This window comes from Podarcis bocagei (genome assembly GCF_964188305.1).
Source record: "Podarcis bocagei genome assembly, chromosome: 10".
NCBI classification, from domain to species: Eukaryota; Metazoa; Chordata; class Lepidosauria; order Squamata; family Lacertidae; genus Podarcis; species Podarcis bocagei.
In genome coordinates this window covers 72,555,203-72,627,291 of record NC_138135.1, presented here as the reverse complement: position 1 = coordinate 72,627,291, position 72,089 = coordinate 72,555,203, and the positions used below count along the sequence as shown (strand labels likewise).

Here is a 72,089-nt window from a genome sequence, read left to right as displayed (position 1 = left end):
TAACTGTCAGGGTTCCTTTACAACAACTCTCAGCACCTTTTACAAGCCATGGCTGTTAAAGTGGTACCATAGTGATTCAATTGTATGCTGTGGACATAGCCTGAGACTGCATACACATGATTTTTTTATTTTAGGATGAATGGAGGCTACTTGTTTTTTTCTGTGTCCTTCACACACAATCTAGATCTATGGCATACAGTATAAATAAGTTAGGTCTGCTGCTGCTGAAGCAGAAGATTTCTGACTAGAAGATAAAGAAGCTGAAGGAGAAAGTAGAAGGTCTGGAGCAGGTGGAAGTGTCAAGGCAGAAGAGAGGCAGGAGCCTAAGAAAAGCCTGGAAGTAGCATCTTCCCTAAAAAGAGTGAAGTCACAGGCTTAAGCAGAATATTGGCAAAGAGGCCATCAAAAAAATGCTGTCAGCCGTGAGTTCAGCAAAGAGCTTCTGAAGCCAACCAAACAGAGAACAGTCTGCAAGCTGGGCTCATAAGAAACCAGCAGAAGTCCCAGTACTTCCTCAGGCTGCCCACAGCTGTGTCACATTCAGCTGCATTCTCCACACCCAGATTCAGGTGCAACAGGTTTGTTGAGTTTCCCCATATTTTGGACTTCCTGGGGAAGTTCCCCCCCCTGCCCCCGCTGCACTCACAGCTCTTTCTTCACCCTCTGTCCTCTTCTCCTCTGGCTGTGGGGACAAACTAGCTTAGTGGAGGTGAACTAGGAACCTGTCCCCACTCTTGGTGAATCAGCAGAACCCAACCATGAAGATAATACCAATTAAGCACTATGCAGACTTTTGAGGGTACTGGCTCAGCTTCTGATCATAGCCATCTCCACTGTTTTAGCACAAATAAAAAGCCAGGCTTGATAATGAGCACATTAAAAACCAATGTCCTATGAGCAACCAAAGGATGTAATTAAGAACCCATTATCTAGTGCCTCTGTAGATGGCGAGATCCATTTTAAGATGTTTAATGATTTCCCCCTTCAACTGTCCTTGGGAGACCATGCAGCCCAAGTGCGTGTGCTCACTCAGAAGTAAGTTCAGTGAAACTTGCAACACAACCCTCAGCATATTTCCACAGAGATAAACCCCACTTAGCTGAAGGGGGCTCTTAGTGCTTTCCTACACATATCTGCTCAGAAGAAAGTCCGACAGAGTTAAAGGTTGCTTGCTTTGAAGTCGGTAAAGAAAGGATTGCAGCTTTACTTCAAGATTGCAGCCTCGTTCCCAAGGAAGAGAGCATAGGATTGCAACCATCAAGAAGGTTTAAAAAATATTTCCTTTGTTGTGGACTTCCAATAAGCATCTGGTCAGCATCTGGTCGGCTGATCTAGTAGAGCTCTTATTACATTCTTAAGTTAAATTTATTCACAGTGTTTGAAAAAAAATGTATTTTTACTTTGTTTTCTATTAGATCATTGTCATTCTGCTAGTCTGCATTACAGTTGCTAGTAATGCAAAGGCCATGTTTCCTTCAGTGCAGGTCTGTAATTGGGGGAAGCAGCAGTAGGAGAAGAATTAGACATCTTTTCTCCTACTCACCACCTCTTCCATGCAAATCAAGCCCTCGCAATGCTAGTCTGTATCTAAAAAGCACAGTCCAACCAGTGTTTGGAAATGCAATTTGACTAGGTATGCAGTTCCTCATGAGTGTGTTTTCACTAGGCGAAACAATAAGTTACCGTATTTTTCTGTGTATAAGACTAGGTTTCCCCCTAAAAATAATGTCAAAAATTAGGGGGGGTCTTATGCACAGATACATCTCGCCCCCCCATTTTCTTAATTTGAGTCCCCAAAATACATGGGGGCATCCTATAGACGGGAAAACACGGTATTTGGATCTCTTGGAGGCTTTCCATAACGTTGACCATGGTATTCTTATAGAGAGGCTGTTTGAATTGACTGTGGTTGGCACTCAGACCTGGACGGGCATTTGCAGAAGGTGGTTCTGGAGGATTTGTACTCAATCCCTGTATTCAACATCTATATGAAACTGCCAAGTAAGGTCGTCCGGAGTTTTGGAGTATAGTGTCATCAGTATGCCAAGGATAACACACAACTCTGATTTGTCTTTTCCCTCAATTAATGGATGCAATAATTGGCTGGTTTGAGCTTCAGTTTATTGGCCCTCATCCAGACCGTGTCCTGTTCAGTGAGCACTCAAGGCTTACAGGGGAAACAAAGCAGTGCGCCATCAAGAGGCCAAGGCAGGCATTCAAGATCCCCGGAGCACCCACAGGACCTTGGAGAGCTCCTAAGGTCCTGCTGAGGTAGCTATAGGTCTGCAAGTCCCTGGATCCAACTAAAATCTTACATGGGTTCTCTGTTAAAAAAAACAACCCCTGTCTCTCCAGAGGATATGGCTGGCTCCTAAAGGGCCTTCACCTTGTTTTACAGTCTTTGGGTCCTGAGGGTCTGAGGAGAAGTTGGAACTGTGGGAGATTTCTCCACTGAATCAGAGGAGGGCAACAGAGCTGTGTCCTCTAGCTTGGAAGATCCTGACAGGTCTTGGAAGTTCTTTCCCCTAGAGGTGAGCCAGAAGTTGTTCCCCTTCCAAGTCCTCCCTCCATCGCACAGTACACAGTCTCCAGACAAGGGGTTATGACAGAGAAAATGGAGGTACTGTTAGTGAGTAGTTAGTCTTTCCAGGTGACTGATGTTCAACCTGTTCTGAAGAAGGTTGCACTCCCCAGGATCATTTTAAAAGTGCTTCTTATCACTAGAAGCACAAGTGTCAGCTGTAGCTTTGAATGTCTGAAGAACAGAAGAAGAGCTGTCCCATTTACACAATGGCCAACCAGGTGCCTGGTGGAAGCCAACAAATAGGACATGAGATCAACAGCACTCTCCCCACCTGTACTCCCCAGCAAGTGGTACATTGGGACACAGGTGGCCCTATGGTTGAAACCACTGAGCCTCTTGGGCTTGCTGATCAGAAGGTGGGTGGTTCGAATCCATGCAACAGGGTAAGCTCCTGCTGCTTTAGTCTAGCTTCTGCCAACCCAGCAGTATGAAAGCACACCAGTACGAGTAGATAAATAGGTACAGCTGTGGCAGGAAGGTAAACGGCGTTTCCATGCGCTCTGGCTTCCGTCATAGTGTTCTATTGCAGTGTTTCCCAACCTTTTTTGGGCAAAGGCACACTTGTTTCATGAAAAAAATCTCGAGGCACACCACCATTAAAAAATGTTTAAAAAATTAACTCTGTGCCTATATTGACTATATATAAAGTAATTCTCTTTAATAGGAATCAAATAAACACAAAGAAAGTATTTTACATTGTCTGGTTTTGTTTTTAACAGAAATGATTGTGCGTGTTTTTGGTACTCAGATACCTGTTGGAGCACCCCTCCTGCTATGTGCCAGGCTGGCAGCTAAGATTTATGGAGGGGTCCCTCCTCCTGGTCCCACTCCTGTGCAGTGTGTGTGTGTGTGTGTGTGTGTGTGTGTGTGTGTGAGAGAGAGAGAGAGAGAGAGAGAGAGAGAGAGAGAGAGAGAGAGATTTTTATTTCTCTGCATTTTATTTTATATATTTTGTTATTAAGAAGATAATAAAAACTGAGGTATAAAAATGTCGGAATAAATAAATAAATACAAATCTTGAAGCTTGTCATTCTAAAACTTAAAATGGTCACTTTTTCCAATAGAACAATTCTTTCCACTCTTACTATTTACTAGGTACCTTTGCCATTGCACTGAGGATCATAAGAGACTGAGTCAGAACGAGGAGTGATGTGACAAGAATGAAGCAAAGGATATTTACCATATTGGCACCAGCACCGCACAATACCTGCCAGGCTCAACGCCGGTCTCACGCTGCCGCTTCCCGCGCTCTCAAGGCCCCGGGAGGAGGAAGGCGTGAAGGGAATCCCGAAGGCGCGAAAACCTCACGCATGCGCAGGCCTTCCGCCTGCAACAGCCCAGTAGGCCGGCCGAAGCGACAATGAGATGTGGCAATGGGATGTGGGAGGGAGCTCACTCGCCGCCCCGCGTGTGCCTATGTGGGGCACGTTACAGCCCCGTGACGTCAGCGCCACGCAGGCAGACGGCGAGAGCCCCGCGCTGGGCGGCCTCTCCTCGCCGCCGCCGCCCCGCCTCTCGCCGCCCGACTCGCCCGCCTCCCTCCCACGGCACACCAGGCAACATCTCGCGGCACACTAGTGTGCCGCGGAACAGCGGTTGAAAAACACTGTTCTATTGCACCAGAATCAGTTTAGTCTTGCTGGCCACATGACCCGGAAAGCTGTCTGTGGAGAAATGCTGTCTCCCTCCACCTGAAAGCAAGATGAGTCACCTTTGACTGGACTTAACCGCCCTGGGGTCATTTACCTTGTTTACCTACACTGGGACATAGGCAGATGCCTTTCAACAAGTCAGAATAGTGGTCCATCTAGTTCAGTATTTTTGACACTGACTGGCAGCAGCTCTCCAGTGTTTCAAGCTGGAGTCCTTCCCAGCCCTACTGCAGACATCTGGGATTTAATCTGGAGTGTTTTGCATGCAAAGCATGGAATCATAGAATCGTAGAGTTGGAAAAGTCCCTAGTCATCTAGTCCGACCCCCTGCAATGCAGGAATCTCAGCTAAAGCATCCATGACAGATGGTCATCCAACATCTACTTGAAAACCTCAAAGGAAGGAGAGTCCACCACCTCCCAAGGGAGTCCGTTCCACAGCTGAACAGCTCTTACTGTCAGAAAGTTCTTCCTGGCGTTTAGTTGGAATCTCCTTTCTTGTAACTTGAATTCATACTTCCATTTTCTGAATAAAGCCTCTTGCCCCCAATAAGCATTTTCTTGGCATGGTGGTACCTTGATATGCATTACCTATTCTGCCTGATCTTTGATTGTTGTCTTTCTGAACAAACCTCCAAGTACTCCCTCTTGACTTTTTATTTCAAATTACTTTTTGCCAATCCCTTCCTTTTTATGAAGTTTCCTCTTTTGAAGTGAAATATTATGGTTTTGGACTTTCCTGGCAATTTTCTGCTTATACACATATCTCCTCCATGGTATGGGCAGCAGTGCCACCATGGCCATTATGTGCTACTTATCAGTGAACTTTCAAATCATGTGGAACAGGAAATATGTCATCCTAGTAAAAATACGGCAATCCTTTTAAGCATCTCATATGGCAACATGAGCCCCCTATCCTCCACAAAATAAACAATGTTATCTCTCATTGGTCACAAACTATAACATCTGGAATTATATTTAATGAAGGTATCATATTTCCATGTGTTTCACTGAAATAAATTTGCATGATGCACTGCCAGACAAACAATCAATAGGGCTCTCTCTTTCTGCATATCTGTCATCCAGTTCAAGGACCAAAATGGGGACTCCATCAGTCAATGCCATCTGGATACTTGATATTCTCCAGAGAGGTTTTTGCCTATAGATCAATGGACCAATTATTAGCATCTATAAACGTGGTTTGTCATCCATGGCAGCGAATACAGATAGTATTTCATCTCATCCCTAAGCATAGCACAAGTCGACAGGGAGAAGGCACAGTGGCATAGTCATGCAATTTAACTGTTTCAGTAGACTGTTCTGGAGATGACCCAGATGAAAAGGAAATTATTCATGCAAAAGGAGGCAGAGAGAGCCTGCAGCGCATTGGTACAAGTTATGTCTCTCAAGGGGACTGGGAACTATGCAACATACTGTTCAGGGTGCCTAAAAAAATTCAAATCACACGACCTAAGATGAGTTATGCCTTCTGCTACACTTGAAATCACAGCACATGACACAAAAAGCTTTCTTTAACTGGAAAGAATGAAGTTCACATTTAGCAAATTATACAACCAGAATTATTTTCCTATATGTTCATGTTCAGATATTAAATCTGAATCAAAACTAAGGGACTGGAGGAGACGTTTAAATAAAATTCACCTAGACAGAACCAAAATATACTGTAATGTGATCATTTTGTTCCAGCAAAATATCTCCTCTTTAAATATTTGCAATACTTTAAACATATTTTAAGGAGGAGGGGGAATAATCTCATTAAGCAGTCATTAAACCCAACTAGACAAGTATTCACTGTCCTGGTTATAATGGCTTGTGTGATTGGAAGGTATTTCTGAACACACCGGGGAAGCAGGGGGCTTTCTACTGCAGTCTCCAGGCTGCCCCAGATGACCCAAACCTGCCCCAAATCTTAGGGCGTGCAGGGGACAGCAGAGGGAAAGAGAAAACACAAACACTTCTGATAGGAGTTTTATGGTCTTAGATATATGGTAATGTTCCTAAGTGTACCAACCAAGCACATACAGAGATCAGCACAGGAAGGCCTACCTGGAACCATTTTGATTCCTAAACTGACCAAATGTTTTCTCTGCAAGGTCAAAGTGGGAAACCTCCCCATTGTCTCTTTCCTCACAAATCCTGTCTTAAGGACACATTTAAGATATGAATAGGGTGTGAACCTGTGACCTGGTCCAGGAACTAAGTATTTATCACTACAAAAGAATGGCCAGGCTCCCCAGGCAATCCAATCAAGTAACCTGCCAGACAGGAGATAAACAACAACAGGAGAAAAACAATATTCAAATTTCTGTTTTAAGACCGCCTTTTCTGTGATGTAGGTGTGATGTATCTGAGGGGTGGTCTTAGGTTACACCCCTTCTGTGATATATGTATGATGTTTCTGGGGGTGGTCTTGATCTACAGGGTGGCAATTTCAAAAGTCTTTATACGGCCTTGCATGCCAATTTTCTGGGTCCCTCCTCTCTCCTGCGGGTGAGGGGAGCACCCTGTTGCAACAGATCAATAAAGATCAGGCTTACTAGCTGCTTTGCTTCTCCATATTCTCTGGTTGGCCTCTGTTATTCTCGCCTACCAATAGGGAACCTATGTAAGGACTCTGTATGGGCTCTTGGATACCCCATAAGGGAAAAGGGCAATTTTTGTTTACAACACACTCTACTCAGTTTCTGGGACACAAATTATATGTCTATGTTATTTATTGACTTCTGCTCTTTGGAAATGCAGTACCTATTTCATAACCCTAGTCATTGGTGTTTTAAGAGTTCCCTAACATTCAGCAGAATATCTCCTTTTCTATGCTCCTTCCTGGTTTGGGGTATGTTCACCTTACAGTGGTACCCCGCAAGACGAACGCCTCGCAAGACGGAAAACCCGCTAGACGAAAGGGTTTTCCGTTTTGGAGGCGCTTCGCAAAACGAATTTCCCTATGGGCTTGCTTCGCAAGACGACAGCCCATAGGGAAATCTCCGGGACAGCGGGGAAGCGCAGCGCGTCTTCCCCACTGTCCTCGGACCTCCTCCCGCCGCCGGACATCGGAACGAAGCTCCGATGTCCGGCGGGGGGGGAACGTCTCCTCCCGCCGCCGGACATCGGAACGAAGCTCCGATGTCCGGCGGGGGGGAACGTCTCCTCCCGCCGCCGGACATCGGAACGAAGCTCCGATGTCCGGCGGGGGGGGGGAACGTCTCCTCCCTCCAACGGACATCGGAACGAAGCTCCGATGTCCGGCGGGGGGGGAACGTCTCCTCCCTCCAACGGACATCGGAACGAAGCTCCGATGTCCGGCGGGGGGGGGGGAACGTCTCCTCCCTCCAACGGACATCGGAACGAAGCTCCGATGTCTGGCGGGGGGGGGACGTCTCCTCCCGCCGCCGGACATCGGATGGCTGTCCTGAAGACTTGGGGTGGGAGGAGGGTTTTCTGAATGTTCTGAATGTTGGCGGTGGGGAGGAAAAACCCTCCTCCCACGCTGCGCGCCTTCCCCTCTGTTCCCGTACCTGTCCTGAAGGCTTGCGGTGCGGAGAAAAGCCCTTCTCCGCACCGCCAGCCTGGCAAGCGGTTTCCCTAGGAACGCATTAATTGATTTTCAATGCATTCCTATGGGAAACCGTGCTTCGCAAGACGAAAAACTCGCAAGAAGAAAGAACTTGCGGAACGAATTAATTTCGTCTTGCGAGGCACCACTGTACTGGCTTGCAACACAGCGAGGTCATTTCCTCCTCCTGCATTTCAAGCCAAATTTGCATGGAGTTCTTCACATCAGAGTGGGGGCAGGGATGTCTTCACCTGACAAAGATGACCTTTTTGGTTTTCCCTGATCCTGCACCCTCTCTGCAACTTCTATTCATTAAGCTGTCATCTGCGCCCACGCAACAGCTGTTGGGGTATGTTCACATTGCCACTTACTCTGCATTCAGTTTTGTAATCAGACTGAAGTTGATTTGAGCAAAAATATACCAAACAGCAGTGTTTGTTAGGAAACTACAGGATCAAATTAGCAGAGGCAGTGCACTGGGTGCCGGGTGAACTCTAATGTGAGCATACAGATTGATGGGGAACATTTTCCCCACCCTGCCTATTTGCTAGTCCTGCAAATCTCTCTCTCTTTCCCATTTTCTCCCACCTTTTCATAACTTTCTCCCCACAACACTGACATCACAACTGATCCCACAAGGCAGAAAGAATTCCTCAGCCTGACAATTTTTTGTAATCTGTCTTTGGACTGAACAGCAATATGCACAACAAGCATATTGTCTGTGGCGTGGTTGTATGCATTTGGACTGAGGGAGAGAGAGAGTGGGCATGTTTTTTGGTGTCTCCTATGTAAGGTGGCAGTTTTCCATGCCTCCTGAAGCAGAGTCACAGTCACCCACAGTTGTGACCTTTAGACCAAAAACCCCCATACAACTGTAAGGGCTTGAGTCTCACACCCTGAGACACAAAACATAGGAGGGGCTGTAGAGGTGGGAATTTAGAAATCCCTTAGGCTCAGAGTTTTACACATGTGTGGGCAAACTGCAGAAGCCAATGAAGTACAGTGGTACCTCGTGTTAAGTACTTAATTCATTTCGGAGGTCCATACTTAACCTGAAACTATTCTTAACCTGAAGACCACTTTAGCTAATGGGGCCTCCTGCTGCCGCCGCTGCACGATTTCTGTTCTCATCCTGAAGCAAAGTTCTTAACCTGAAGCACTATTTCTGGGTTAGCAGAGTCTGTAACCTGAAGCGTATGTAACCCGAGGTACCACTGTATAGGGCAGGGGGAGCTGGAAAGTTAAGGTTTAGCTTGTTTAGTTTGTTGGTGAATAATGAGAATGTCATTTGTGATAGGGTATGAATATGCGGGATGCGGGTGGCGCACGGGATGCAGGTGGCGCTGTGGGTAAAACCTCAGTGCCTAGGGCTTGCCGATCGTATGGTCGGCTGTTCGAATCCCCGTGGCGGGGTGAGCTCCCGTCCTTCGGTCCCAGCTCCTGCCCACCTAGCAGTTTGAAAGCACCCCTAAGTGCAAGTAGATAAATAGGTACCACTTTATAGCGGGAAGGTAAACAGCGTTTCCGTGTGCTGCACTGGTGCAGGCTCGCCAGAGCAGCTTCGTCACACTGGCCACGTGACCCAGAAGTGTCTTCGGACAGCGCTGGCTCCCGGCCTCTTAAGCGAGATGGGCGCACAACCCTAGAGTCGGACACAAATGGCCTGTATGGGCAGGAGTACCTTTACCTTACCTTTTTATGAATATGTATTCAGGAAATGTTCACTTGGGGGGGGGGGATTCCTGGGTGCATACCATAATGCCTAAGGCAGACAATTAAGAAAAACCTCTATAATAGTCAGCTGGTGATCAGTTTTAATTATTTTTCTTTTGTGAAACAACTTTGATTTTTTTAAATGAAACTGTGGTATTTAAATATTTGTATAAAGAACCACCTCTCTACTAGCCTGTCCTACATACTGACCTACTAGTGACCTCAGATGTTGCTCTGAGGGACCACCCTTTGAAGGTTGAGAAGTAATTAATTGTCTCCATTAGCCTTTTATAAGCATCTCCTGAGTATACGCCATCAATCATAGCAAATTACGGTAGCCTTGATAGCTTGCTAAGTTGCTGGATGTACATTTTTGCCCATTACTGGGCAATCTATCCTATTCTCTTCTGAATTAGCATTGAATAGGAAATAAGCCTCATACTAGCTTTTAAAGGTCAGAGTGTCTGTAGAAACCTATTTGATGTGCATTTCATCCATCTATTTCAGAATAAAAACATTACAGATCTATTTCTATTACCCCAAATGCAACTGATTTTGATCAAATTATATGGGATCACTGGAACTGTAATCTGAGATGTGAAAACAGAACCCACATTTTGGATGGATGTATAGGAACAACAATAGCAAGTGCTACTTCATGCAGACTATTACACTATTCTACTAATGTTTAGGTTTTATTTAAAAATATACACATTTTTAAACATATACAGGCTAGTAAGAAATGTTCATCACAGTGATCTGAGCATTATCTATTTTAATTGCTTTGAAACACCACGTCTCCCAATATTTTTGTACTCAAATCATTTTTTGTAAAGTATGTGCAGGCTTATCATATCCATGTTGATCAGGACAGGCCAAAGCTCAATACAACAGCATCCATTTTGCATGCAGAAAAAGGTTCCAGGTTAAATCCCCATAACTGCCAAGTAGGGCTGGAACAGACTCCGGTCTGAAACCCTGGAGAGCCATAGCCACTCAACAGATGGATGGACCAATGATCTAACTCATTACTACGAGGTTAGTCCCACCGATTTTAATAGGGCTTATTCCCAATAACGGTACAATAGAATAGCTACCTTCATTTTGACTGAATTGTTATTAACATGTTTTTTCCCCATTTTATAAAGAAAAACTATTCCCTATCCTCCCCTCCCTTCAGAATACATGAAAACATAGCATTTACTGAGAGACAGGACAGAGGCGGGTTTAGGGCATCCGCTGGGTGTTGCAACTGTGACACAGTGAATTGAACAGAACAGAAGGAGAGAGGTGGGGGTGCTGAATTTTGGCCTTGCCACTGAAATTTGAAAGACCAAAGGCTGTCCTTGCATAGGAACCCATGGTGGCTGGTGCCCATTGGCATGGATGGGCAGAAGGGAGAGAAGCCAATAGTAGGCCATGTTGGAGTCAATGACAGGCAGAGCCAACTAATTCTTGTTTGGCTCCCATCCTGCTGCCTGCTGAGTTCCTACAATGGCAACACTAAGCAGGAGGAAGCTGACCGTCCGTGCCACATCCTGAACTGGAGCCTAGCTGTAGTTGGGTTTCCTTGTCTCCCAAAGGTCAAATATTGCCAGCCTGGCTGCTCTAACCTCTCCAGCACTTAGTCCTCATGGCGTGAAGAAAGCTTGCTTAATGTCATAATATTTTAAAATTAAAGACTAGGATAAACAAAGAGGGTAGGGATTTGCTGATCCAACAAACAGAATTGGAATACAAAAAAGAGAGGCGTGAGGAGGTCCGGGAAATAAGCTAATGAAAAATAAGTAATGGAAAGATGGAGTTGATTTTAACCATTTTTTTATTTTGTATTTTTTTCTTTTTTCTTTTGTAATACTTTGAAAATCTTAATAAATATATTATATAAAAAAAGAAAGCTTGCTTTTCCAGTGGTGCAGAATTATACATTTGGCAAGGGTGGGTGCAAAAGTCAGGCCTTGCAGTTGGTTGGGAGGTTAAAATAATTGGTTTTCGCAACAGGGACATTACACATAGGTTTCTTTGGGTTTGCAAAAAAGAAGTTCCTTTTCAACTCTGTTAACCACTTCACAGGCAACAGGAGGGTGTGTGTTTTTTAAGATGATCCTTGTTTGCAGGTTTTCTTCTGGCCCCTTAAACAGTTAAAAAAACACACACACAAAGATTGTGATATATGCATTTGTGGTTTACAATGGACTGCATCAAATGCATTAACAATGCACTCCTACGCAGTTATTCAGAAATAAGTCCACTGTACAATGGGGCTTATTCCCAGGTATATCTGCATAGCATTTTGCAGACCAAGTGTTATAATTTCTGGGTGGGTGGTAATACCATTTTCTGGCCCCAGCTAGGCTCCTCGCAAAGCAGTTGACAAAGAAGAACATATTAAAACACAAAACTTAAAAACACTTCTACTGAAATTAGTTTCCATTTTCTGTTGCTTTCCAACTTTTAAGAGTTCATTTCTCGCAGCTTTTATTGCTCTCCCTACTTGCAAACTGCAACGTGCGTCCTTCCTCAGCTCTTCTTCTGTGGTTTAAGCGTGGGTGGAATGCAAAAAGCTATCTTTAAGACCTGATTACAGTGTTCAAAATGAGCACCACCAAATACAACTCACGGCAATTCTGACCATGTCCTTATGGCACGGCAGGATTTTAAATATATCCTTAGCATCTGGTACAATATGAAAGCTCTAAACTAACAGTGTTACTTTAATGCCGGGGTTATCCTAAACAGATGATCTGGCATCGTGAAGTGACATCCTGGGCCTTGTGTACAGCATTATCTTCTTTTGCTTTCAAATCATGCTTCCCAAAGAATCTATTTTAAGGGCCAGAAATGCTAAATGCATGCTTCAGCCTGTATTTATGCATTGACACAAATGACTGCAGATTTCACTTCTGTTCCCTATAGAAGAACAGGAGTTTGGATTTGATACCCCGCTTTATCACTACCCGAAGGAGTCTCAAAGCGGCTAACATTCTCCTTTCCCTTCCTCCCCCACAACAAACACTCTGTGAGGTGAGTGGGGCTGAGGGACTTCAGAGAAGTGTGACTAGCCCAAGGTCACCCAGCAGCTTCATGTGGAGGAGCGGGGAAGCGAACCCGGTTCACCAGATTACGAGTCCACCGCTCTTAACCACTACACCACACTGGCTCTCTTAATTCTTTACTTCTTTATTCTTAACTAATTTGCAGGGGCTTTGGCTAGATGACCCTTAGAGTCCCTTCCAAACCTATAATTCTATGCTTCCCTTGCCTCTGTCAGTACTTTCCCCTTTTTAAGAGAGAGTATAGAGTAGTCCAGCTGGTCAAGGTTCCACAGTTGGTACAGGAACAGAGGAAGTTACCTTCAATGGTGGACAATGGTACTATGGCCAAAATTTAACGCCCCTCCAAGCCCTTGTGCTGCCTTCCCAAAGGCAGGTAAGCAAGGCGCTAGGCTCTGGGAAGGAGGCATGAGGCTCTGGGCAGGTTCCTAGGGTCCTCCCACCTCCTTGCTCACACTGGGAAAGTGCTAACTAGGCTTTGGGAAGGAGGCTGGAATTCTTTGGGACCCTGTCAGAGCTTCATGCCTCCTTCCCAAAGCCCAGCACCTCGCTTACTGGGCTTTGAGACAGCCACCCTCAGCTTAGTGCCATGTGCACCCCTCACACAGCTATAAATCTGCCCCTGCCACTAGACCAAGTCAGACTGCTGGTCGGTCTAGATCAGAATTGTCAACAGTGGCTAGCAAACGCTCCCTGGGTTTTCTAAGAGGAGTTATTCCCACCTATTCACCCCACGCCCAGTACTGAACCTGGGACATACTGAATGTGCATTACCACAGAGCTATAGTGCTGTATTTATTCACAAGTTTTTAGCTTGTGAAATAATGTTATGCCATTTTGTGCATATCAAGAGCATTCTCCTCAATTAATCTGATCCAAATCTCCAAGCCAAGTTGAGGAAAGAAAGTTCTGCTGCATACTGACTGGGCTTAATGAGACTGCTTCTGGAAAAATAGACTTAAGTATCTCCTTAATTCAGTCAGTATGTATTCAAAGAGCTTTGATCAATCCCAGGGGGAGCTAGCCTGTGAAAAGAACAAAGAGTCTTAAGAGATGGAAAGGGAACTGAAAGAAGAAAAGAAAATCTTGCTCTCCCCAAGGGTTTATACTTCTGCCTCCACCTCATTTAAGAATCTAGGAGCCACTTTCTTACAAGTACATCCCAGTCGATGAAGATACTTTTCAAAATAAATATTTTTGTGATCTTTGACAGGACCAACCAAGAAATACTTCAATCAAATGATATGTTTTCCGAAGTTCAAAGTTAGCACACTAAAATTGCAATGAAGTGCCATATTTTTTCTCAAGTTATTTGAAATATTTAAAAAAGTGTACTGCTGTTTTGTGAGTTTCGGAAGCATAGTTTTCAATTACCGTATTTTTTGCACCATAACACTCACTTTTTTCCTCCTAGAAAGTAAGGGGAAATGTCTGTGCGTGTTATGGAGGGAATGCCTATGGGTGGCATGCCTACGGATTTTCCTCCTCTAAAAACTATGTGCGTGTTATGGTCGGGTGCGTGTTAGAGAGCGAAAAATACGGATAGAATAATAGAATCGTAGAGTTGGAAGAGACCACAAGGGCCATCGAGTCCAACCCCCTGCCAAGCAGGAAACTTGAATAACTTTAAAGAGACCAGAGAGCAATCCACACACATCGCTCAAATAATCTTTTCCAGTCCTCAGACCCAGGCTACACATCACTTACAAACAAATGCACAAAATAAAAGCCCAACTGCTCCTTGAAATGATGAAAGCCTAGCCTAGTTCTGATGGGAGCAATAAAGTTTGGAGAGCTGGTGGAAAGGATAACCCTTAGTATGAAACCCTAAATGGCTCAAGACTAGGATATCCAAAAGGTCATCTTCTCCCACAGAAACCTGCCTGTAAATTGATATCCTTTTTAAGGCCATCTTATAAAGCTTAACAAAAAAAAATTTGGTTGGTGGGAACATGAGACAGGGCCTTTTATGCGGTAGCACCCTGGTTGTGGTATTTGTTCTCAAAGAAGGTGAGATTAGCATGATCTCTGACTGTCATTTAGGTGGGCACTGAAAACATTATTGCTCCACATAGGTTTTAATTTAGGATTGAGGCTTTGTTTCTTTTGATTTTCAGGTTTTAGTTTTAATTTCTGTTATTTATTATGTTTTAGATGCATATATACAGAGAGAGCTTTGGGAGTCCTCATTAGTGCTAATAAGCAGTCCAAAATTTTTTCATAAATAACCATCTGAGTTATTATAATCTATATGGCTGCATAGAGAAACCAGTACACACAAAGATATACACAGAATAAATGGTAGGAAAAGGGACTGTTAACCTTTGCATACCTCTTATAAGCATGAATCACTACATATGGCAGCATAGCTAGCATGTGGCCTTTTCTGTTGGGAAAGAAGTAGCTAATTACCGCCGTATGGTGAAGTTACTCACTGTATACGGTATTTAACAGTGGAACCTCCAATAGCAGTGAAGCTGTTGGGCTGGCCATGCATTCACCTTTACAGCTGACAGGGCTCTATTTGAAGGACTATATAGTCTGTCTTAAAGATAAAAAGGGAGAGCCCAGGACTTAAGAATGTCCATAAATAGTTAGCACGTGGTGACAGGTCACAATTTCCCCCACTATGGCAAGGGGTTGCAAATCTTCTCTTTCTCTCTGTTGTGATAGCTGAACAGCTGCCATCTTATTAATTGTGTGCAATTTTTGGTGGCTCAGTTTGACCACCAAAACGTTCTGCTCTGTAGCTATATATGAATGAATCAATTTATTTCGGTCACTGACCAGAACGAAAGCTATATATGAATGAATCAATTTATTTCGGTCACTGACCAGAACGAAAGCTATATATAATACTAAAATAATGCTTTTAGCCTGAATCCTCTTAATTCAAATTATATGTTGGGAAATACCCTTCCTGTTATAAATTCAATCTGGAATGTTTTCTGAAGAAAGAGGCAATTTCAACTGATACTGATATGAACTTTTATCTGAACAAGGATTGCAAGTGAGGACACGTCATACTCCTGTTATGAGAAAATGCCGCTCTATTCACAACTAATTGTTACACTGCCATGGCTTCCGGCAAATGATATTGTTTACCACTTCCTTTTAACATGATAACCCATTAGGTTCAGCAATACCACACAAAGACTGGTGTGCTGGTTTCGCAACATTTAAAACAGTAGTATTTAAACCAGGGGAATCTTATCTGAGGAGTGAAAATGCACAACATTATCCTCATACTTCATGTATTAGAAAGCAGTTCATTCATCATTCATGTTTTTCTGCTTTAAAGCTTCTTGCTACCCCCACTGCAAATGATTCAGAACCAAATATAGTCAGGTTTCCTCTTCTTAATCGGGAACCTGCAATCCAGGCAGTCATGACCAGCTAATACTTCACATGTGTATGAAGTTTAAAGTTAGGAAGGGGGCTGAAAATAATGTGAATGTTATTTACGAGGCTGCTTGAAAAGAACTTTTCCAGTTGGTCTGATTCTGAACCATAAATATTTCTATAAGGGTTTTGTTCAACATATGCAGATCCATCTAGTCTTGCGCTGTCTATTCCGTGTGACAGTGGCTTTCTTGAGTCTCAGGCATTTCCCACCTAGCTGAGCTCCTGGAGATTGCTCATGGGAACTGACACATGCAAAACATGTGGTATACCACTGAGCTCCGCCAGCTGTTTCTTGGTATCACTAGTAGCACTTGCAAGAAAGTGTTCCATCTGCATTGTACATGTAAAGCAGTATGATACCACTTTGAGCAGCCACAGCTTCCCCCAAGACTCCTGGAAGACTTAGTTTGTTAGGGGCAGTGGCGTAGCGTGGGTTGTCAGCACCCGGGGCAAGGCAAGTAATTTGCGCCCCCTAACCCGTGGATTTGCGCCCCCTAAACCTAACCCCCAGATGTTGCGGCCGGTGCGGCCGGGCCCCCCCTGCACCCCCCACAATACGCCACTGGTTAGGGGTTGCAGGGGGTTGCTACGGGCAAAATGCAGGACAGTTTGGGGTGGAATTGGGGGGGGCTAAAAAGTACTTTACCTGCTGCAGAAATGACTTCAAGGCACTCCATTACAATGGCCTATGGGGGTTACAGTAGTTTATTCAATAATAAAAGACAGGCCCATGCAAAACCCCTGTTCCTCGCTCTCTGACTTGTGTCCGTCTCTGCCCCACCCGCCTCTCCCTGCGCAAAAACTCTTTCCCCCGTTCTCCATTGCACCCAAAAAGCTCTTGCATGGTTGAATCCTTGTTCTCCAAGTTTTCTCCTGCTACGGTATTTTGCACTGGAAAGAGACTTCTTCGTCCTGGAAGGTTTGCACATGTCGATTTGTATGCAGAAGGTTAGAACAAGGGGTCCTCCTGAAATGTTTTTGCATTTAATCTGTAACAAGTTCTGGAGCTCCAGCCGATCCCGCCCGTTAGGCGGAGCACTTTAAACCGCAGCTTACTTGTTTTGCTTTCACACCAACACCCGGTTTCTTTTCGGGAATGGTGAAACCCAGTTTCTCGGCATTCAACATGGCGAAAAAGGGGAAGATCGGGGAGCTTAAAGATGCGCCTGCAAGCGCCACTCAGGGAAACACTCCCGGTGCAATTTAAACACTAACGGGGCCCCCGCGCGCGTCCCCCCCCCCCCGCCACTGCCCAGCAGAAGCAAGAGGCGATTTCACCCCGCAAAACCGACGCGCGACCTGGATCCGCATTCAAGATGCAGATAGCGGAGGAAGGGGGCGGACGAGGGGTGTCTACTACGGGCTACTCCGAGCGCATGCAATCCTAAGCGGTCCCTGGACAGGATGCGACTCATTTACTTTCGGTTTGGCCATTCACCGCCCCAGTTCCAGACCTTCCGGCGGCGTTTTGGGCCAACCCTCGCGAACGCGCCCAGCCAGCCATTGCCGCCGGCGCTGCGCGAGGGGCCGCCCGCTGTTGCGCAAGGGGCGCATCTCCCTTTTTCCGCGCGCCTCGGGGGAGGCGCAGTCTCCGAAGTTTGCAGGGCAGGCGCTTCCCCGAGCGACACTCGGCGCGTCCAATAGGCGGCGGCGCCTCCGGCTAGTTTGGGAGATTCCCCGCGAGGGGCGGGACCGGGGCAAAAGCGAAAGGCGCTCGGGGAGCCCCGGGTCCCTGCAGGGCGGGCGAGGCCTCAGGCGGCGTTGGCGGGGCATCCGCCGGGCTGCTTCTGGAGGCTGCTGCCGGGAGTCTCTTGCGGGGCTGCTGCTCCCGGGCTCCCCCTGGGCAGGGGGCAGAGGCAGGAGGGGCGATGCTGCTCCAGCTGAGCGCCCAGTTTGATCCTCAGAGAGATGTGGGGCCCTGGCTTTCCGAGCAAGCGGCGCTGCTGGGAGACGCGGATGCCGGTGAGGGTTGCTGCTGCTGCTGCTGCTATTCTTTTTTTTCTTCTTCTTCTTCTTCCTGAACGGTGTTGCGTGGCGAGTTCCCGCCCCCCATCAGGATAAATAAAGACACGAGACACCATAATTTAAGGTTAAATGGGCGAATTAGGCCACAACTTTATTGAATTCAGGAATGAGAGGCATTGGCTTAGGCATTGGTCCTAACGACTATCCGGCTCCAGCCCATTTGCTGGAGACACGGGGAAGGGTTAACACTATATCGGGGGAGTTTCCTGCCGAGGCACGTCCTGTCCTTGTTGCCCGCTCAACCCCCCCCCCCCTCACGACCTGTTAAATGTGTTCTCGAGCCAAACTGCAATTTTTGGGGGGAATTGGGGCGGCGGGACTCAGCTGCTGGCTCGCCTTGTTCCGCTCCGGGTTCGTACTTGGGAAACTTAGAAGCAGTTTTCCCAGCCAGGTGACAAACGTGCCTCGGCCTCAGCTCAGGGACCAACGTTGCTCAGGCAGGTGAGCTGAGTACCTGTGAGCAGGAGTGCGGCGGCAAAGCCGGGAGGGCAGGTTCCCCTCATGACCGTCGCAGCCTCCGTCCCTTCTCACAGCGCTGCCCTCTTCTAAGAGAACCAGAAATAATCTTTAAAATGTCTGGCTGCGGTACCCTTAAAGCACATTCATAGTTTCCCCTTCTCTGCTCCTCAAAGAATTCTGGGCACTGTAGTTTACCCCCTTCACAGAACTACTATGACCAAGAAGCCGTAAACTACAGTTCCCAGAATTCTTTGAGGGAACGAATGGGCTTCAGGTGTGCTTTGAATACAGCCTTCCTCTGCTTACATTAGAACAGGATGCTTAAAACGGACGTTTAAACCTGCTGCAAAATACCAATCGTCAGTCTTGATCAAAAACAGTGATAAGCTGATCCCAGAGGAGACGATAATTCCGTCTAATAAAATCCTTTACAAAGCTGAAGGTCACTGTAAGTAAAATTGGACTATTGCTTTTTAAAGTGAATGTCTTATATACTGGTGCTGTTTTGTATATGGTTCTACGAATGATGTTGTCTACCAAACGCCAGCCTCCTTTCAAAACACAGAATGTCACCCATATAGGAAGACAGACAAGTTTATGTACTATGCACAATCTACTGTATTACTAGCAGCACATTATTTTCTGACCAATAATGTATTGACTCTTCCCTAAAATAACAATGATGATCCTAATCACAAGCAGACTACTATTGTATCACTTTGTCTGACGTATAACATGAAGAAGCAGGCAGCCTGCGGGTCAAACTAGACATGATAAAGGAGATGTGTGATTATATCTATGGTCTCATTAAACCTATCATAAATAACAGCTGCTTGCGTGGTGGATGAGAAGTGGAATCTATTCTTAGGACGGGAGGGTTGTATCCAGCTTATCTTGTACTCAGAGTAGATTCATCAGTGGACTTAATTGAAGCTATTCAGTGTTTCAAAACAAAAGCCCGAGAGAGACAAAATATGGGGTACTTCCAGCCAGGAAACACAGAGATTGTGTAGATCATGTGATTGTGTTGGAGAAGCACTAATGGTCATGTCAACACCAGAGAAGTTGAGAAATGTGCTGTTTTTGTTTGTTTTTTTAACTGCAAATAAATTTGTTTTGCAAATAATAATAATAATTATACACTGCCTATCTGGCTGGGTTTCCCCAGCCACTCTGGAGAAACTGCAGTACAGTGAAGAACAATTACAAAACAAGAAGTTACAGAGCCCCACGTGTCATTATTACAGCGTATGACTGGAGAAGTGATAACCATTGAAATCAGATAAACAAGAACTAAAGCAGCTATCTGATATAAACCCTCAAAAACCCAGTGTGGGTAGTTGGAGGTCATGAACTCTCAAGAGAAGCATTTATGAAAGTTAGGAGCAGAAACCGTACTGTATCAAATGGATTAGGTGTACTTTGACCCCTCAAACATATCTAATGTATTGAATGCAGAGTTTTGCAAAATTTTGGAACCTGAGTGTGGGTGGACAAAAGGGACAGGCTTCAAAATGGAACCAGGTTGCTGCCATTTAATAGCAAACCAGTTGTAGAGCAGTTTTTAATCTGAGCCGTGGGAAAAAAATTATAGGAGCAATGGAGCACCCAGTTTGGGAGGAATTGTCCACAAGAGATGAGCATGATAGTGTTTCTGATTCCCAAATAGCAGTGGGATAGAATAAGGCAACTGAACTAGGTGTTCAATAGGGCATAATATCCAGTCAAAGAGACCAGAGGGCTGCATGGGAAAACACACATGCCACAGACATTTGGAGATATAGGTCTGGATAAGCCAATTCTAGGAAGTTGCTGAGCCAATATGGGAAATCCACAAGGCTTGGCTTTAAAGGTGAGCAAAGATACTTTCGGGAGTATTCTAGTGGAATGCAGAGAACCAGTGGGATATAGTTGTATCTGTAAAAAAAACCTCTAAAAGAAGGACAGGGAAGGGCATATGGTAATGGTGGGGTGTATCTCAGAGGGAATAAACTAGAAATCTCAGATGAAACGGACTCTCCTCCCCTGAAGCAAAATGCTCAGGGTGATCTTGAAATGGAGACCAAGTTATGTCAGGTCATGGTTTGCTTATATACAGCCTAGGACCTTGGTGGTAACTTAGACCCAAAGGCCCTCAAAGCAGTGAGCAGCATAATCATGTTAAGAAATATAAATTAAAAGTGCACTAAATACAGGAAATCAATCATCAAAACAAAACACCTGATAGCGGCCTACCCATAATAGGGGTTGATGGTTGAGGAATATGATCCCTAGTGGTAATTGGCTAGTATTGTAGTAATAGGTGGCTTCAGTTACCCTAACACAGACAGTGTGAATGTGTCTGCAAGTAACGGCAAAGAGGTAAAAATTAAAGATAACTTCAGCAACTGTGTCTTGGAATGGTTAGCCATGGAACTTGCCAGAGGAGAGTTGACACTGGACTTAATTTTCCATTTGCGGTTAAACCACAGAATGTTGCCCCAACATGTGGCAATGGATTCCAGTTTAGGTGATTTTCAAAGTTGGGTTAGATCAGTGAATCTCAATTTATCTGATGCAATAGACCTGGAATCCTCCCACCATATTTGCAGGAGGGATCAGAACCATATTTGGACCTTGAAGCATCCCATCCAACCTGGGCTGTAGTGGAGTCACCAGGAACCAGCAGTCAACAGTTTGTGGACTGGCACCAGTCTGTTCACCACCACTTTGAAAGGCACTGGATTAGATGACTGTAATCTGCTTACTTGAAAAGTGAGTTCCAGTGGTGTTTCCTCTTAGGAAACACTGCATAGGATTGTAATTAACACTATTTAAGAAGGAGCAGTGCAATAAAGAACCCCAGTCATTTTCCAGGAGGGGTGTATTTCAGAACATTTGCTCCTGAGTCAAGCATTTTTAATGAATTATTGCCACAATATATAAATACCTGGAAATTCCTGTTGTCCTTGCTGTGTTTTTGATTCTTCAAAAAATTATTAAGACACCCGTTGTGGAATTCCTTCCCAAAAGAGGTGAGATTAACCACATCCCTGGTAGTATTTAGATGGGCTGTGAAAACATTCCATGTGGTTTAATAGTTTACTTGATGGTATTTTATTCTTTTTTGTAAACTGCGTTGAGGGCTCTTGCTGGGGCCAAAAAATAGCGCGCGCGCGCGCACACACACACACACACATATATATATATGAAGACAATTTTTTAAGCAGACTCTGTGACTATTAAGAAAGTCCTCGGTCTTCTCTGATTATTTCTTCAATATGTATCTCCAAAAGTAGTATCTGGATATGTAATTCTACAAATGGTTCTGGCAACATTATTGATCTTATTCTGACAAGTAGCTTAATACAAACTTTAATTTTTAGAGTGAAACCCGCTTTGTAAGGTGACTTTTTTGTGTTTGTAAAAAGAAAAGTGTGATGTTTTCCTTTAATTTGCTTAGTCCTGGCAAGCATAAAACTTGTTTAGTAAGTATTTCTGGTTGAAATCAATGATACTTAAAAGTACTTAACCTTTGGCTGGATCCTCCCCAAAGTTACCCTAAAGAGTTGCATAATCCGTGTGACTGCCAGGAATGGCATATCGAATTGGAGTGCAATATCAGATACAGCCTGAAAGCTCTGGAAGTGTAGAGTTTATTTTTCTTTTTAATTTAAACTTCCTTGAAATATGACCCTGTTTTACCTTTAGCATTATAATGCTGGTGATTCACACAAAAGACTTGAGAACGCTCAAACCGAAGCATGAGAGAGCAGGAAATCCTTCTGCAGATTCAGCTTCCTACTAACTGTCTATCATGTGCACCAGTTTTCCTTTGGTGTGTCACAACTTATCTTGCTTCCATTTTTCTCCTGTCAAAAATGTGGCAAGAGAACATTTATAGCACCTCTCTCTCTTGACTTCAAACTTTAAATGTGTAACAAGGAAATGCTAATTAAACTACAGTGGTACCTCGGGTTAAGTACTTAATTCGTTCCGGAGGTCCGTACTTAACCTGAAACTGTTCTTAACCTGAAGCACCACTTTAGCTAATGGGGCCTCCTGCTGCCACTGCGCCGCCGGAGCACGATTTCTGTTCTCATCCTGAAGCAAAGTTCTTAACCTGAAGCACTATTTCTGGGTTAGTGGAATCTGTAACCTGGAGTGTATGTAACCCGAGGTACCACTGTAGAAGGATTGTTCAGGTTGCAGGTTATAGCATTTTGCAAGAGGTATTACTCTGGGTAAGGCAAAACAATAAATTAGGGCTGTCACTCAATTAAAAAATAAATAAATCTTAGGCTGCAATCCTGTGCATGCTTCCTTGGGAGTAAGCTCCCCTGATCTCAGTGGGGCTTGTGTTTGAGTAGACATGCACTATGAATTGATAATCACCAGTGACTTTTAGCAAATTAGTCCAGCAAATAAATTTGCTTCTGAATTAAAGCAGAAGTAAGAAGCACACTTGCATTGTAGTTCATTCATGCTCATGCCATGGGAGGCGTCTTATGAGGACCACTCCTTTAAAAACTGCCATCAGTAATCTTTAGAAGCATGAAACGATTTCTTTTAATTTTTTAAAAATCTACCCCGTCAGAGAGGGGCACCTTTTTAAATGATGAATGTCAACTGGTTAAATGTTGCAGCCCTCAAAAAATTGTGGCGGATTTTGGCACAGTGGATTTTAAATTTACTATTATTATTGGTTAGTTATAAAGCGTTTCATATTTGTGGGTTGACCTGTGCTAAGGGTTTGGGACAGAGAATGCTTATATTTCCCTCCTGACTACAAGGGCCAGCCCAAGCTGAGGGAGAGCAGCAAACAGTGACTGCTGCTCTTGTGCTGGCAGCAATCCCAACCCACTCAGGCTCTGTGTTCCAATGGAGGATGGGCAAATCTGCCCATATCAGTTCCTCTTAGTTTCTAATTTTCCCACTCTTAAGTTCAGTTCTCTACATTTCCACAACATTTTCATATTTACAAAACAGTCCTTGTGAAAAATCTTCAGCATTGTAGTGTTTATTATTATTATTATTATTATTATTATTATTATTATTATTATTATTATTATTACTATTATTACTATTATTACTACTACTACTATATAGGGAGCTCCCCATTCGAGTCATGCGTGACTGCTGACACACATGCCGCTTTGGGCATTGGAAAGGGACAAAGTGGGGGCGGAACAGGGCAGGGTGGGCTAATGGGCGTCCCACCATTGCGTGTGGTGCCTTGGAAAGCAACCCTTGAGTAAATGGGGAGTTGCCTGTATGCTCCTCAGCTTCTTGTGATAAGTTCATGTGATTGTCAAAGTTCCTTCTTATAGATGAAATCAAATCTCCCATTCGCTGTCCCACCAGTTAACAATATCCACGGGACACTGTGGCTTATATTACATTAGAAGACTAGAATTCTAAACAATTTCCCCATTCATGTTGAAAGAGCTGCACTCCTAATAAGGCCACTAAGCAATAGTTTTAAACTACTAATTATTCCTATAACATTACATTACATTATTGCCCTAATGACGTTTGTTTGTTTCTTTGTCAGTCTTTTAAAAAAATATATAATTGAGCTTAAACTGGCCTGAAGCATCTTATGGTTGTTATTTCAGATATTTTGGGGAATAACTTGGAGACACTCCGCACAGTTAATGTTGAAAGAAATGGAAATATTATTTATACCTGGAAGGTAAGTAAAGAAAGAGAGATAAGACTTAAGAAATGGTCTACATGATGCTATGTCTGCTTTACTGGAAGTAACACTGACTACAAATGGGCATTGCACTCAAGTAAGACTTGGTGTGTTATATAGCAAATAATAAGTGTGTCCATCCCTTCATTTAATTTAAACTTTAATTTTGCTCTGAAATTAGAGATCTTATCATTACAAAACTGATTAATTTGCAATGCTGACTTCATATCCCACTTCGTTCATAATCAGTGGAGTGCTTCTATTTAGCATATTTTGGACCGCAGGGCTACATACCGTATTTTTCGCTCTATAACACGCACCCGACCATAACACGCACGTAGTTTTTAGAGGAGGAAAATCTGCAGGCATGCCACCCATAGGCATACCCTCCATAATACGCACAGACATTTCCCCTTACTTTCTAGGAGGAAAAAAGTGAGTGTTATGGTTCAAAAAAATACGGTACACTTACCTGGGAACCAGTAGGATTTAATTTGAACAAACGTACATAGCTGTCCTCCTATCTTGCCTTTCACCACCAAGATGCTCTTGGAAGTGCACCACTGTGCTTATCAGACCCTTCCATTGGGACGACCGATTATCTGTAATCCCTCCTAAAATCCAGTCCTATTTATTTAACAATTTGTACAACTCTTTTTCCTTGTTTGCTATCAGCTGCTCCTCAGAAGGGTTGGAGCAGCAGGAGTCAGCAACCCTTTTCAGCTGTGGGCCAGTCCACTGTCCCTCAGACCATGTGGTGGGCCAGACTATATTTTTTTTTTGGGGGGGGGGAAATGAATGAATTCCTATGCCCCACAAATAACCCAGAGATGCACTTTAAATTAAAGCACACATTCTGCTCATGTAAAAACACGCTGATTCCTGGCCCGTCCACAGGCCGGATTGAGAAGGCGATTGGGCTGCATCCGGCCCCCAGGCCTTGGCTTGTCTCTAGTATCAAATGCCTCTGAGCTTCAGAAGAGTAAGCAGGCTTGCATTCCCTCCGTCCAACAGTGGACAACTTTTGCAAACTGTGGCAGCTGAAGTAGTTTCATTTCTGAACAAAGACTGGTCTTACCCAAATTTTCCTGGAACTCTCCCACCACTGACTGACTGCTCATGATCATTGGGTCATGCAAATATGTTTTCCAGCAACTGCTGTCTTCTTAATTGGCGAAACTGGTTGAACCTGGTACTTTTAGACATGCAAAAATGTTTTTCACCACTTTGCTCTGGCTTTTTCCGCAGACCACTGACCAGGTGCTTCATCACTGAGCTGTGACGCTTCCCCTCTTGTGCCCAGACTTTAAAGCATGAGATCGTTGTTGTTTTTCCACAGACCTCTGATCTGGTGATACAGATTGGATGTGCCAGTTAGTTACATGGTGACAGTGCAGAGCCCATGCTGGTTCCTCCAATAGTCTGTCCAGCTGCTTTTAATTTAATTGTTCCTGTTCTGTTAACAGTGGCCTGATACATAGCAATCAAACATCTGTTTATCTCCATACCAGTACAAACACCACATGCTCAATTTCTTTCTGTTGAGCTGCTGTTAAAGACACAGAAATGGGGTCAGTCAAAGTTGGCAGCCTTCAGGCGGATGGTCACACTGCGTAGCAGAATTAAGAGGAAGTAGAACTACTAGGTGCAAAGATGAGATGATTTAAAATGGGTTTCCAAATTTCCCAACAGGTTTTGATGAGTGCTTTTCCTTGGGAGAAAAAACCCAAATCTATAAGTTCATTCAAAATTGTATTGACAAGGCATTAGAATACAGACTTATGTGCCTTTTCTCTTTCTCCTTACCATGAAAGGGAAAAGGGAGGATATATTTAGTTGAGGAAACTGAGAGAGAAGGTATGACAGAAGTAGGATTGTCTATGTGTGTGCCTGCTCTCTCGTTCTATCCTGGCCTGCTTTCTGAGTCTCATAGCAGCTCAGCATCAAGAAGTTAAGTAGGTGAAGGATTATCATCATCACTTTTATCTTAGAGATGGGCAACCTGTGGCCCTAGGACCACACACAGGTCTTGGTCTAATATCACCTCCCTGCTCCCCGTAGGTGATCAGTTCAGGCTTTTGGCGAGAGCAACAGATTCCTCTCCCTGGCTGTCTGCTGGGCAGGAAGGAAGAATGGAAAGGAAGAGAACAAGGACTCCTGGCTGTGGCCTTTCTGATTTCTGGCTTCTGCCACGTTTAGCACTGATCCATGGTCCCTGACATTACCCACAAGGAGAAAAGCTTCACCTCCCTTCATGACATGGGAAAATGTAATCATATATTTTGGGCTCTTAAAGATAAGGGACCAGAGCTGGTGAAATTTGAACAATTGAAGATAAATGGTTATATGATTACAGGTGACACTGAATGTTTTTAAAATGTTCTGTTCTCATGGCTGAATCACTTCCCTTGCAGGGGAATCAGGCGCACACCTGTATTGGATTGTATGAGCCCAGTAGTCAAAAGAACCAGGTAAGCTTCATCCACCATATAGAATAGGGAGTGTTATAGAGCTTGGCTGTGTCCAAAATCAAGGCTTTTACAATTGCTACAATAAAACCAACAAGCATGTAAAATCTATAACAGATATATACACACACATATATACAAATGTTTATAAAATTATGAATATTGACATATTATTATAAAGCAGCAGTACTGACTTCTCCAGAATCCTCATAGAAGAAAAAGGGTTTGGCCAAGATCATGACACTAGAGGGAAGAAGCTTGGCAGATCTTCTAGATGGGGTAGGATTTAAAGATGCAATGCAGCCTTCAGGTAAATCATTCTGTTATTAGACCCTCAGAATGAACCTCCTTAGGGGCTGATTTGCCTGAGGATCTTAATTGGCACAGTGAGGGTCACATGGCAGAAGTAATTCTCCTTATGAATTGGGGCTTGGGTTTGAATCAGTTTTGGCAGGAAACATGCAGTGAGTGGCAAGTGTTCTGGTGTTACATGTTACCTGGCTTTCTTCAATGTATATGAATGGATTCATTCTGTGACACCTACAATTTTTATAACCACCCTCGGGTGCAGGTCCATGCAGGCAGTATTGCAGGTCAGGGTATGAGATATTCGGAGATACCTTTTCTCCAAAAGGGACTCAGTTCCCAACACAGATGTAACTGGGAAAGGTCTCACTGGGCACTGCTGCCACCCAGGAGCCAAGGCAGCTCCAGCAAAACCATCATATCATAAACCAGTATAATCAGGGAGAGAATGTGTAGTTAAAGTCAGAGATAGTGGAAGAGGACTGGAAGAAATTTAAATACTATTTGCAAAAGTATTGTAAACTGTATGAATGTTAGAATGATGCAGGATATGAGGATAACATGGCATTAGTGACATATTTGAGAGGAATATGCAAAATTGGTTTATAAGAACAAAGGTGAAATTTGAACAATATTATGTCAAGCTCAAATAATTGATAAATAAAGGGGGGGAAATTGGAGACATAATAGTTGAAATGTATAATACAAAATAAGATTTGAAAGAAGGGGAAGTTTTGCTGAATAAGATCTTGTAAATGAGAACACAGAAAAGGGAGATGTGAGGGAGTCAAGAAAGAGGGTTATGGAAATAATACTTAAGAAATTGAATCTTTTTCTTTTTTTCATGTCTTTTTTATGCTTTTTCTTTGTTTTTTTGTATGCTTCGTATGTTTTTCTTGTATTTTTTGGTTTCTTTTTGATTGACTGCGATGGTGTTTTTCTCTCTTTTGTTGTGAATGTGAAGTTGGTTATATTGTTTAAAACCTTTAATAAATATTTTATATAAAAAAAGAGAATGTGTAGTTAAAGTCATATCCCTAAAACTGCTCATAATCTCCTGTACCTCCATGTGACTCCTTCTTGGATTGAACCATCATCCTGTTACCATATCTAGACACAGTGATTCACAGTCAAGATAAGATCTAGCATTAGAGGGAAAGCTGTCAGAAATTGGCATCTATTATAACTATGAGAACTTTCAGAATAAATAACTTGAACAAAACATGATCAGTAGATAAGATGTGCAGGTGTTGATTGGTCTAGCATAATAGGTAAGATACCTCTATTCCCTATACTTCCATAGCACAAAATTGCTTGGTTTTGAGGGTATGGACCATGGGTAGGCAAACTAAAGCCCGGGGGACGGATCAGGCCCAACCGCCTTCTAAATCCGGCCCACGGACAGTCCGGGAATCAGCGTGTTTTTACATGAGTAGAATGTGTCCTTTTATTTAAAATGCATCTCTAGATTATTTCTGGGGCATAGGAATTCATTCATTATTTTTTTCAAAATATAGTCTGGCCCCCCACAAGGTCTGAGGGACAGTGGACTGGCCCCCTGCTGAAAAAGTTTGCTGACCCCTGGTATGAACGTTGAGGAACCTAGTTTTAAGGGGGTTGCACTAAAACTGATTGGGATGCGGGTGGTGCTGTGGGTTAAACCACAGAGCCTAGGACTTGCCGATCAGAAGGTCGGCGGTTCGAATCCCCACGACGGGGTGAGCTCCCGTTGTTTGGTCCCAGCTTCTGCCCACCTAGCAGTTCAAAAGCACGTCAAAGTGCAAGTAGATAAATAGGTACCGCTCCGGCGGGAAGGTAAACGGCATTTCCGTGCGCTGCTCTGGTTCGCCAGCAGCGGCTTAGTCATGCTGGCCACATGACCCGGAAGCTATACACCGGCTCCCTCGGCCAATAAAGTGAGATGAGCGCTGCAACCCCAGAGTCGGTCATGACTGGACCTAATGGTCAGGGGTCCCTTTACCTTTTATGGAGACTAAAGTGTGTGAATGTAAAGAACAAGGAGAAAGAGAGAACTAAATGTAGTTAAGATATACTTGGTCATAAAATGTCCAAACATTTCCCCCCAAATAGCACTTATATACTTTTGAAAAGGACTTGCACATGATCAGCTGCTCTGTCAACAGTGAGAAGACATTGCTGGGTAAGCTCCTTCCTGTTGCTTTCTCATTAAAGTTATGTTCTGTACAGTGTTAGAAACTCAGATATATAAGCTATGTGACAAATGGCACCTAAAATCTAGGTTGCAATCACCACAATGGAATATCTATTTGCCAGGGGGTTGTAGTAGATTACCCTCGGGATCCCTTCCAACGCTACAGTTCTATGATCTCAACTGCATTGCTTGGTCTTACAACAATTCACTTGTCCCAGTATGCAAGGAAGAGAAACACACACAGTGGAAATGGAAATGGTATTAACTATGAACTGAGGGAGAGGTTTTTAAACTGTGGTCGCCAACTTGGCCCCAGAAATCTTCACATAGTTGCAGTTGGACCCAGGGCAGTAGCAAAACGTGCCTGGCTAATTTCTAAGACTGGTTCTGTATGAAGACTCCTTGTACCTTGTTAACTTGTAGCATTAATCCTTCAAGTGTTGCAGTATAATCTAAGTTACGCCATTTTTAATGCAGGCTTTGGCATGTTAGCATGCAGTGTGGTGAGGGAGTGGGCCTGTGGGTTTCACATTTGTACACTTAAGCATCGTTTAGTGCAACATGAATGAGCAGGAAGGAATCTTGTGCTCCTCTTCTCCCCTTGCTCCTCCAAGCCCAGGAGGAGAAGGAGGAGTTTGGAAACATGGTGGTTCCACATTTGTTTATCTGCAGATAGTTACACTGGCCAGCTCAATCAAGCCAACTTCAAACCCCATTATTGGAGTTGGCTTGTTTAAAATAAACATAGTTAGAATTAAGCACAGTTATGGTCTGGCCAACACAGAATACTGTCATTAATCAGAAGCAGAAATCAAGGCTTCTGAATTGCTCCTAGTCTTGCAGGAGGAGGAGAGGAGGGGGAAGTACGAAATTCCAAGGTTTGCCTTATCTTGTTCCTTCTCATGCCCATGACGCTAAATTATGGTTTTAGTATGATGTGCACACATGAGTATTCGTTTTTAAATATGAGCTAACCACCATACGTTTTTATTATAGCATTGCTTTAAAGTAATATAAACATAGTAGTAATACAATTGCGTTAGACAGGCCACATTCATTCCCTAGGGCTGAGGACCCCCACCACTGTAGCAATATCCCTTGAAAGTCTTGTTAATTTCCCTCAAACAAAAATTGTGGGAATTCAATATATGACGCTTACAATTTCTATATATTTGTTGTTATTAGCGGTCAGTTTTCTCCAGTCAACAACAGAAGAAAGAGCAAATCTCTTGTTTCCCCCAGGTACTTAAAACATTTGATACACCTTTAAATGGATGTTGGATATAATTTACAAACAGCAGACTAATTTATGTTAATTCTGCTTTTATCCTAGTGTCTAAATGTCTGACCTTGCTGATTGAAATTCACCCAGTAAATAATGTGAAAGTTTTAAAGGCTGTGGATAGCTGGATCAGAGTGCAGGTAAGTCATATTTGCAAACTTTTCATGATTAGGTGTGTAGTAACAGCCCTTAGGTTTGTTTTCTGTGCCAAAGTGACATAAAGCCTGCTTTCTATCTTAAATAGAATTTAATAATAATAATAATAATAATAATAATAATAATAATAATAATAATAATAATTTATTTGTACCCCGCCCATCTGGCTGGGTTTCCCCAGCCACTCTGGACGGCTTCCAACAAAGATGAAAAATACACTAAAATAACGATACCATTCTCTCAATTAGACTGTGCAGTACACCATTAGCCAGCTATCTAGCCTCAATACAGCAAGCCTGTTATCTTTGAACAATTTCCTTTTACAGTTTGTTTATCCAGTTGCAGAAACAATTGCTTCTCTAGCAAGCTACCTGTTGCTCATTTCAGAAGATAAATGTAAGTACTTAAATTTAAAAAGCATTTTGATAAAATGTACATTTTGATTGTAGGTTGGTAGGGTGTTCTGCAGTGTCTTGTCTTTTCCTGCTTTGGAGACAATATGGTTGTAAGGTCCATTTCTCTTTTTAAATCCTGCTTTTAGGAAGTGTTGGGAGAAGAAAAAGATCTAAGCCCTGAGTGGCACTCATGGGTGGCATTCAATTTTCGAAAACCATCTCTGATTAAATGCTGGCGGCAGGGGGAGGTCTCTTAAAATGACCTTGTGGTTGTGAAAATGCATTGTTCTGTTCTTTCCAGAACCTCCTGGGTTGTTTGAAAAAGCATTAAGTTTTATAGATGAACTGTGGGAATGGTTTCACGCAGACCTAGAACCACAAGAAAGAACTCTTGTGTGGCTGGAAGCTTTGTTTCTTGTCAATGCATCATGACTTTCAGATCTGTTTGTTTATGAAGGATAACCGACAATTTGCCCTTATTTGTAAAAAAAAATGTTGTTGTGTCCCATTTGCAAATTGCCAGGTTGAACATTAGCACCATCACACAGAGTCTTAGAATGTGGCATTCGGGCTGCCATCCTGTGCCCATCTTCCTGGGAGTACCATAGAACTTGGTAAATAAGCAGAGGATCACACACTAAATCTGTACTAGTATGCTTTCGGAAACTCAATATTGCACCAGCATTGTGTTATTATGCAACACTCATGTGCAGATATGCTGGCACAAATGTGCTCATCATTTAGAAGCAAAATACTGTATCCATTGAATTGTTTGATGGTCTGTGTGTCTGTACTGCATAAATAGTCACAAAATGACATTGTTTTTCAATTTTAAGATATTGAAAAAATCGACATCAAAGTTGTCAGAGAAGGAGACAGTGTGGTAAGAAGCTTAATCCACTCCCCTTTAATTCTTTTGTTCAAGTGGAATTGGTTGGGTTGATATTTTTATGGACTGTCATTGTGTAATATAGATAAGGTCAGCAACTAGATGGCCAAATTCAGCCCCCAGCTGGAGTACAAGTTGGCAAGATCTTGCCATTAATCTAGTTTGGTGACTCATAGTCTTGGCCAGGGGTCAGCAACCCGCGGCTCCGGAGCCACATGTGGCTCTTTTACACCTCCGGGGCGGATACTAGCCAGGGGAGGAGGCGCATTGTGCGCCCCGACACTCCCCACTGTGGCAGGCGCTGTACTGGCTGTGACGTTGCATGGGGGCGGCGTGCGTTAGTCACGCACCGTCCCGACGTCACCTTCCCGCCCACCCGCTACATTGTAAGGGGCATGTACGCTGGTCACTGCATTGAAAGGGGGCATGTACGCTGGTCACTGTTTTGAAGGGGAGTGAAGAACACACACACACAAAAAGGTAACTTGTTAATTTAACGTTTATTTCTATGAGGAGGAGTAATTCTGAGGGGTCAAACAAAGAAATAATAAAAAAGTGACAAAAAGTTATTTTTATAATGACGAGTTTTGCGGCTCCCAGTTTTTTTTTCTTCGGAAATGGGTCCAAGTGACTCTTTTTGTCTTAAAGGTTGCAGACCCCTGGTCTTGGCTGTCCTCCTAAACTAGCTGCAGGATTATTCAGGTCAGGTGTTTTTCTACATGCTGGGGATGGTCGGAAAGAAACATTACCTGCATTCTTATCTAAACTGCACATGTTGAGTTTCTGGGAGTGTTACCTGAACAGGTCTCTGGTTACTGCAGTGTATTTGATTTGACACACATTGTTTCACTTTTTTCCTGATTAATGCTGATTTTCTGTCCCTTCTAGATGATAGAAAATGCAAGCCAGCTTTCAAGACAAAGAATTGTTGATGACATCTTTTGGGCCCAGTGGGATACGCTGGAGCAAACATTATTTTACATTGCCTCAAAGGTTGAAAATATGCAATATTTTGTTGCTTTGGTTATGCACTTGCATGCTATTTATTCAGTGAAAATGTTACATTTTAAAATAGTAGCAGGGTTTCTGATAATAAGGGAGATAGAAATGTGTTTTGAAATATACCTCAAAATTAGACTTTCGTGCCACCTGCCATTTATGCCCTGGTACTTAATTGAGTGGGGGGGGAATGTGATTACCTATTGGAGACGGAACGGGATCCTGTATTACTGAGTTGAATATTGGGAATCTAGTAGTGAGAATGGATTCTTGAGTGACTAAGTGTTGATTTTGCAAAATTCAGTGGAAGCTTCTCCCCTATGTGTCTACAGTTCCATGTTCATCTCTGGGGTGAAGACGAGCAGAGTCTTCAGCCATGGAATGAATTGCATTTTATACCAGAAGGTATTAGCAATCAAAAGACTGCAGGCCAAAGCTTAGAACAATTGATTACCAAAGAGAGTGATTAATATTCAGTTTGTGATGAAAGTAAAAGGTTGGTTACAGAGACAGCATTCAAATTGGATTGGCAGCTATGGGGTGAAATCTACAAAGTGATAGAGGCTGGATGGATTCAATGCCAAGAGTTCTGGGGAGAGGGCAGCAGGACCCAGCGAGACATATGTGGCTGAATCAGATTAGGGTGGGAAGTTGGACTATAAACAGCTCTTTCTAGCAGCAGCGTGACTTGATGGAGGAATTGGAGAAGCAAAGAGGCAGAAACAGGGTATGAAAGAGGAAGCTGGAGGGCAGAGAGTATCTCTCTTACAGCAAAGGCAGGGGGGAAGAAGTTTTCTTCTTTAGGGGACACTATAAAGCCCTTTAGGTCTGTGATGGGGAAGTGAGGACTAGCAGAGTCCCACAGGTCTCCAAAGCCTGATGTTACACATGGCTTCTGCAGTTGAAGGCAGCACTATTTCTGAATACTAGTTGCTGGAAATTGCAGCAAGCTTGGATCCTGTTTGCAGGTTTCCTGCAGGCATCTGGTTGGCTACGGTGGGAACAGGATTTGGGGCCAGATGAGCTATTGGCTTGATCCAGAAGGCTCTTCTTATGTTCTTAGAGGATTGTAACGTGAGACAACAGGCTGTGCTCTCCTCTGGTCATTAATTAAACTGAATACAAAATGGCAAAAAGATGGAGTGGGGAAGAGCACAGGGAAGACTGATGTTTTAGGGCAAAGAACTTCCCTGCGGGAGAGAATAATAGACTCATGGAATTGTAGAGTTGTAAGGGAACTCGATGGTTATCCAGTCCAACCCCCTGCGATACAGGAGTTGCAGCTGAAGCATCCATGACAGATGGCCACCCAGCCTCCGTTTAAAGAAGGAGAGTCCACAACCTCCTGAGGGAGACTGTTCTACTGTCGAACAACTCTTACTGTCAGAAAGTTCTTCCTGGGAGGTTTATACTAAATGAAGAGCGACGAAATACAAGATTCATTAGATAAGATATTCACGTTTCCAACCACAGTGCAGAGGTCTGTGGTGTACAGGCAGATTGCAGTGTGCATATATTTGCATTGAGTCATGTCAGTGAGTGCCGATCTGCCATGGGCACAGAGCTTCTTCTACCAGGGCTTTGAGTAGGTCCAATCATGATGTGGGTTGGAGGTCAAGTAGAAAGAGAGGCACTTGTATGTTCTGGAAGTCTCATACTGGTGTGTGTGGGTGTGTGTTGAATATATACATACACACATTGAAAATTGCCAGCAAGAGTCCACTATTGATCTAAACTGAGGATACCCAGTACAAGCTTCAACTTCTCTCTGAGTGCCTAATGTATCTGCATATTAGCACTTGAAAGGCATCAGGGAGATTTCTAACTTAAGGCGCTATGGCCAAGCTTAAAATGACAGTGAGTCGGAGTTCCTTGGTAGCAAGCCTGTAAAAATGCAATTTTCCTGAAAGTAAAAAAATACTGGCACCAGAAGTGTACCCAGGTGTGCAGATTAGGGTGCCCAGCTGTCACAGCCTGGCATCTCCCCCCCCCCCCAAATAATTCAGAACTGCTGATCTAGCTATGAGGCCACATTTCATAAGGACTTGCAGGAGAGGTATACTTTTGTGGTGGTTTTTGCTGTTGTTGTTAATAGAGTTCCTAGTAAGGTAAAGGTAAAGGGACCCCTGACCATTAGGTCCAGTCGTGACCGACTCAGGGGTTGCGGCGCTCATCTCGCTTTACTGGCTGAGGGAGCCGGCGTACAGCTTCCGGGTCATGTGGCCAGCATGACCAAGCTGCTTCTGGCGAACCAGAGCAGCGCACGGAAACGCCGTTTCTAGTACCAACTGTTAAAAACTGTGCAGGGCAAATGTACTTAACCCTACTGAAATGTTGTTGCAAATTGTAGACTGTAATTTAAAACTAAAACACACACACACAGCTGCTCTAAGTTTTCAGGATCCACTCTGAACTGAGAATAGTGTTTGCAGTTTTTCTAACATGTCTGTGCCAAAAGGCAATGGGAAGCAGCTTGACACCCACAGAAGGTTTCCTCTTATGAAACTGCAAACAATGTTTTATGGTAAGCAAAACCATAAGTATTTACAGACAGAAGGTAGACAGTCTGGGGGAGGCAGGAAGGAAGTATCAAAGCTGTGTTGTGGTGAATTTTTTGTACTTTCTTTCTGAATTGCTTCAGGGCACATATGTTCAAAGAAGGGTCATATATTTTAAGGATGGAGAGCTTTTAAGGGCAGAATTAGATGTTAGAAGGTCAGACACAGCTCTAATGCTTTCTCTTCTCCTCTCACAAATTGGGCTCTAAAGCTAGCAATGAGCCTGGCTTTGTAAGGAGTAGTAGTTTAGGGAGATGCATTAGGGGGAAACTATGGGTTCAAGAGCAGAGGACAGAATTAGTCTCCTCTTGCATGCATTCCCATTGACTTAGCCAGCATGAGCATGCTTTGCCAAGATAATGTCCAGTTCTTCCCCAGTGGTTTAAATGTATGCCAATAAAGTTTCTCTTTGTTGTAGGAATCAAGGGACACACTATATTGCATCCAGTTTTATCCTGATAAAAACTTTAAACTAATAGTAAGTTCTATTAAGCTTTTATTTGTTCAATTCAAAATACAAACATTCTGTTGATCTAGACTGCAATCGTAGCTTTATTTACCTTGAAGTAAAGCCCATTAAATTCAGTAGGACTTACTCCTGAATAGACATGGTTAGGATTGTGCTGTTTAAATAGTCCACAAAAGGCCTCCATTCTATGAAAAGTTCCACATTTTGATCTCTTAATTTCGCTGTCAGCTTTGCCATTTCTGCAGAGTCCATTACTTAGTGCCTTTCTGTTTTCCAACAGCTTGAAACACCTTTGGATATCAACTTGGATGACATAGGATTAAAGTGAGTTTGGGTGACGTGCCTTCTAGCTGTTTGCCTCAGAGCTATTTAGAATTGAATTAAGCCATATCTCAGCTTTGTGTGCTGCTACACATACATCTCCGCACTCCAAACCAGTTGTAAAATCATTTCCTGTCAGGAGGTGTTGCCGTTGGGAAGGCGAATTCTAGAGGAGACCATTTGTGGGGTGCTCTTTTAGCGCTGTTGTGGCACACTATTCAATGTAGATAGTGATTGCAGATTTATTTCTGCATCTTGATATCCCATGTGTATTTATGAATTGGTTTTCTGTTTGGCAAGCCTAAAAGCAATCAGTGATTGTTTCATGCTTCCCTCAATGCTGCAACAACTTAGTTCTTTTTTAATTTTCCTGCATATATACAAAGATGCAAGAATTGATGGAGATGACTCCATCTCCTGAAGATTTAATTCAGACGTAATGGTGTCATTATGAGGAAGAGTCCAAGCAAAGCGCTGAGTTCATATGCTTAATAAAACACAACAAGCTATGCCTTGTGGAAACAATGGCTTGCCAGCCGATCATATTGCCAAACAATTATGAAATTGTATTAGGAATCCTAATTTAATGGTATACTGTGATTTGCACAAGCCACAGCCTGTCACATTTAGACAAAGCAGCAAAGCCTCTCCTCCCTCCAAGAGGGGAGGCGTTGTGGGCGGGATGCGATTTCTGCGTCACCCACTCACCTGGCTGGCGCACCATGCCCACAGGTAAGCGCCCAACTGCGCGGCTTGAGGGGGCGTGGATTGCAGTTTAAGTTACTGCTGCGCCAGCATTCTGCCTCATTTTCCGCCTTCCCGTCGTGAGTCACCCACCCTCCACTCCCTTAGAGCTCAGGGTTTCAGTTTTCTCTTGACCTTGCTATGGACCTTAGGTTGGTCGCCCATGTTGTCCAGGGGGCCTGGTAGGAACTTTTCCATCTGGCATTAAGCCTTTTGGTTTTTTCGCCTACCTCGTAGCAATCGTCACAACTTTCTTGGTATTGGCGGGTAGGTTAGGCATTGGAATGTGTTCGTGGTGTGTGGAAGGGCTAGATGTGGCCATCGCCTATCCCTTCAATTTTGGGTATTCCGTTAAAGGGATCCGGTAGTCGTGGATCCTCTCCGATGCCTTTGTGGCGGGGGGCCATGGCACGACCCTCGGTGACATCAGGGGAGAGCTTATAGTTGTATTAGCATCAACAGGCTCCACCTTCTGGTGAATAAACCCCCTTTCGGGCTCACCCCTGTTCGAGTGGGTGGAGTCAATCTGTCGTGGTCCAATGCCTAAGCCAATACCTTTTCACTTGCTGTAATCAATAAAGTTGTGGCCTTTTCTTGCCCATTAACCTTATATTCCGTGTCCGTGTGTCTTCATTCCACAAAGCAGGGATCGGGTCCTCGAACCACAAACTATGGTTTGCTGCGGACTAGAAGCAGAAGCTTCCAGTCTCCTATTGTGTGCCAAGGGGAAGAAGACTCCCTGCAGCTTAGTCTCATAATGACAAATTTGTCTGAGGGCTGCCAGTGGCTAACGTAGGCTGCAGATTGATCTTGGCAAGGCTTCAAAGATGTCACTATTTTGAGTAAAGAAGCAAATTCATGTTTCTGTTCCTAGATCTATGAATTTGGATTTTAACTATTCTCAAGACCAAGAGATGATATCTAAACCTTTAAATATTCAAGTTTTTACCAGTGAAACAGGTAATGTATACATGAGACACAGACTTGTGAACCTAATTTACCCAAACCTTTGAACTTGCAGCTTAATTCTTTACCTTTCACCATCATACAGTAAACTTATCCTCTTTAGGTATTTATTGTAGTTGGATACAAATGCCAGGAAACATCATGCATGAACCTAGCATTTGTTGTGAGCAACATGCCTATTTAAATTACTGTTCTTCTCTACTTAAGTTGGGTCACATTCTGTTCTCTATCACTCCTTCCATGAAACTTGCTGAGAAGAGCATGTCTGCATCACAAATCATGTAAGGCACAAATGATATATTCACATCAGTACCTGAGCTCAAGAGTGGTGTAACGAAACAGCTCTTGCATTTCAAAGTAATATATTAATGTGCTTTTTTATTTCTTTTGGTAACGTGAAGGGTGTTTGATGATTACTGTGTTCTGCCTTGATACAGACATGAAAAGCAAACCTTTTTTCAGAGGTGTAATCATCCTGTCTCTCAACTGAATTCATTCCACTTCCACTACTAGCAGAAAATTTTACTAGAACTCCCAAAATGTAATACCAGTCCTTCAGGTTTAAGGATGATCTTGTTTGATGACACACCACATTATTATATAATAAATGAGCATATATGTCTTAGATCTTTGAGCCACAACTATCCAACATGCATAAAGGTTTTTTTTAGGAAGCACTTCTGATATTCACACCTTAAGTGCACAATATCACATGTATTTGTCCTCTAAAGTGTTACAGGTGTGTGAGAGATGACTACAACACATTTTGGCAGTACAGTCATACTGCGGGTTGTGAACGTGATCCATGCAGGAGGCATGTTTGCAACCCGCAGCGTTCACAGCCTGAAGCACCGTGTCTGTGCACGTGCGTGGCGCAATTTGGCACTTCTGTCCATACACATGGTGTCATTTTGTGTTTCTGCGCGAGCGCCGAAACCCGGAAGTAACCCGTTCCAGTACTTCCAGGTTCAGCACAGTCCGCAACCCACAGTGTTCATAACCCGAGGTATGACTGTACAGGAAGATAACATGTGTTCTGCATCTGAACTCTTCTTCCATACTGGGTAGGCTGGAAAAACTGAAATGAAATATCCTCTGCAGCTTCCAGTATAATACAGCTGCAAGTGACTTAAGTACCGTATTTTTCCATGTATAAGACTAGGTTTTCCCCCTAAACTAGGGGGTACCTTATACATGGGGGCGTCTTGTAGACGGAAAAGTACGGTATTTAACAAGTTGCTTTTTTCAGGGAGTCTGAGAGAAGGGACAGCTGTTCCTCCCAGGAAGCTTGAATGTTACTACAGCAAACAACAAAATGCGTAGTGCAGAGAGGAAAGGTTAGAGCGCCCATGTTTTTGAGCACAAGGGGTCAAACTGTTTGAGATGTGTTTGAAATTTCCTTCCTTCAGCTTCTAGGACTGAAAGAGTTTGGGGAACTGAAGAAATGGATCTAGTCCAAGTACCATTCTGTTTCCTTTTAAGTCTGCAAAGGAAAAGCCATTGATATTGTTAACTAAACCACCACAGGGAGATGACTCACAGATATGCATGTAGCCATGGAAGTATCATTCCTCACTGGGCTTTAATCACTTCATTTTCCTAATATTAAAGTGGACATTTTATAGTTGCAATTTCGTGTGGAACACACTTTCTTCTTCTTTTTCTAGGATGTCTCTGCATATGCTGTAACCTGGTTCCTGCTGGTCCTGAAGAAGTAACATACTCCGTGTCCTTTTTACATAAAGGTATGTCAATAGGGCACTCCTGTGCATGTCTACTTAGAAGTAAGCCCGACTGAGTTCAGTGAGGCTTCTCCAGGTATGTGTGGATAGGATGGCAGCCAATGCATCTTGTCCAAATTTTGCTATTTGTATTCTAGAAGGCCTCATTCTGTTATAGGATTTGTATTTATCTTAATCTCTGTCCCCTCAATCCTCCTTACCCCTTTGACACTTGCTTTTGTTTCATATCCAAATTTTCAAAAGGAAATACGTCTAATTTCAATTATTTAATTTTGTAAAGAATAAAGTAGATAGTGAAAGCACCAAAAGGAAAGAACTATTTAATAAAACTGTATGGAAAATATCTTCTTGAATTCATTGTTTTTGTTGATGTAAAATACAAGAATTCAAATTCAAAAGTACTCTCTGCCCATCATAGAATTTTGCATTGTCAACACAATCTAAGATGTATTTTTACAACATTAATATTATGGTTTGCAAGAGGACTTTGGAATTTGCCTGCTTGAAATTTATTGTACTTATTTATTTAACAAAGCTTTTTGGGGTTTTGCTTAGTAAATTTTATTCAAGGCCTGCTCTTGGCTTCCTTGATTCATAAATGGGAGCCACATCCCCCCAGACACGATTACCTGAATATCTGCACTTCAGTGAATAAACCAGAGGATTTTATCCAGTGCTGCACAAATGGAGTCTTATTTGCACAACGGAACTTCCCTTCTTTGCCTCTGCATTTGTGCTCCCAGTATCTCCCCTCGAGGGTCCCTCAACCCTCAGGAACAGATTTTGAGGGTGCGAGGGAGAGGGGTTGCAGGCGAGAGGAGTTTTTGTGCAAGCAGAACAGCAACACCGGACACAACCCAAGAAGATTCAGTTAATAATAATTTGCAGCACAAAGTTGAACTTTGTGATGCAAGCGGAAGCAGAAGAGTTGGTTCTGTAATGTTACACACACTTATCTGAGAGAAACGACCAGGGAATTCAGTAGGCCTCATTCCTTAGTAGATATGCATAGGCTCCAAAGCATTTAATCCACAACTTCCTCTGAGGCAGATTTCTGATGCTTCTAAGGGACGTGGGTGGCACTGTGGGTTAAACCACAGAGCCTAGGACTTGCCGATCAGAAGGTCGGCGGTTCAAATCCCCGCAACGGGGTGAGCTCCCGTTGCTCGGTCCCTGCTCCTGCCAACCTAGCAGTTCGAAAGCACGTCAAAGTGCAAGTAGATAAATAGGTACCGCTCCGGCGGGAAGGTAAACAGCGTTTCCGTGTGCTGCCCCGGTTCGCCAGAAGCGGCTTAGTCATTCTGCCCACATGACCTGGAAGCTGTCTGCGGACAAACGCCGGCTCCTTCGGCCAATAAAGCGAGATGAGCATGCAACCCCAGAGTTGGTCACGACTGGACCTAATGGTCAGGGGTCCCTTTACCTTTACCTTTAAGAAGCTTCTAGCAAAGGGGTGGGTAACCTTTCAGGCTGTAGGGTTGTATCCGCACCACCACCGAACTCTCCCATTGGCCATGTACACATGGGAAGCAGATCACTTCCTCCTCATATGGTGGTCTAGACCTGGTGATCACTCATCGGGTATCAGCCCCTCCTAGGGCTGTGTTCAGGAGTAACCTCTGCTGTGAGGTGAGGCAGTGGTGTCTTTCTAATGCTGAATTAAGATATTTTTAATGCTGAATTAAGAAATACTCCTGAGCATGCGCAGATGGGGCAATAGAGTTAGGCTCTCACATGACAAGTTTGTTGAATTACGGTACACCCTTCTTCCACCACAGCATGCAGAGGTGTGCATGTTCACACACAGAGAGGCATGTGTGCGACACTGGGAACGGCAGAGAAGCAAATGAATGACAATTTCAAATTTAAGGTGGAAACCTAGCTGAGGTGGAACTTTCCAATTTCTATTTTTCTATTATTTGTTCAGGAATAGTTGTAGAAAACTGACTTTGTGTCTGGTATACCAAAATACCCCCCTCTTAATCGTTTGCAGGTTATAGTAAAACGTATACTATTACTCTGGAAAGGGGGGATTCCTCAGAAGTGAAAGATCTTACTTTTTTAAATCTTGGTAAGTTTCTAACTTTCTCTTTCTCCTTCAGTACTTCCCTTGATTACATACAATTATGATCAAAAATCCTTAAGTGGTTTTTTTATTGTGAAAAGTGGAAATGTACATATTTTCCTTCCTTTGTCTTACATGAGTCTATTACGCTTTCCCAAGATGATTGCTAAATAAGCAAATCTTTCTGTATTGACCTTCATTTCATTTGGCATTAGCAAGTAGCTTTAGTTGTCTACAGTCATGAGACCATAGCATGCTTTTGGGGGGAAATGAGAATAACCAGGCTGCTTATTTCCTGTGGCACGGCATGCATAAATCTTGCTGTCTTGTGTATTGTGCCTCTGAGACACAGGAGTGGTTTTTGCTGGCAAAGGAAACTAGGCTGGGAGTCATGTAGTTGGCACACATACTGGATACAAGTATTCTGGTTTTAATGAGATTAAACATACATAGAATATTGTTACAAAAGTTGGGTGCCTCCCTCTCTTTCTGCCGAGCAGCGGCAAGAGCCTCTGGGGTTCCAGGCACTCACTTAGGGTCTATGGTCTTTTGGAGAATTGAGACATGGCAGAGGCTGTTGTATCTTTAAAAAATATACAGTGGTACCTCTGGATACGCACACCTCTGGTTGCGTATCTTTCAGGATGCGAATGCGGCGAACCCGGAAGTATTTTTCTGGGTTTCGCCGTGCGCACATGCACAGAAGTACTCTACCGCGCGCATGCACAGAACAGGCACCTCCAGTTGCGAATTCCTCCGGAACAGAACCCCTGTACAACTGGAGGTACCACTGTAGTTTGTTCACCTATTTACACGTTTGGGCTGCATGGAGGGAGTCCAGAACTTACAACATGGTTATTTCAAGAGGGGCTTGTATTATTATTATTATTATTATTATTATTATTATTATTATTAATTATTTAAAAAATTGTATACAACCCTATACCTGCAGCCAGCCTGCGCAAGATGGCTGCTTTCTTCCTGCTTCTTATTCCCAGAACCCCTTGCTACTAGACACACAGTTACCCAGGCAACCTTCCAAACCCATTTCTCTGTTCACACATGAAGGTTGGGAAAGCAGTTCTCTTGCATTGCCAATGGCCCTCAATGGCCTTTCATTGTTTCTTAATGGCCCTAGCTTGGCCAGGTCGTTTTGCATAGGCTAGCCCAGGAATTCCTCTGCAGCTTGTATTCTCTCTGCAGATCCCAAATAATCAAAATCCTACCATTTATTAATTTCTAGGGTCTAGGGGGTCCCCTCTCCAAATCTATAACAATATTTTGAATACAATAGTTCTGAATAACTCATCTCTCAAATAAACCTGAGCTGTAAGGATAATTAAGTGCTCACAATTAACAATTCTCTCCTGTTTCCCCCCCCCCCAAACGTATCTATGTTTGGTTGTTGTGAAACCAACTACAGACTATTATGTGGCTGTCTACTTACCTGGACACTTCCTGCATCTTCTCAACACTCGGCATCCTGACCTGATGTGCTATAACTTCTTTCTAACAGGTACAGTGGATTCTTTAACAATTAGTTCTGCAGCAGCTTCTCGCAATAGAAAGTCCTTCTGTGACCTTCAGGTGCCTCTACAGAAATGAAACCCACATGGACAATGCAAAATAGAAAGAACAATGAACTTTAAAAAAAATTAAAAGCAAAGCCTCAAGCTCTCTAACCAGTGTGTACTGTCATGCTCTTTCCCAGTTTTCTGCACTGGCTCTTTAATGATGAAATTTCGGGCAAATTGGCAAAGATGCCATTTACACCACTATGTACTCAGTGCACAGACAGATCATGCCCTGAGGGCATCTTCCACCAGCATATTTTCACCACATATGCCTTGGAGATAATGGCACAGGAGAGCATCATACACTGTGCGCTCTTGAGCAGGCCCCATTAATTTCAAAAAAGGGTTTGTATGAGAACTACTGAGTTTGACCTCGCAATAATTTGGGAGCAGTGTCTGGGCAGAAATTGCTGAAATGTCCGTGAAAATTTAAACGTATGGCAGCCCGTGTTGGATTTTGGCAAATTTTCAAAACCAAAACAATAACAACAACAACTCAACAACTTTGGCTAAGTTTCACTTTTTGAAATAAGGCAACCCTAGCTCCTTTCCAGATAGAATTGTGTCTAGAATTGCAGCCTCAATGTTTTATCTTCTCATTTTTACCGCATGCTTGCATGGTTCTAGTTTTTCTTTTACCTGCTCCCACCCACCAAATATAAAACAAAAACACGAATGTGATCCTACCTTTTCCTCTTCCAACTGTGAGACAAGCTAGGCAGTTTATGTGGGATATTTCCCCCCACTTTGAAAACATGACCCCATAGGAAGGTTTGAATGGGTTTATGACGAGACGGGAGCTTTAAGTTTCTCTCTCCATGTTGACATCCTGACAAAAATTACCCCTCCCAACCCCCACAAAACTGCTATACCCCCTGAGGGGGGGGGGGCTGTATTTGGGGATTCTATCTCAAGTTTTAAATCCTTTTTCATTTGTTATTTGCTTGCCTGGACGTCTCCGTGAGTAAGAGTGGGATATCAATTTAAGAAATAAATATGTAATACCAAGCCATATAGGGACGCAGGTGGCGCTGTGGGTTAAACCACAAAGCCTAGGACTTGCCGATCAGAAGGTTGGCGGTTCGAATCCCTGCAACGGGTTGAGCTCCCGTTGCTCGGTCCCTGCTCCTGCCAACCTAGCAGTTCGAAAGCACGTCAAAGTGCAAGTAGATAAATAGGTACCACTCTGGCGGGAAGGTAAACGGCGTTTCCGTGTGCTGCTCTGGTTCGCCAGAAGCGGCTTAGTCATGCTGGCCACATGACCCGGAAGCTGTACGCCGGCTCCCTCGGCCAATAAAGCGAGATGAGCGCCACAACCCCAGAGTCGGCCACGACTGGACCTAATGGTCAGGGGTCCCTTTACCTTTACCTTTACCAAGCCATATAGTTGTTAGATTGGGTGAGGTGGATAAGCATCCTCCATTGCCCTCCCTTCAAATCTGGTGAGCCCTTCATTAGTGTAATGTAAATACTGGTCATGTGTCAGTGCTAGCTTTCTTTGATCACGTAGCACAGGAGCCACAGCTTTCGAAAGCTCTTAGAATAAAGGCAAACATGTGATGCGGGAGGTTCCTTTCCTGCCTTGATTCATGTTTTCAGTGTCCTAAAGGCAAAAGCATTGCAGCCTTTCTGATAAATGCCACCAGCCTTACTCACCTGAAAAGCACACCGTATATACCGGACATTAGTCATACACTGAAGCATGCAAAACGAAGGGTAAAAGTCACTGGTGTATTATCGGGCTTGTTTCTCATGGAAATTACACTGGGGCACGAGGGGATTTGTATATTTCAATGTGCCGTGTGAAATGTAAACTGCTTCTCCACAACCCTGTGTTATTCAGGTGGGAATGCAAAAATTAATAGCTTGCACACGAACGCCCTCCTTTCCCCTCTCAAGTCGATGGTCTTGGATCGCAGCACAGGAAGGATATTTACCGTTGCGATAAACAGGCAGGCCTTGCTGCAGTTTCTGTGGAACAGCAAGTCGGATAACGACAGACTGGCAGCGCTTCACTGTTTACTTCTGCATATTGGAAGCACTAAGGAATTGGAAACCCAGGTGGGAAAAGGATTCATTTTTTTCATGCAGCACAAAGGTGGATGCCATTTTGTGTGTCAAACATAACAGCACAGTTCCTTTTATTAAGCAAATAGTTGCTAAAGCCATGTGTTCCAATATTGGCGTTAAAAATATGCCGCAATCTGAAAGCAGGAGCCCATACATATGTAGGAATTTTAACCCAGCTCCTACAGAAGTTTAGCTTCGCAACAAGTTTCACTGGCTTGCCCTAAAGTAGGTCAGAACAAAGCCACAATCTGGTAGGGATGGGTACAGTGGTAGAGAGTTGGGGAAACTAGAAAATGTTCCAGAGATAATCTGCACTCATTGTATAAATTTGCATGCAAAAAAATTAGACGACAGTAAGATTCAGATGATTTGGGGAGACTTGATGGCCAATCAAAATGGCAGGAGGAAGAAGCTTTGTTGCTTGTAGGTTATTTGGAAGGTGGCATGTGTTTAGTCTTGACTCAGGAAAGCAAAGCACAGAGATTTAAAGTCCTTATATTTTTACTGTAAACCTTCACACCTCAATCTTTGCTGACCATTTTATATTCTTACTTTCACAGATTATCCAGTGGATTAGAGAGAACGCAGCCACTTGTTTTACATTTGACCCCATACAGGAACTTATCATTGGTAGGTGTTTCTAGGATTGGTGTCAAGCTGGAAGTGGTGTGGGGTCTGTACACATGAGGTTGTTTGCCTAAAAATTCAGAGGTCACGAATCATTGGAGGAGAAACCCATTGGGAGGGGAATTTAAGTCAGGCTGACTAGCCCAAGGTCACTCAGAGATCTTCATGGCTGAGAGAGAATTTGAACCATGGACTCCCAGGGGCTGGTCCAGCTAATATACCACTCCTTCTGAGAAGCCCAAGGAAACCCATGCCGATTCTTCATATCTGGTATATTCTTTGAACTCCTGGTATTTTTTGGAACACTTGCAGGAAATACGTTGACTTGGAGGTCGCCAAAAGCCTTCATTGAAATGTTCTCTCAATTTTCTCAGCTTCTTTGTACTGGAGAATGTGTCTGAAGGACAGCAAACTGGATAGTGTTTTACCATATACACCACTCCTGTACTGGAATGAGGTAAGACAAATGCAGAATTGAAGAACTTACCCTTTCTCTTCAGCTAGGATTTAATTAAGAGTCTGTAATCGCTCCTCTTTAATATGGCCCCATAATTGGAAACGGGGGGTGGTATCAGGCTGCCACTGTTCCTGTGTGGGATTCAGTCACAGACCAGCAAATTTAGGTTATGCAGTTACAGAGGATGTGTCACTCTTGCACAACAAACCCACGGCCAAAATGGGACTTCCCAAAGTTACAGGAAAATGCACTGAAAAATGTGGGGCAACAGTTGGTTGACGCAAAGTTGTCTAACCTCCCTGCAGTTTTTTTTGCAAACAAATTGGGATGAATGCTTAATAAGCAGGTTGTCTTGAAGCAACCTTGAGCACAGAAGAGAAGACTATTCCCCTCTTTTTTTCCATAGCCTGCTATCCAAGTCTGCAGGGAAAATTGGTGCCACATCCCTAGCCTAGATTAAGATCTTGTGTTCTTGTATTTGTAGGATATCCCTGGAATCGTATGCAGAACACACATGATCTCACTACCTGTGTTAAAGGTATGTCTGCATAAGAGACACTTGCTAGCAGGATAGTGAGTTGCATGTTTGTGGTTTTCAGAAATACTTACGTAGTTTATCTGTATGTGTAATTCATCATATTTTACAAAATTGCCACTAGGGGACACTATTGTTCCACATTTTCAACAGTTCTATCAAATACTGTCGCATACTTGCTGCAAGAGGCAATACCTGCAAACTCTGAGACTGAATGGTGCACTAAATGCCTCAAGCATCTGGATTTTGAAATGATTCCAACATTTACTGTTTTTCACAGAGTAATATCAGAATTCCACACCCTCATGGATTCTATATGGCAGATGTTTAAGCAGGAGCAGGCAGGATTCAAGGACTATTGTTTGACTTCATATTTCCTTCAGAATCCATGTGAATGTTTCATTCAACATAATTGTTTTATGTTGTGCTGATGTGAAAACGTTGAGCATGCGTTAAAATTACAAGCAAGGTCACTGCCAAATACTTCAACATGCAACTAAATTGTTGAAGTTAATATCTGAAGATTTAGCATAACCAAACCTACCCTCATGATTCCCCATCTTCAGGAGAAAAATGATGGTTGCATGTATTTTGTTTCAGTGTATAAACATTTGAACTTAGCAGTTTTGAGGCTGTGCAACAGGTTAATGTCTGGGTGATGCAAAATTTCTCTATCACTCACTTTAAAGCTCTTTGCATACCAAAGCTAGACTCTGCATGTCTCATTATCTTCTTTTGCTTAACTTTTGTTTATAGGAGGAAATAACTTCTCTGCTCTCTCTCGCTCTTAAGGTACAGAAGTGCAAAGGCTTCTGGGAAAAGCTAGGTTCAAGCTTGGAATGTTCCAGGTGTTTTGACCCACACATGTGTTTCAACAGCAAGCTCCTCAGGCTGGAACGGGATAAACTGCTTTCAGATGAGGTAAATGGATCTCAGTAATGAATATTATGGTTCAGACTTTCCATTTTGTCACAGCCAATTTATCTGTATACTGTGTTCCTCACAAGTACATTGTGCTCAAAGTCGTTCATAGGATATATAGAGTATAGTAACCACAATTATAATACATTACTATATAACAACCAGTGCAACAATTGCAGTTGATTTAAAAACATATGAGAAGATTAAGTGAATGTAATAGGACGTACCAGTAGACCACAAAACAATATCCAATATCAATGTTATAATCACATTAAGCAGTTCATTTAGTAGTTAATAATTCAAAGACCTAACAGTATGATACCACAACCGCATCAAGCTAACAGAAAAAGAGGATAAGATAAAACAAAATAGCCACAAGACACTTTAGAGAACTCAGATGTGTAAATGGATTTGCATATTGATTAAACCGCATGACAATTTTTATGTGAATTGCTTATTGGCAGAAGTAGTTTTGTAATATATGGTTGCTGTATTAGAGAAATAACACATTTTTGCACACTCACTCATTTCTCTTTAACTAAAAAACACCGTTTATTGGTAATTGGTTCTGTGTTCATGAAGAAAGGTTTGTCCTACAGTGAAGAAATAACTGGGCCTTGCTGTGGATTCACACATTCACTGGTAACTTTAAATGCTCATTTAGACATCTCTTTGTCTAATCCCATTTCAGTACTCCTTTTATCTGCCATCCAGACAGGTGTGATTCAGCTTGGGGTGAGCAATGTAGGCTATGCATTTTGTACACGTGGCTTCTCCTAGTCAGTGCAGGAGCTGGTTCGGGTGTAATGAGCAACCACAGTTTCCCATTCTGTGAATTAGCTTATATGAAACTCAGGTTCATGCATTTCCAACTATCCTACAGTTGTGTAGCCACAAGGAGATTAGCTCTCCGTTGTGTCCTAACCCAGAGTACTGTGGGTGGTTAAACTGCAGTTTGTTAGAACAAGACAGAATCAAAACATTGTGTAACATCCTTGCTTGTTCTGAGACAACGGTATAAACAAGAAGAGAGGTGGGAAGTGGGAAGGCCAAGGCAGGCTTATTCACATATCTGGAAACCATGTTTTTTGTAACATCTTGGCCAGCTCAAAGAATATTCTGGGGAGCAGAGGACCCACTTTTATTCTGGGTCACATCCAATGTATTCTGGTTTTCTGAAGCTTAACTAAGAACTTCTGAAGCTGTTGCTTGCACAGTTGGAGTACATAATTTGACAATGTAGGTCTTTCTTTTATTTTGACTTCAAATTCTTATTAGACATTGATAGAATAAAATTGACTGTATCTCATAACGTTCTTAATTCAAGTAATTTACACTTTGATTTAGAGAACTGAAGAGAGATCAATATATACAGAAAGCCTGCTTGAAAACACAAAGAAGTAAGTTGATTTCTGTAACATTGCTGTTTCCAGAAAGTGAAAGACTGCATTTTAAAGGGTCTGTCCGTTTTTAGTGTGTTTGTGAAATTTAGCTGGAGAACAAGTTGCAGATGCCTCCAAAAAACACCTTGACTCCTCATGGCGAACAGTCAATGGTCCATTGGTAACTTCAAACCGTGTGGGTTTCTGCTATCAGGTTAAGCAGGGACACCATCTTGTTGGGACTGAGTTATGTTGGGCTTCCCCCAAAATTTGATCCCATCACTCATGTACCCCGGGGGACACATGACACCAATGCCCCCATTTGCAACAAAAGTTGGCGCCTCTGATGTTGAGTGTTCACCCCTCTTCACTTTCATCAGCACTGGCATTTATGTTGGAGTTCAGAGTGTGATGGTAGAGATCCATGTGACAACTGCTTCTGTATATTCTGACTGAGGCAGGCATCACCTGACACAGAGAGGCCACCCTCCCTGTCATTTTCAGGCTGCCCCCAAGACAAAACAGCATACCTTGCAGTACTGGCGTATCTGTGGCAGAGCAGCGCATGGAAACGCTGTTTACCTTCCCGCCGGAGCGGTACCTATTCCTCTACTTGCACTTTGACGTGCTTTTGAACTGCTAGGTTGGCAGGAGCAGGGACCGAGCAATGGGAGCTCACCCCGTCATGGGGATTCGAACTGCCGACCTTCTGATCGACAAGTCATAGGCTCTGTGGTTTAACCCACAGCGCCACCTGCGTCCCTGCGTTTGTGTTACTGGTATTCACTTAGTTATCCAGGTTTGGTGTGTGATATAATTCATACCTTATCCTGTTTGGGTTTGCATTTTTGCAAGCTTCTGCCTGTTCTATTTGTTGGTGTGTGAGCATCTACTCTTGGGTTTTCATTTCTTTCTGCAGCAGAGTTCCTTTTACAGAAAAGTTTTCTTGCATCTTTTAATTCTTTGCAGCAGCAGCAGCATTCCAGCTGTCTCTTAGTGAAATTCCCATTACAAGAATAAACACCATTTGGTTCTGTTTCTCAGAGTCTTTATTATTTACAAAACGTTACACTGGTCATTAATAATGAAAAAAATAAAAACAAATAAAGCAACATAATCTATTTCTCTTTTTAGCCATCCGGCCAGAGACCTAATCCTGACTCATTCACATACTCACTTATACTGACCCAGTGTCTTGCTGGACACTTTTCAGTTTCTGTTGTGTTTTCATTTCAGAAATCAGTGGTTGTTGTGTAGATTGTGTGTGTGTTTTCTACATATGTTTGAGCGATTCCGCCTTTGAAGCACATTAATAACATTTTTCTTTTCACTTAGAGTGTTTTCCAGCCTGAATAAATGGAACACAGGTAAGACTAGTATTCCCTGACAGTGAATGGCTGCAAATAGTGATATTTAAATTCCTTCCCAGTGTTCGCTGTAGACTTGACATTTTTGTCATACAGGCAACTCCCAATTTACATGGGGGTTACACTGTCGCATGTGTAACAGAAATCATGTATATTGGTAGCACTTTGGAGAGTCCTACTAGCTTGCAAGGAGACTCCATTGGGGGCTTTGTTGAGGCTGCTGAGGCTCCCTGCCTAACAGCCGACACGCGGGATAGTGCAGCAGCACCCCCTCCCGCTTCCCTGCATGTCAGCTGAGTGGGTAAAGGAAATCACGCTGCCCCTCCGGCTTGTGTGGCTTGCACAACTGACATGCAGGGAAGTGGCTGTGGCGGCCGCGCTACTCCGCTTGTCAGCTGTTAAGCGGGGACGCTCAGCAGTTCCACAAAGCCCTGCTGCCCCTCTGGCTCATGACGAGACCCCCCCCCAAGCCCAAACAGGATGTCTACTTTGGGCTCTGGGGAGGGTCTCCTTGCGAGCCAGGAAGACTATTCAGGGTGCTCCCCATTTCCAGAATCCGCTTCCAGGTTCCTGGCACCACGTGTGTGCGTGGTTGCATGCAAATTGTGTGTGTGTAAATGGTGAGTTGCCTGGTACTGTGAATCATACAGATTTGCTGAAGACAAAGGGGGGGCATTTAATTAAAATGCAAGAACGCTGCTCTAGATTTCTCAGGAGAGGTACTTGTATGAAAAGATTGCTGTGGGAAATAAGTTTGCAGGCAAATATATTTGCTTCATTTCAGTGGGGAACCCGGCCCCTCTGTATTTTCCTAAATATGTTTATTTATCATGGAACTTTTAGTAAAGTGTTCCAAGATCAGGGTGCTGATAGTTACACATAACTTAGAGGTACCATTTGGAAGTACCAAAGTCCTGTCTCAAAGGCATCTGTAAGTTAATTCCCATTAAGTTTGGAGGCCTAAAACATGAGCTGGACTGCTCATTGTGCTTAAAGAAGCAAAGTGGCAAGTAAGCAATGTTTTGCTTCTAGGACCCCAACCTACACACCAATAATCATTTGTTCGCCTCTTCAAGGATCCTGTGCATGCTGTGGGCTATGAATGTCAACTTCAGAACAAAGAGCATTTTGTATTATTTCCCCTGATTTCTCTGGACCTGCTGGCTCTAAAGGGCTTGTGGTGGTTAGAGGGGCATCTTGGATACTACCAGCCTGTTCCTATGTTAGGCTTCTCAGAACTCACTCCAAGTTTTCTCAGGTTCAACCCTCAACTGAGCTTGCCTTACATAGCCATGCATGGATATTTTTGAAAAATTGATAAGAAATTTATTTCCTTATGGAGAAAGACCATCACTCAGTGGTTGAGAACATACTTCGCTCGTAAATGGTCCTGGCTTCAGTCGCCAACATTGAAGGATCCCTCTTCTCCATTCCTGGCAAGCTATAGATGCATCAATGAGCTAACTCGGTTTAAGGCAGTTTCTGTGTTCCCTGATTATCAAAATGCAGGCAGCATGTTGGCACTACATTCAGAAGCTGCTCAAACATGTGCCCTGTTACCCAGAGGGCTCTGATGTATAGCATAGTCCTTGAATAACAACAACATAATATGGCCTCTCCTTCTCTTGTCTAATTTCAGAAGAAAATATAGTTCCTCTCTTCCAGGAAGAAGATTACCGGCAACGGTTGCTAACAGGACTGGTACGTGTTGGCAATAGGTGGCACAAGTTAGTTAAGAAAGGATATTGGAAAATGTAAATGCAAATGTTAGCGTTCAACTTCTTCATGAAGCTCTGTTTTCTTTGGTCAGCAAAACTACTATACAGAAATGCTCACACATTTCCTCAGGTTGAATTTTTCGTTGTAAACGGCTCTTAGGTAATCTTCTGATGTTGAATATGAGCTTTTGGAATGCTGAGAAAATACCATGTAATACCCACTGGCAACCTCCTACTAAGACCCTCTCTGTATAGAAGGCTCTAGACCCCAATTTTCACTTCTGGAATTTACATAATAAGTGGGAGTATGGGTTGCATGCGCAGAAAATAAATTGGTTCACTTATTGTTTCCATGTCACAGGTACAGTGGTGCCCCACAAGACGAATGCCTCGCAAGACGGAAAACTCGCTAGACGAAAGAGTTTTCCGTTTTGGAGGTGCTTCGCAAAACGAATTTCCTATGGGCTTGCTTCGCAAGACGACAATGTCTTGCGAGTTCCTGCTGGGTTTTTTTGCTTTCCCCCCCTTTTTCTAAGCCGCTAAGTCGCTTATCAGCTGATCCGATCAGCAGATAAGCCACTAAAAGCCGCTAATAGCGCTAATCCGCTAATCCGTCAATGGGCTTGCTTCGCAAGACGAAAAAACCGCTAGACGAAGAGAATCACAGAACGGATTCTTTTCGTCTTGCGAGGCACCACTGTATATGTGGAGGTCACAGAAATACATGATAGTCGGAAAGCATATAAACCCATGTTTTTCTATACTTATACAGCATAAGATGATATAATGGGTGGAGGGAGAGGAACACATTAATTCATGCACCATGCTGCTGTGAGTCATATGACTTCAAGTGCTGCATCTGAACTCACCACAGATATCTTCAGTGTGATCCTACTGGATTGTTTTGGGATATTTTTGTACCCAATTTCTTTTAATGCTGCATTTGAAAAAGTATATCCCAACAATTTTACTAAAACGCACGTTGCCATATCTGTAAATTACTTTTTGTTGAGGATTTTCATTAATGGTAATGAATTAAACAAAATAACGGTAATGAAAACAAAGAAAAGAAATACAACAAAGAACAACATTGAACCAGGAATAATTAATGTGAGACAAAGCATAGAGAGGACTGTGGATCATAGAGTCCTAGATGATAGAATTGTAGAGTTGGAAGTGACCTTGAGAGTTGTCGCAATCCCCCATCCAATTACTACTTGTGGCTAAGGCATAGACAATTGTTTGCTTTATAAAACTAATCTTAACTGCCTAGGATTACCCCTCCCCTTGTTCTTTTTAATATTAGAATTGTAAGTTACTGGTTTGTATTTTCAGATGGTAGCACAGTTGAAAGATCATCTCACAAGGCACCTGAAGCATGTTGACAAAAAGAAGATTGACCAAATAGCGGTGGATTATGTTTCGAAATCGGTCGGTTCTTTTCATGTATCTATGTATAAAAGTAAAACAATGTTTTACAGCAAGACCTCATTTTGTCCCTTTAGAATGTGTGTGTTGCTGTCAGGCCTCACCATTTAGCCCGTGAGACTATTTCCCCCAAACAGCACTCACCTGCCCTGCACTCGACATCCCGTGTGATGGAGAAGCAACAGGATGGGCGCCAGTCCCTGTAGAAAGCAGGGGAGCATCAGCTGATGGGCAGGAGAGCTCCGTCCTGCTTGGTTTGGCTGCACCAGACAGTTCCCTATGGGGAACTTATTGGCACACCCAAACGTTGTGGAGAAAGCGGATTGAACTCTCTGTTTAGCAGCTGATGTGTGGGGAGTTCACTCCTCCTTGGTTCAGGTGCGTTGGCAAGCTCTTTGGCCACATTGGCTGGGCCACCAACTCTACCCAGAAAGCTGCTTTCACACACAGCACATGTTGGTGTAATTACAACGTAGTCCTATGAATGTTACTCAGAAATCACAGATAAGTTTCATTTTACTTCAGTAGCGCTTACTCTGAAGTAATTGTTCATAGAACTGGTCCCCTGCAGTGGAATCCCTAAGCATGTTTACTCAGAATTAAACTATACTGTGCTAAACGAGGTTTCAGCCATAGTAAATGATTTTAATCTGCTGGTGAATAATTGTGAGAATTTTGAGAGTAAGTTAGAAAATTGGAAAGTCTTGTACATAAGAATTCAAATATACCCCCCTCCCCTTTCTAGCTGGATCTAATATGCTTGATAATGGAGAACGTTTGGAAGAAATATGGTCTTGGTCCCTGGATCTTCTCATGGTAAGTAATTATTTTCAATTAAGACACAATAAGTTCAATAAAAAAAGAGAACCCCCACAAAAGCTGAAAAGAGTGTTGTGTTTTTTCTTTGGGGTGGTGAGATTGTGCCATGATTACCTGACTCCACACATGGTAGACTTGCTAAGAACATTGATCAGAGCTTTATATGCATAAAGGTTTATTTAATCTTTTGTTATTGCCTGTGACAAATTCATTCAACGTGTTCAACAATGCTTATGAAACACCACAAAATGCAATTATGCTACAACTGTTGCTTTAATTTTTAGACTGTATTGTATTGCTTCATGCTTATGTTCCAGTTTAAGCAGCAGAAGGGTCATTTTAGACATAGCATTCCTTACTACGTAATACATGGTTTGTGAGGTCAAAAATGGGTGTCAAGTCTTGTATTGTATTAAGGGAAACTGAGGCACTTTAGTTACAGGTAGGTAGCCGTGTTGGTCTGCCGTAGTCGAAACAAAATAAAAAAAATCCTTCCAGTAGCACCTTAAATGGTTTTATTATACTCTCTCCTGGGATTACTTGTCAAGGAAGAGGGGGCTAAAAGTATTTAAGATGCATAAACAAGTTTGCAAGCTCCTTCATCCTTTGCTTCATTGTCTTGCCAGTGTGGCTTTGACCCGGAGATTCTGACCTAATGTCCTGGCTAGTAAACTGATATTAAATTAAATCAGAGGTCCTTGTTTTGGAAAAACTGGTTAACAAAGCAGGTTCTCCAGATTGCAGGAGGAGGGGTGAGCATATGGCTTATGAAGCTGGACTATGAATAATGAAAGGAGTTCAGGGAAGTATGTGAATTTGCCGTTCTTACATTCCATGCTGTTCTTATCTTTTATGCAGTAGGCAGGAAGGAAGATTGGGTGAGATGGTCGTATTCTGTATCATGTGTCAGATTCTACAGGCCACCAGTGGAATGTGCATGCCTTTGCCTCCTGGTAAGTCCTAGGACAGTCAAGCTGTGTGTTCCATTCATTTAGGCAGGGAGAGCCAAAATGCTGTAGTAATTATGGATGCACTGGACTGGAGACTTGCATTTGAAGTTCCTGCTCAACTGCATAGCTGTCAACTTTCAGATTTGAAAATAAGGGATCAGCAGCCTCACCTGTCCTGGGGACAGTCTACGGGATATCTAACAATCCGGGATAGCAGTGGGAAGCAGCGGGAAATGGCGCTAGAATAAGGGAATTTCACGCAAAAAAAGGGAAAGTTGACAGCTATGCTCAACTGTGAGGCTGATCATCTGAACTTTGGGCCAGTCTCTCTCTCTCTCTCTCTCTCTCTCTCTCTCTCTCTCTCTCTCTCTCTCTCTCATTCTGACATACCTCCATGGGGTTGTTGTCAGAGTGTAATTTTGTAGGAGAGAAAAGCCACGTATACCCTCAGTTTCTTGTAGGAAAGGGAGAAATATAAAAGTCATTGTGCCCATTTCTGGGGGCTAGCTTTCTTCAGTCCCCACCTGTGTCTGTATACAGAGGAAACTTTACTGAATTTTTTTACGTTGATTGTTTACCACAATTTATATCTTGCCCTTCAGGATACAGATCCTACCAAGGCAGTGATAAAATCCCAATAAAAAACCATAAGTCAGGATCTTTCCTACCAGGCAGTTGCGAGAGGGGACTCTGTGGGGCTGGCAGAGCTGGAACGGATGCTTGGCATTATCTTTCCTTCCTCCTGTGCCCCCCCCCCCGGCCGCCTTCATGTCAAGGTGTTCTTATCTAGCAGTACAAAAAATCAAAACTAACAGGCGAGCATTGATTTGAATTTGTCCTATGCCATCATCCACACACCATTCTAAGAAATATTCCTGATGTACAAATAATGTTGGCAAATTGCTGGCGACAAATGCTGCTTCCATAACCTATTCACCTTCATGAGCCACTGGGCGAATCTTATTCTGAGTAGGGAAGATTCAGAGGAGTTATCCATGAAAAGAGGAATTGTCCTTATGATGTTGACTGCACTGTAGCTTTCTGAGAAGCTGCTCTGGACAAATTTCCTTGTTGCCCATGTTGCTGGGCAGTTTCACAAAACAGCAAGGGGTTTCTCATCTGACCCAATAGACTTGGGCTGGTTCTCAATCCAATTAAGAATGTTTTTGCCAGAGAACGTGGCTAATCATCTTGTCACCTGTGAGGCCATTAGAGTAATGGTGTAACCCGTTGCTTATTTTTACTCAGAGTTGATCCATTGAAATTAATGTTGTTGTTTAGTCGTTTAGTCGTGTCTGACTCTTCGTGACCCCATGGATCAGAGCACGCCAGGCCCTCCTGTCTTCCACTGCCTCCCACAGCTTGGTCAAACTCATGTTTGTAGCTTTGAGAACACTGTCCAACCATCTCGTCCTCTGTTGTCCCCTTCTCCTTGTGCCCTCCATCTTTCCCAACATCAGGGTCTTTTCCAGGGAGTCTTCTCTTCTCATGAGGTGGCCAAAGTATTGGAGACTCAGCTTCAGGATCTGTCCTTCCAGTGAGCACTCAGGGCCGATTTCCTTAAGAATGGAGAGGTTTGTTCTTCTTGCAGTCCATGGGACTCTCAAGAGTCTTCTCCAGCACCAGAATTCAAAAGCATCAATTCTTTGGCGACCAGCCTTCTTTATGGTCCAGCTCTCACTTCCATACATCACTACTGGGAAAACCATAGCTTTAACTATACGGACCTTTGTTGGCAAGGTGATGTCTCTGCTTTTTAAGATGCTGTCTATGTTTGCCATCGCCTTTCTCCCAAGGAGCAGGCGTCTTTTAATTTCGTGACTGCTGTCACCATCTGCATTGATCATGGAGCCCAAGAAAGTCAAATCTCTCACTGCCTCCATTTCTTCCCCTTCTATTTGCCAGGAGGTGTTGGGAACAGTGGCTATGATCTTCGTTTTTTTAATTTTGAGCTTTTTGTTGATGTTGAGCTTTTTGATGTTGAAATTTTGATGTTGAAATTAATAGACATGACTAAATTAGGTCTATTCATTTCAGTAGGTCTGCTTAGTCGAACCTCACCCAGCAGTTCTGAATAGGGTGTTTGCTTTGCTTTTGCTGAGGAATATTTCTCTCTCTCTCAAACTGCAGGATTTCATACTCTGCATATAGCACTGGGCATCCAATGTCTCCCTTTGCATGCACTCTTGCATTACATTGACCATGGAGTGCTACATTTGACGGAGAAGTGCGTAATGAAACTTTTGAAAGGTAAGATGGATTTTCCATATCCCATCATTAACTATTTGCTAGCAGCTCTGAATAGAACACTAGAACAGTAACAACTGTTATTTGGAAATTAAGTCTCCCTGTCCTACCCGAAAGCGACGGAAGCTGGCATCACGCCGTGTCCTAGTAAGTAGATTTGTTATTTGGGATGGCATGCAAGAGAGAGTCTTGAATTTCCACTGCCACATACATAGCACAAACTTCAGTATGAAATGAGGCCTGCATGTATCTCTCTCTATCTCTCTGTGTAAATAAATATATGCCCATATAAGTGGGTCTGGGTTTTGTTTTGTTTTTAAAAAGAGGATGTGTACCAAAAAGAGTTGGATTTTGGTTCACACTAACCTTTCCAGAGGGGCAGGACATGAGACTAAGATTCATTCCAGTCTTTCACTGCTCTTCATACTCTTGTGTTTATAGCATTGATAGAGAGATGTTTGGAAGGGTAGCATAAACAGAAGTGTCTTGCCTCACCTTTCATAGGCCCACAAAAGTTTATGCCTCATTAATTTGTTATTCTTTTAAGATGCCACAAGACATTTTATGTTATCTCTGTAATATTTAAGTTCAATTCAAATATTTTAGCTGCAACAAAGAACACCGTAAATTGTGGGCAGAAATATTTGATTTTACTGAATTCATGCTGATAGAAGAGCATAGAAAGGAGAAAATTTTGTGTTAGAATGGTTTATTTACGTAAACAGTAGATCTAAAATAAATTGACATACATGGCAGTAATTGGGTGGAAGCCTTCTGCATGTAGGTTTTGATCCTACAATTCTGGGGCCCTTTTCAGTTACTGTGTTCCTTGCACAGGTCATAATGTATTTACCTCGGAAATGGAAATACTGGAAAGGGACTTCACTTCCTCCAGAGTACTTGTTGCTACAGCTTTACAATAACACACCCACAGTGTTTCTCTGTCACCTCAATCGATTTTGCAAATCTCATCTCTTGTGCTTCTGCTTTATATAGCTCTGTTCAGCTGGCATTTATTAGGGCAGGAGGCATGGTTCCAACAACCATGAAACATCTAAGTTGACTGAACTAATCGTCTGTTCCGCCTTGGAAGTGTGGACTTCTAAACTGTGAAACGGCCTGGAGGGACTGATATTTTGGTTCCTCATTAGGATTTTGAAGTAGTTTGGTTAACAAAATTCTCTCCTGAACATATTCACTCTCGTTAATGGTTGTGTTTTGCCATGATAAAGAGATGTTATGATTTGTAGAAAGAGCAAATATTCCAGTTTTTAAAAGCTTTATGTTTTATTATTCTGAAGGTCATCATACTTAAAGTGTTTGCATCGGACCAGAACTGTATGTGATGATGATCGAAACAGCACCCTCTTATTTCTGTAATTTGTTGTTAAGGAAATGTGTGACATCATGTGATTACATCATGTGTTTTTCCCTTAAACATTATGGGTTGCTGGTGGAGAAAAGCACAGCCAATAGGTTGCAGCACATGTTTTTGCAGCTACACACTACAGGGAGAGCAGATGTACTTTTTCAGTGTCAACTGCGTTTGGCATTTAAGAAGCAGTTGTTTCAATGTAACTGGACTTTCTTTTTCTTTTTTCTTTAACTTTTTCTTGTAGCTGTATAAAAATTTGGTCCCAGCCACTTAACTTGAAAGTATTATTTTAATAAAAAGGTAAAGGTAATGGTACCCCTGACCGTTAGGTCCAGTCGCAGACGACTCTGGGGTTACGCGCTCGTCTCGCTCTATAGGCTGAGGGAGCCGGCGTTTGTCCGCAGACAGCTTCTGGGTCATGTGGCCAGCATGACTAAGCCGCTTCTGGCGAACCAGAGCAGCACACGGAAACGCCGCTTACCTTCCCGCCGGAGCGGTACCTATTTATCTACTTGCACTTTTTTGGCGTGCTTTCAAACTGCTAGGTGGGCAGGAACTGGGACCGAACAATGGGAGCTCAGCCTGTCGCAGGGATTTGAACTGCTGACCTTCCAATCGGCAAGGCCTAGGCTCTGTGGTTTAGACCGCAGCACCACCTGCGTCCCTTATTTTAATACTAATGCACAAATAGGGTTATATATTAGAAAGGCTATGGTAAAATCCTGTGTTCTTGAATTCATGCTAATATGCAATCAGGCAATTACATTAAAATTATATTTGAGAGTGGATTTGCTCAAACTTATTTAGATCGTGAGCTAAGGTAACTGAGATTTAAAACGTTGGTTTCATAAGTTGTCTTGCTTATAAGCTGTTTTGAGGGGGGCAGGGTTGATAGCTACAAATATACATTTGGATATGAATATGCATTAATAAAATCCCCATTAAGACACATTCTGCAAACTGTCATCAGTGCAATTCAAGGCCATCTTTTCTTAAAGAAATGGAGGGTATTTTTAGCCAGCACGACACTACATGAAAATCTGGATCAGTTTTCTATATAAATCTGGTTTATTTGTGGCACAGGCTTGGGTGTTCTGTTCGTTATGACTCTATACCTTGGTTTCCACCCTTTTGAAAAGCTAAGCTCTAGTTCTTTGTAGCTAAAGCTCCAGATACTCTGGAATGAAACCAGTTTTCTGGATAACTTCAATTGGACGCCTGGGCTGGGTGCAGAGACTGACTTGGCTGCCCTGTATGAAGGAAGTGTCGAAAATCAAGCCTTTATCAGGAGAAACTGGCAACTCTCCAGGCACCCGGCTTGATCTCCCTGTCTGCATTCCCGGCAAGATCCAGGCAGAGGTCGCGATAGGCTATCCTTCTCAGCATGAGAAGAACACACCCCCTCTTTCCTGCCCCCCCTGGCAGGGGAAAGAGATAGACAGAAACGTATTTACATGCTTTTATTTCTGTCTTTGCAGTGTTACAAAAAACATGACTGCTCTCTTCAAACTCCAGCAGTTGAGAGAAACAAACTCCCCCTGTACTTCCTGTACAGCTCATATTACACTCTGAGCTAATTCCGGTGCCCTCTGCACTGTGAATTGACTGTCCCTCTGTTTCCCACGGAACAGCCCTAACATTCCATCATGTGCTGTTTTCAAGCTAGCAGCTCGCGGCTGCATTGCTTCTCTATCGTAACAGGAAGACCTGTGTTGGGAGACAGACAAAGGAATGTGATGCTGTTGGTTTTCTTTGATTTTGCAGCAGTATTTGATACTATCAACCATGGTACCTTCCTGGTTTGACTGCCCAAGATAGGAGGGAGATTTAATGCCTTGTAGGAGTTCTGCTTCTCTTAATGCGGTTCCCCTACTTGGATAAGATTAATTGGTTAATTTTCACGAAGGAAAAAATGTGCAAGTTCGATGGCCTCTTTTATATTTATTGTTTAGAATTCCTGGTTGTAAGTGTAATTTTTAATCCTCTTTTCATTCCGAAAGTCTCACTGAGTGAAATATGTCTATGTGTGTTCATAATGCAAGTCACATTCTTTCTCGCTACTTTTATATGATAGCTGTAATTATCACTGCTGAATGAATACTATATATAGGCTAAATGAATACAGGTGGGGTCCAGAGCCTGCCTTGCCCCACTTTCCCCATTGGGAGCAGTCCTACTGAGGACTAAGCAGGGAAGGCCTGGTTGCAAAAAAATAAGGTTCTGCTATGGCTGGCGGTAGGGACGCGGGTGGCGCTGTGGGTAAAACCTCAGTGCCTAGGACTTGCCGATCGTATGGTCGGCGGTTCGAATCCCCGCGGCGGGGTGAGCTCCCATCTTTTGGTCCCAGCTCCTGCCCACCTAGCAGTTCGAAAGCACCCCTAAGTGCAAGTAGATAAATAGGTACCGCTTTATAGCGGGAAGGTAAACGGCGTTTCCGTGTGCTGCGCTGGCTCGCCAGAGCAGCTTCGTCACGCTGGCCACGTGACCCGGAAGTGTCTCCGGACAGCGCTGGCCCCCGGCCTCTTAAGTGAGATGGGCGCACAACCCTAGAGTCGGTCACGACTGGCCCGTACGGGCAGGGGTACCTTTACCTTTTTATGGCTGGCAGTGCCATCCCCAAAGAGGCTGACACAAAAGGGACACTCAGTCAGGATATTGATATAGGATGTTGTAAGCCAGGTGGGAAACAGTTCTCTAACCCTCACCCATGGTGACAGCCTGATATGTTGGGAATCTGAGGTGAGAGAGACATGTAGTGGATGTTTCCCCAAGTTCCAGTCACCACACAGAGGCATCTTAAGGTCCAAAATAGTTTACTGCTGCAGAAGATAAGGCTTCAGTAAATACAATTCCAGACAGCGATATGTGCATACAGCTTGTAGGCTTTGTAGCTACAGATACAGATATATACAAGTACAAAGTATCTCTGTTGTTCCAGCACTTCAAGACATAACACACATGCATAACACTCATGCTTCTAGTCAGACTCACCCACTTCACAAGACTGATTCCAACACTGCAGCACAAGACCCCAGACCCACTGATGTGCCTCGATCACTTAGATAAGGGGCACTGGGCTGTTGCCATAGCAACTGGCTTGGCTAACCATGCACCTGTTGGCTTACCTTATTGATGGGGTGATTTGTTCTCATGAAGGAAATTAACCTCTTCCACCATGTCCAGTTCCTCCAACAGGGTAGAGGGTCAGTTTGGTTTGGTGGGATTCCCCCTTGAGTGATAGACAAAGGGAGAACTGTTGAAGTGGACTTATTGTTTTCCTCATGACTGTGTGGGATGTGCCCACTACTGGGATTTAGTTTATTATCTGTGGCCCCATTCTTCTAGTTTTATGTGGTGATATTGAATGATTGTACTGAAATGTGTCTGGGTGGGCAGGTAGCAGGGAGGTGCAAAAATGCTACAGTGATCCAGAGCCCAAAGGCACAACATTGTATGGAATTTGTATATGCTAATTTATATGCATATATGCATATCGAGAAACAATTACTAGAATTCTATTTCATGAAAGGCAGGCTAGTTAATTTTCTGTCCTAATCACCAGATAATATCTTCACATGTCGTCCAGATCTGTTCAATTAATTACCCCATTACCCACAATTAATTTTCTGTCCTGATCCTCCTCCAAAATCAAATTCTCTTCAGTTACCTCCATTTATCACATCATTATCCCTCTAAATTGAATGAAATACAGTTCAAAATAAGCAGGAGGAACATCATGGTTCCCTTTGGGTGGTGGGAGGCGGATCTGTACTGAGGTGAGGTGGCTACTGCTGCTCGCCATAGCTGTCAAGTGTCCCTTATTTGAAGGGACAGTCCCTTATTCCAGCGCCATGTCCTGCTGCTGTCCCTTATTGATGGATGTCCCTTAAATTTCCCTTAAATGATGTCCCTTAAATTTCAAAGGAAGCAGCTCCTCTCCCTCCCTCCCTGCCGGCCAGGGAGGATGGAGGCTCCAACTGTGTTGCTTGGCTGTGTTGCTCACCCAATAAGAAGTCTAAGAACGACTGGGGGGTGGAGCTTGCATGCCTTGTGTGTGGCTAGTTAATGCAAGCTGAGGGGTTTTTTGAATGCTGGACGCCATTTTGTTGCACGTGCTGCTGCAAACCTTGCAGTGCAAAGCCAGGCCGGGGAGCCATCTTAAGTTGAGGCTGCATAGGCCTTGTGGTGCATGTGATTCAGATTCTATTCAGTTGAACCTCTGGTTACAAAGTTGGTTGGACAGTGTTCTTGAAGCTACCAGCATGAGTCTGACCAGACTGCAGGAGGACAGGGAGACTGGAGTGCCTGGAACAGGTGAGGCTGCAGGTCCCTTATTTTGGCTGCTGGTCCCTTATTTTCAAATCTGTAAGCTGACAGCTATGCTGCTCGCTCAGAATTTTTTAAACCTTGCTGAAGCCAAAAGGGCAAAGTGGCAGCTGGTCCACCATTGCTGCACCTCATGCGCTATGATCCAAAACCACAAATGCTTCCATTTCCTCACAGAACTCTAGTCCAATGGTTGCCATTCATTTGATTTTGAACTGATTTTAGAATGAATTGTTTTTAGAATGCTGTATTACTTTACTGTTGTTAGCCTCTCTGAGCCTGGCTTCGGCTGGGGAGGGTGGGATATAAATAAATAATTATTATTATTATTATTATTATTATTATTATTATTATTATTATTTGCGTAAAAATGGCTATAAAAAAGAAAGGAAAAGCTTCCATAAGGGAATAGGATGTGATTAACTTTTTAAGTTAGTGCCACTTGGAGTAAATGTAGCTGAATGAGGATTTGTATAGTCAGTGACCTTTTCCCTTTCTTTTTATCGTATCCTTTTGTTTTCAGAGCTGGATAACACCGAAAAGAATGAAAAGCTCAAACTGAGTATCCTTATAAGGCTTCCTGAGGTAACTGTGTGATTTATTTGTTTCGTATTAAAGCTGTTTGTGGGGAACATACGTGTTTATTGATGAAATCAGCCGTACTACTTTTATTCCATTAAAAGGTTAACAATTTCCCAATTTGGGAAGTGGGGCTTAGAGGAGAGTGATCTGAATAACTGTAAAATAGCCACTTGTAGAATGTGTGTCAAAAGCTTATCATGGCTTAAGGTTGGCACCTTACTGCTATAAGGTAATGAGAAAACAACATTGAGTCCTGGTAATTAGCTTTTAACAGGGGAAATGTTTTAAAATGGCATGGACTGAAAGCCAGACAGTGTTGTCTCTGGCCATTGATTTACTTCTGCAGAGCCAGTGAGACAGGATCTTCATTTGAACGTTAAGTCAAGCCAAGATTTAGTGTGGACAACCAAGGTGAGATTGTGACCACTTTGCTTCTCTCCAGCGACTGCACTGAGCTCAGCCATCAGTCAGCTTTGTAGCTTTGTATGCTGTCTGAACTTGGGCTTGTAGTTTTGCATTCCTTTCTATAGGCTGCCATGTCTATTTCAAGAAACAAGAAGGGCTAATTGAACTTCCTTACAGAAAGGGGTTCTTTATTTGGCTGCATGGCAAAAACAAAGCTGGTTCTGTCCTTGCTACATTTTGTTTTAGGGAGTGGAAGGAGTCCACTGAATGGCATTCCTTCAGGGGCTGCAGTGTTGCATCTTAAATCCTCATCAGCCTTAGGGTCAGAACTCTTCAATTACACTTTAATTTAGGTTTGGAGCCAGAACTAATATTACTTTGCCTCTTTTGTTGCATGTAGCTTATTAGGAACATTAATCTTTTGTCCCTTTTTGACACTTGTCTCTTGATTCAGTTGCCCTGATGATTTTATTGGTGAATTGGTAGGGAAGAAGAAGCCGTTATACGAAAAGTAACAAAAGCAGGATGCAGCTACCTGGCATTTAACAGGGCAGAGCTTTGTGGGATGGAAGCAGACCATTGCAGACCCTCTGCTAGGCTGCATTTGACCTTTTGGGCACTAGCTGAAGAATTCTGGCGTCTAAAGAATGCTGTTGACCACATTGTACAAGCAGGATTTTCACTATAGTGGAGAAAGCACGTCATTTGCTATTAGAGCTACATTTCTTGTAGCTTGATTCAACTGGTTCGTGTCCTACCCTCCCGATCAGGAGAAAACAAGCTTGCTCCATCGTCCATCTCCATCTCCATCTCAGTGATCACGGGTAGGAGGAGGAGTTACGCTAAGACCAGACCATGTCATTACCGAGGAGGCAGGTTTAGTCGTTGTCTGAGGACTATCCCTGCCTCCGGGTCTGGTCCTGACCGGATGGATACTAGAATCAGCAAGGGATACCCACATGACCTGAAGGTGCTGCTGTGCAATGCCAGGTCAATGATTCATAAGACCACTGCCATCCATTACTTGATCATGGATGGAGGACTTGACCTGGCATGTGTGACAGAGACTTGGTTGGATGAAGCAGATGGGCCTGTCCTTGCCGCTGCTTGTCCACCAGGTTTCTCTTACGCACAGCAACCCAGGTCATGTGGGCGGGGCGGGGGGGTTGCAGTGATTTTTAGGAAGTCATTAGTTTGCACCAGGCGTCCTATTGGGAAGACCCAGTTTTCCGAGTGCATGTTCTGGAAGTTGGGCAATAGGGACAGTACAGGATTCCTTTTGGTGTACCGACCTCCCCGCTGCACCAAGGATTCCCTGCCCGAGCTGCTTCAGGTCGTGGCGGATGTTCTCCTGGAGACACCTAGCTTGGTTGTCCTAGGGGATTTTAACATCCATACCGACACAACCTTACAAGGGGCCGCTTGGGACTTCGTGGAAAGCATGGCCTCCATGGGGCTGTCCCTGAATAAGTCTGGCCCACCCCATAGCCGCAGACATGCCTTGGACCTGGTGTTTACCTCTATGGATGTTGGTGATCTGACACTAAGTAAAAGCGAAACGAAAGAAGTGCCATGGTCAGATCACTTCCTGGTGCAACTGGACTTCTCTGCGACCCATCCCCTCTGCAGGGAGTTGGGACCAATTCAGATGGTCCGCCCCCGCCACTTAATGGATCCAAATGGTTTCCAGAGAGTGGTAGGGGATGCTTTATCCCATGTTGATGGCCTTTCAGCTGATTCCCTGGTGGCCCGCTGGAATGTGGAGTTAACCAGGGCTATTGACTGTTTGGCTCCGAAGCGCCCTCTCCGATTGCATGGAGCCCGGACAGCCCCGTGGTTTTCTGGATCTGAGGGCAATGAAACAATCGTTGTGACGGCTAGAGCGCCGGTGGCGGATAACTCATTCCAAATCTGACCGGACACAGGTTAGAGCTCAACGTCGAGCCTACCAAGTGGCGATAGCGACAGCGAAGAAGACTTTCTTCGCCGCCTCTATTGCATCTGCAGAAAACAGCAGCAGGAGACTTTTTCAGGTGGTTCACAATTTAGCGGAACCACCTGCAACATCGGGGCCCAGTACGGGCCACATGACCTCCTGCAATGATTTTGCAAAGTTTTTTGCAGATAAAATCGCTCAGATTTGGGAAGAAGTAGACTCCACCATGGGAGCAGGGCCATGGCGGGAGAGTGCTAGAGTCCTGTCTAGTCAAGTTGCGTGGGATCAATTCCAACCTGTTACCTCCAAGGATGTGGACAGGCTGCTTGGATGAGTGAAGCCAACTACCTGTCTCCTGGATCCTTGCCCATCCTGGCTAATAAAAGCTAGCCGGGAAGGACTGGGCGATGGGCTTCGTGGGGTGGTGAATGCTTCCCTCCGTGAGGGAGCCTTCCCAGACCCGCTGAAAGAGGCGGTTATTAAACCGCTTCTTAAAAAACCATCTTTAGATGCGGCCACGATGGCCAATTATTGCCCAGTCTCAAATCTTCCATTCTTGGGCAAGGTGATTGAGCGTGTGGTTGCTGAACAACGCCAGGCACGCCTGGAAGAAGCGGACCATTTGGATCCCTTCCAGTCGGGATTCAGGCCTCGTCATGGGACTGAAACTGCCTTGGTCGCACTGGTTGATGATCTCCGGCGGGCTAGGGACAAAGGTGAGAGCTGTTTCCTAGTTCTGCTGGATCTCTCAGCGGCATTTGATACCATTGACCATAACATCCTTCTGGACTGTCTTGAGGAGCTGGGGGCACTGTCATACAGTGGTTCCGCTCCTTCCTCCTGGGCCGTGTTCAGAAAGTGGTGGTGGGGGATGAGTGTTCAGACCCCTGGGCTCTCACTTGTGGGGTGCCTCAGGGTTCTGTCCTCTCCCCCATGCTTTTCAACATTTACATGCAGCCACTGGGAGAGATCATCAGGGGGTTTGGGCTGGGTGTTCATCAGTATGCGGATGATACCCAGCTCTACCTCTCTTTTAAATCAGAACCAGTGAAGGCGGTGAAGGTCCTGTGTGAGTGTCTGGAGGCAGTTGGAGGATGGATGGTGGCTAACAGATTCAGGTTGAATCCTGACAAGACAGAAGTACTGTTTTTGGGGGACAGGAGGTGGGCAGGTGTGGAGGATTCCCTGGTCCTGAATGGGGTAACTGTGCCCCTGAAGGACCAGGTGCGCAGCCTGGGAGTCATTCTGGACTCACAGCTGTCCATGGAGGCACAGGTCAAATCTGTATCCAGGGCAGCTGTTTACCAGCTCCATCTGGTACGTAGCCTGAGACCCTATCTGCCTGCGGACTGTCTGGCCAGAGTGGTGCATGCTCTGGTTATCTCCCGCTTGGACTACTGCAATGCGCTCTATGTGGGGCTACCTTTGAAGGTGACCCGGAAACTACAACTAATCCAGAATGCGGCAGCTAGACTGGTGACTGGGAGCGGCCACCAAGACCACATAACACCGGTCTTGAAAGACCTACATTGGCTCCCAGTACGTTTCCGAGCACAATTCAAAGTGTTGGTGCTGACCTTTAAAGCCCTAAATGGCCTCGGTCCAGTATATCTGAAGGAGCGTCTCCACCCCTTCAGAAGACATCTGAAGGCAGCCCTGTTCAGGGAAGTTTTTAATATGTGACATTTTAGTGTATTTTTCATCTTTGTTGGAAGCCGCCCAGAGTGGCTGGGGAAACCCAGCCAGATGGGCAGGGTACAAATAAATTATTATTATTATTATTATTATTATTATTATTATTATTATTATTATTCCATGTGACAGCCTTTTAGATATTTGAAGATGGCTATCATGAAGCCTACATCTGAAATTGTGGCTTGTGCTATTATTGTTTATTAATAATTATTATTTGGGCAGAATAATGTTGCAGTCCTAACCCCAGTTACTTAGGAGTAAACAGCATTGAACTTGGTGTGACTCATATCTGAGTAGATGTGGTTTAGGACTGGACTGCAATGTAAATTAATCATCATCCAAAAAGGAACAGATCAATGCTGCTTTGTCCTTTAGGTATCTAACCTTATTTTATTTTGTCTTATAGGCAACTGGTCGTAAGGTTAGTCAACTCTGGAATCACCCTGTAAGCACCAACAGTATTGCAAGGAACTATGTTAAACTCTTGCTTGAGAAACTCAGCAATAAGCAGGTAAGCATTTTGGGATTAAACCTCAACTTGAAGTTGTTGTGATTCTTGTCCACATGGAAATTTGCAAACCTCCATTTGCTTGAGTGGAACACCAGATCAGAAGTTTGGAAGACAGGAGTGTCTGTGTCTAAATGGCGTAGCAGGAAAGCGGGGAAGAGAGATGAGGGGATCTGGATAAATTGAGTCTTAGAAGTTAAAGGGCTTTGCTGTTATTCCTAGTATTAATCCAATAATTAAAATGCATTTTCCTTCACAGTACAGTGTGCTAGTTATGGAGAGTTTGTCACCTCAAATAGAGTTTCTTCCGCTTAACTACTTGGTCAATAAGCTGGCAGAGGTGGAGAGTCAAGGTAATTATACTCCTGCAGTTTTCTACCCAAGTTCCTTGATTGTTTAAAAATGCATCTCATCTTGCTATTGCCATGTTGTTCTGAGGTTCACATGTACCTTGCTGGAATATAGAATTATTAAGCCCCAATTTGCAGCTTCCTTAATGCTAATTAGTGGCAAAATTATCCTCCCCTCTCCTCCAAAAAAACACATTTTTATTGAATGTTGGTTACATATAAATACACCGGAAAAGCAGGTAAGCAGCAAAACAAAATTATTGTGGCACGCTTGTTAAACACTAAATTCATCAGTGTCTGGTGCACCTCACACATTTCAGATGAGGCACTCTGTCTGCTGAGAAGCTCCTTCCAGATCACACTGGTTACTTACAGAACCCCACCTTCCTCTTTCGCGTCTGCTGCCGTGAGAAGCAACCATTGTGCTGCATGTGATGAGATTCCCATATGCCAGCCGTGTGACATGAGTGGGGGTTTTTTAGGAGTGCTAAAAAACAAATTGTGCTTTTTTCGCATTCGTATCCACCAGCGTTAACTATAAGCCTCTCAAATTCACGCCCTTCGTATCCTTCCTAGGATGGATGACTTCTGTGGCACAGGAAAACATGAATGCAAGATGTGTGGAAGAGTTGGCACTGAAGCACACGACTCTGCTCTTAGGTCTTTAGTGAAACTTATCAAAAGCGACCTTCTTACCTCAGCTGCATCTCAGCCTTGCTATTGTCTGTTAGTGACATGTACTGATTCAGGAGAACTACTGAAACTTTCGCTGACTACTTAGAGAGAGTTCCGTATAATGACTTTCTCATTGTCACTACTTATTATTAGTAATGGGATACATGCCAAAGTTGCTGTGCCCAAAATGTGGTGACTTTCAGGTACCTACATGGAATTACGAACTTACGCTTAATTTGCCTGCTACTCCAGTTCAGATTCTGGCAAATAAATTCTGAATATGGAGTAACTATATAACAGATCAAAAAGAAACCAGCAGCTGTTGTACACTGATGTATAAGGGGATCAATTTATGAATTTGGGAAGTATGATTAAAATAGCTCTCTGTAAATAATGGGAATAAATGTATAATTTTGAAACTTAATATATCCTTGCTTATGTAAAATGTCATCTTTCTTTTGTATATTTTGCTACAATCACATGAAACTTCTGCAAGGCAACTAAATTTCAACTGAGGCATATTTATATCTGTATTCTCCCTTAGCAATCAGTGGGTATGGTCCACTTTTAAGTTAAGCATTATTAAAGCTTGTTGATATTGATGTGAGAGGTGATTTGCATTTAAATCAGTAGGACGGGAATGTGTCTCTGGCCGATAGATGTAGATCAAGTGTCAGTGCGAAAAGAAATAGTTGCTATCAAAAAAGTCACACATCTCGCTCTTGCTTCTCACCTATTTTTGTAAAGCACTAGGCTTCTCTGTTTGTTTTCTTAGCTGTGAACAGCAACAGCAATAGAAAAGTTGGATTCCAATCAGGAACATTTTCAGTTTCCTACATGCTGGCATACCATTAAGCTGATGTCATTTTCCTTGCAGCTACAAAAAAACCCCGTTATCTAAGTGTTTGACTTATAGTGAACAAAGACTTCTTCCACATATTTGTCAGACTCTGCATACTTGAATGTCCTATTTCAGTAGGATGGAACTATAATTAATTGTGGAAAAACTGCAGCTGAAATTTATTCCATCAGAGTGCTGGGTACTAAAGTCTTTTTAGTCAGAGCATCATTTTAAACAGGTAACTGTTTTGCTATATAAGCCTAATGGGTGGTACCCAACTATGTCATGGTCTACCTAAGCCCATTACTTCATACTCAAGAGTAGTCCCACTGAAATTAGTCACAAACTATGCAACAGGATTAAAATATGTGTGGGATTCAGATCTAGTAAGTGAAGAAGTGCAAAATATTGTACAGGGTACTTCAAAGGGATCGGGGGCTTCTTCAAGGTTAACATGAATCAAAGTGGGAATGCCTGTCTTGTCTGGCTCATAAATCCAGACATTTTAAAAAAGCTGTAGAAAAGTGAAACTGTGTCTCTAAGTTTAACCAGGATGGAGGAGGGGGAGAGGGAACAACGTTGAAAAATTGCAACTCAAGTCTCTAGCTTAAGCGCCAGCAGCTGAAGAGGGGGCAGAGGTGGCTGGACTGGAAGGTAGAGAGGACAACTGTAGCTGGAGTCAGGGACATTGACAGGCACAGGCAACTGATGCTACTTTCTCGCCTACCTCCTTCCTCCTGAGGTCTAAAATGCCAACCCAGAGGCCTGGGGAGAGGAAGCTGACAGCCATGTCCCCTTCTGGATTGCTTGTCTGTAAGAAGACAGGCAGGCAGGGCTGGCTGAGGGCAGACTGAAGTTGGGGAGGGGGCCAGTGCCTCATTTGCCCTAAAGGACCAGCCCTCATTTGGGGGATCTCCTTAATGGCTGACAGGTTTAGTCTGTAATTGACAACACACTCTAATCTTTGTGGCTTATGGCCCTCGTATTTACAGGACCGCCTCTCCTGGCATTCCCTGCAGAGGACCTTAAGATCCATGAATAATCATAGTTTAGAGGTCCCGGGCCCTGAGGAAGTCGGATTATCCTCCACCAGGGCCAGGGCCTTTTCAGTATTGGCTCCGACCTGGTGGAATGCTCTGTCCCATGAGAGCAGGGCCCTACAGGATTTAACTTCCTTCTGCAGAGCTATTCCGCCTGGCTTTCAATTTGAACTTAGCCTGATCTTTTATTCCCTCCCCCCCCCTTTTTTATGAAGATTACCTGCTCTGGGATCCCACAGCTAATTCTCCTCTGGTCTCCTCACTGGCCCAAATAGGACTAATTTAGCTAGCTAGCCCTGGTGACCATCCGATGTTTATTGGATGGATTTTCCCCCTAAATTGATTTTTGAATTCTGAATTTATTGTTATTCATGTTTTATACTGTATTTTATGCTGTTTTTTTCATGCATCAATTAAATGTTTTAAATTTGTTGTTAGCCACCCTGAGCCCGGTTTTCTGAACCAGGAAGGGCAGGGTATAAATAAACAATTATTATTGTTGTTGTTGTTGTTGTTGTTGTTGTTGTTCTCCTGCTCTTGGCAGGATGCAGGTTTTCAAGAGCAATAGCTTGTCTCTTCCAAGCTTG

The 72,089-nt window shown here is 43.5% G+C and overlaps 1 protein-coding gene across 3 annotated transcripts; it reads left to right on the top strand.

Annotated features, from left to right (window-relative positions):
- Window positions 1-17,666: 17,666 nt before the first annotated feature.
- GSAP (gamma-secretase activating protein) lies at window positions 17,667-70,223 on the top strand. 3 transcript variants are annotated; one of them, XM_081210685.1, is made up of 31 exons: window positions 17,671-17,942; window positions 24,062-24,138; window positions 26,556-26,612; window positions 29,007-29,076; window positions 30,274-30,330; window positions 30,422-30,510; window positions 30,853-30,922; window positions 31,758-31,804; window positions 32,699-32,803; window positions 35,786-35,845; window positions 36,117-36,160; window positions 37,776-37,861; window positions 39,535-39,612; window positions 41,603-41,680; window positions 43,098-43,190; window positions 45,092-45,309; window positions 45,879-45,948; window positions 46,320-46,402; window positions 46,887-46,940; window positions 47,730-47,858; window positions 49,206-49,258; window positions 50,576-50,607; window positions 52,247-52,308; window positions 53,661-53,756; window positions 54,499-54,569; window positions 55,431-55,525; window positions 57,653-57,772; window positions 63,994-64,055; window positions 68,495-68,599; window positions 68,856-68,949; window positions 69,523-70,223. In XM_081210685.1, exons 1-31 carry the CDS (start codon window positions 17,849-17,851, stop codon window positions 69,612-69,614), a joined length of 2,541 nt encoding a protein of 846 aa, XP_081066811.1. In that variant the 5' UTR covers window positions 17,671-17,848; the 3' UTR covers window positions 69,615-70,223. The 3 variants fall into 3 exon arrangements, with proteins under 3 accessions (XP_081066809.1, XP_081066811.1, XP_081066810.1); XM_081210684.1 differs by lacking the exon at window positions 17,671-17,942 and adding an exon at window positions 21,200-21,218; XM_081210683.1 differs by lacking the exon at window positions 26,556-26,612 and having other exon boundaries at window positions 17,667-17,942.
- Window positions 70,224-72,089: the final 1,866 nt, after the last annotated feature.

Bases quoted from the DNA above. Each gene is read 5' to 3' on its own strand.
- GSAP (XM_081210685.1), top strand. From the start codon at position 17,849: ATGCTGCTCCAGCTGAGCGCCCAGTTTGATCCTCAGAGAGATGTGGGG. The intron at 32,804-35,785 runs GTTGAAAATATG...TCTTTGTTGTAG, and splicing joins TATTTTACATTGCCTCAAAG to GAATCAAGGGACACACTATA. The intron at 45,949-46,319 runs GTAGGTGTTTCT...CAATTTTCTCAG, and splicing joins CATACAGGAACTTATCATTG to CTTCTTTGTACTGGAGAATG.